The 72,089-nt window shown below is 33.7% G+C and overlaps 4 protein-coding genes, 1 long non-coding RNA gene and 1 pseudogene across 10 annotated transcripts; 3 read left to right on the forward strand and 3 right to left on the reverse strand.

Annotated features, from left to right (window-relative positions):
* Window positions 1-14,945: 14,945 nt before the first annotated feature.
* On the forward strand, window positions 14,946-16,052 carry LOC132165685 (uncharacterized). Its single transcript, XR_015911598.1, has 2 exons — window positions 14,946-15,231; window positions 15,408-16,052. It is a non-coding gene; the product is annotated as an uncharacterized LOC132165685 (long non-coding RNA).
* A 16,182-nt stretch (window positions 16,053-32,234) lies between these two features.
* LOC132166237 (GDSL esterase/lipase At1g29670) lies at window positions 32,235-35,865 on the forward strand. Its single transcript, XM_059577019.2, has 5 exons — window positions 32,235-32,524; window positions 32,700-32,824; window positions 34,410-34,658; window positions 35,184-35,430; window positions 35,516-35,865. Exons 1-5 carry the CDS (start codon window positions 32,269-32,271, stop codon window positions 35,728-35,730), a joined length of 1,092 nt encoding a protein of 363 aa, XP_059433002.2. The 5' UTR covers window positions 32,235-32,268; the 3' UTR covers window positions 35,731-35,865.
* Window positions 35,866-38,941: 3,076 nt separating this feature from the next.
* Window positions 38,942-45,777, reverse strand: LOC132167570 (organelle RRM domain-containing protein 1, chloroplastic-like). 6 transcript variants are annotated; one of them, XM_088513727.1, is made up of 9 exons: window positions 45,425-45,777; window positions 45,249-45,346; window positions 44,824-45,064; window positions 44,610-44,707; window positions 44,360-44,425; window positions 40,362-40,451; window positions 39,943-40,011; window positions 39,749-39,855; window positions 38,942-39,515 (listed from the first exon to the last, which is right to left on the reverse strand). In XM_088513727.1, exons 1-9 carry the CDS (start codon window positions 45,769-45,771, stop codon window positions 39,438-39,440), a joined length of 1,194 nt encoding a protein of 397 aa, XP_088369853.1. In that variant the 5' UTR covers window positions 45,772-45,777; the 3' UTR covers window positions 38,942-39,437. The 6 variants fall into 6 exon arrangements, with proteins under 6 accessions (XP_088369853.1, XP_088369852.1, XP_088369851.1 ...); XM_088513726.1 differs by having other exon boundaries at window positions 40,362-40,427; window positions 45,249-45,777; XM_088513725.1 differs by having other exon boundaries at window positions 45,249-45,777.
* Window positions 45,778-49,224: 3,447 nt separating this feature from the next.
* Window positions 49,225-53,699, reverse strand: LOC148587394 (uncharacterized). The gene is made up of 8 exons (XM_088512856.1): window positions 53,595-53,699; window positions 53,095-53,175; window positions 52,985-53,017; window positions 52,179-52,232; window positions 52,027-52,068; window positions 50,981-51,059; window positions 49,473-49,543; window positions 49,225-49,394 (listed from the first exon to the last, which is right to left on the reverse strand). Exons 1-8 carry the CDS (start codon window positions 53,697-53,699, stop codon window positions 49,293-49,295), a joined length of 567 nt encoding a protein of 188 aa, XP_088368982.1. The 3' UTR covers window positions 49,225-49,292.
* A 13,043-nt stretch (window positions 53,700-66,742) lies between these two features.
* Window positions 66,743-67,340, forward strand: LOC148587395 (GDSL esterase/lipase At4g18970 pseudogene; annotated as a pseudogene).
* A 145-nt stretch (window positions 67,341-67,485) lies between these two features.
* On the reverse strand, window positions 67,486-71,593 carry LOC148587396 (uncharacterized). The gene is made up of 2 exons (XM_088512589.1): window positions 70,396-71,593; window positions 67,486-69,085 (listed from the first exon to the last, which is right to left on the reverse strand). The coding sequence occupies exons 1-2, from the start codon at window positions 71,591-71,593 to the stop codon at window positions 67,488-67,490; spliced, it is 2,796 nt and encodes a 931-aa protein (XP_088368715.1). The 3' UTR covers window positions 67,486-67,487.
* Window positions 71,594-72,089: the final 496 nt, after the last annotated feature.

The raw sequence follows: 72,089 nt of genomic DNA on the forward strand, positions 1-72,089 counted from the left end.
ACGTTAACGTCTCTCTCTGCTTCCACTTTCTCTTTTATTTCTCTTTCATATTTTAGTATTTTATATATATTTCAACAAAAATAATATCCACATAAGACTAGCAGAACACCACAAAGCACCTAACATTTCCCGATATATATATTTTCTACTTGCTTAAAACATAGGCACGTACAAAATACATGGAGATGCAATCACAAGAAGAACTTGAAGAGGCAAGGTTAGGGAGCTGAAGAAATTCATAATGAAATAATAAATTGCAGAATAATAAAATAAGACACAAGATTTTTACGTGGTTCGGTCTATGACCTACATCCACAGATAAAACTCTAAGGGCTACATTATGCTTTTATTCAATAAATGATTTTAAAATCCAAATGATCCATATTTATAGGGATGTGGAAATAATACAAAAAGATATAATTAATAAAATCAAATCAGTATTGAATGTTTCTGATTTGATTTTATCAATTACAATCAATACAAATATATTCTCATAATATCAAATCTCAATCAATATATTCTAACATTCCCCCTCAAACTCAATGTAAAATATGCTAAAACCTTGAGTTTGATTTTCTTCGACTGCATTGGTTGGAGGCGGTTAGCGATGGTGATTGAGATGCGCGTTCAATAAAATTAAGCCAACTATGAGCCAAAATGAAAAGCCAATTATAGGCTAAAATGGGCTTGGGTTTTTAACCAATACCACAAGGCTGAAGAGAAATGGGCCAACTATGGGCCAAAAATGAAAGCCAACTGTGGGCTGAAATAGGCCTGAATTTTAAACAATACCACAAAGCCAAACAAAAGAAGAGTTAACTTTGGTCTAAAATGAGGGCCAACTTTGGGTTGAAGTGAGAGCCAACTATGAGTTGAAATGGCCTGGGTTTCAAACAATACCACAAAGCCGAGAAAAAATAGGCCAACTATGGGATAATGGACGAGCAACTAGGCCTCTTTTGATGGGCAACTTTTGATTTTGATTTTGATTTCTTTTTTCGGTTTTTTATTTTTAATTTATTTTTTTCTCAAGAATATCCTATTCCCAGATTACATAAACTGGGATAAGGATTACCTTATTCCCGTAACCAAACAGAAATCCTATAGCAACTAAATCATGATATAATATTCCTAAACTAGAATATAAATATTTGCATACTCAAATAAGGGTAAATCAAACCCATTACCAAACATACTTCTTCTTCTCAACAAAACAACCCCTGAAAATTTGGCATGAGATGAAGCCCGCAGCTCTGCGACTTCAGTAGTGGCGTCATGGTGGTGCGTTGATGCTTGACGGTGTGATGGCGCTGGACTTAGTGAGTCGGAGAGGCGATGGCTGCTGGGTTGCGATGGGCGTAGCTGAGCGGCGCTGTGATGGCGTGATGGAGAATATCCCCAGTGAAGTGCGGATGAACGCTAGATGAACATTTTGTGGAGCTAGGGGTAGATCCGCCATGAAACAGCTGGAAACATCCATGGAAGGCGGCTAGGAAGCGCTCATGAAAGGCTAGAGAAGGCGTGGCGGTTGGGCTGTGAGCGGGAATGGAAGTTGATGCTTGCTGGATGCCGGCAGTGAGCGGTGCGGCTGCAGTGACAGTGATGAGGCTTGGTGATTCCGGCAGATGCAGGACGGTGGGGCATGGGTTGCGAATGGCGCTGATGAGTGGCGCGTTATGGATGGTGGAGTGCCACCGTCGAAAACTGGAGGAAACTGTTGATAATGGCTCAAATTGTCAATAAGTGTGAAGATAATTGCTAGAAAATATCAATATTCAAGTTAGTGGGCTCAAGTCATATTTATCTATAACAGGATAAGTTAGTTTTAAAATGAGTCCAAGAACAACTTGGAATTGAATTTTTTTGGGAAAAACGTGTGTAGATAAACATGTGGGCTGCAATGCTTATTTTCATCATGGAAAAGACTTTGTATTCATGATGGTTTCGTTTTCCCAGCAGCAATTAAATTAAAATTGTTCTCATATTTTTTGTGATTAAGCCTCCATAAAAGGATATGTAGTCCTTGGTTGAGATTATCCGGAAAATTCAAATTGGTGAGAGCACTTTGTGGCATTTACAAAGTGTAGAGAGTTTTTCTTTACTTGGTATTTGAGAGGGACAGCTGAGTAGGGTGTACAAGGGGTTAAAGGCTTGGGTTTGGGATATTAAACTTGAGCGATTCAGGCTTGTATCATTGTACTCAATATTTCTCAATAGTAAAGAAGGAGACCGAATCACACCTCGTGGACGTAGGTGTTAGTTCTTGTGTTGGCTTAATTCAGTTCCAAAATGCAGAAGTTACTTTTCACGGATTCAAACACTGATATAGAATGCTCAGAATCCAATCTCCACCGTTCATAATGTAGATTCATGTGTTGTGAATGTCCCTGCAAAATTTCAGCTCAATCGGACCACAAACGCCCATCGATCGGAACTGTTGATCAAGACTGGACAGCATTTTCAGAATGCTTTTCACCCATGTCCGGACATGCCTTCCCCGGGTCCGGACCTCATTTCCAGAAACTCAAATTTTGCTCCGCAAAGCCGTGTCCGGACATCCCATTAACATGTCCGGACATCCCGTAAGTTTTAGGCCCAAAAACGTGATTTTAAGTGGGTTAGGTCTAGGGTTTTGTCGGGGGTATATATACATCATTATAGAAGAGAAAGGTACGAATTTTTCACCCCTAGAGAGTTCGTCGGAGGCTGTGCTAAGAGAGATCATATGTGGTGAGCGTTAAATTGAATCTCTTAGAGTTTTAGTTATTATTTTGATAAATCTACGGTTGAGAAATCTATCGGAGTTCCGGTAAAAGGAAATCATATAGAAGAATTGTGCCAGATGTTCTGGAAAGGGCTACTGCGGTAGAAGTCAAGTGGGTCGCTTGTCGTGTACAAGGAAGAGTCAAAGGTTTTGTAATTCTTCTTGTATTCCTTATTCTTCTTATAGTGGATTGATTTCCTGGGTTTGGCTGCCCCGGAGAGGTTTTACATTTAGAGAGTTCTCTAAATGGTTTCCTCTTCGTAACCAAATATCTGTGTTCTTGATTTTCATTACATATCTGTATTTGGTTGATTATTTACTGTTAGGTTAGATCTTATTCCGCATAATATTTGTGAATCACCTAGACGTGTGAGTAGGTGATAATTGGAGTCGATTTAGAATTTTCAATTGGTATCAGAGCGGGTTCACTCTGTGAAGGATTTATTTCCTGAGTGTGATCCGAGACTCCATATCAAATGTCTCTTACGGTTGCTCCTAATTCTCTTCCCGTCTTTGACGGAACAAATTATACGCTTTGGAAAATTCGTATGAGAGCTTATTTTAAATCCATTAATGTTTGGCATATTGTTGAATCTGGATGGACACGTCCAGACAAAGCAATTGCTGAATGGACAACGGAGGAAAAGAATAATGCTACTGCGAATGACAAAGCTATAAATGCTATTTACATCTCTGTTTCAAATGAGGAATTTTCTAGAATTTCTAGATGTGAAATAGCTAAGGAAGCCTGGGAAACTTTAGAAATCACACATGAAGGAACTAAGGTTGTTAGAACTTCAAAAATTCAAATGTTGGTTTCTCAGTTTGAGGAGATTAGAATGCAGGAAGATGAAACTTTTGATGAATTTTATTCAAAGCTTAGTGCCATTAGAAACTCTACCATTAATTTGGGAAAGAAAATGGATGATGCTAAAGTGGTGAAAAAAATCTTAAGATCTTTGCCTGAGAGGTTTATTCCCCAAATTGCTGCTATACAACAGAGCAAGGACTTAGATACTATGAGAGTAGAAGAACTTGTAGGTTCCCTTCAGACCTTTGAGCTAATTCTTCCTAAACACAAGAATACCAAAAATATTGCACTTAAGGCAAAAAATGTTAAGGTTGACTCTTGTGGTTCATCTGATGAGGATTCTGGAAATGAGGAAGAAATTGCTATATTTGCTAAGAAGTTTAGGAAATTCTTTAGAGCCAAGAAAGAAAATTTTAGAAATAGCAATTCACAATTTTCTGAGAAATCTAGAAATGAGAATGTTGAGAAAGGAAAGTCATCTAGAGGTATCAAGTGTCACGAATGTGGTGGACATGGGCATATTCGTGTTGACTGTGCTAACTTGAGAAAGTCAAATGGCAAGGCATTTAATGTGACTCAAAGTGATGAGTCAGACAAGGACGATGCTGAACAGGGAGTTAATTACTTAGCACTTGGAGTTAGTTATGAGAGTGAGCATGAGAATAGTGAGTGTAATTCTCAAGACAAACAAGGTGTGTCCGATAATGATTCGGAAGAAGAAGATGATTTGCAAAATGCTTATAATAATCTCTTTGTAGAATACACTAAACTGAAAAAGCTGAATAAGCAGCAATTGAAGAAACTCAATGAGGTTAATCTTGAAAATGATCAACTTTCTGTCACCTTAACTGATTCTCTTGCTACTCATAATACTTTGATGTCTGAAAATCAAATGCTAATTGCCAAAGTGAAATCCTTAGAGAATGAACTGAATGAATCAAAGAATCATTTAACAAAATTCTCTAGTGAAAAGCTAAATCAAATGCTACATAATCAGAAACATTCGTTTGATAGAACTGGATTGGGTTTTGATAAATCTACTATTTTATCTACTAATGTTGCTTCTTCTTCAAAGATGATTTTTGTGAAACCAGTGAACAAAGAAGATAGCTTGGCTGAAAAGAAGGTAATTTCTCCTCAAATTTCCAAAGGTGGAAAAGGTAAGGGAACTCTAACTGATTCCTATATGTCTAGTTCTAAGTCGAGAAGTATGCACATGTTAAGGAACCAACCTTCTCAAAGGTTTATTCCTACGTGTCATAACTGTGGTAAGATTGGACATATTCGTCCTAAGTGTTTTCAGCTTAACAGTCATGAGCCTAAAAGAGAATATTTTCATTCTAGAAATAGTTATGAGAAATTATTCAACATGATGAGAGACGTAGTAACACGGTTAGATGTCTTGGATAAGAGTCACACAGTTGTCCCTGATGTGAAGAAAGTTTGGGTCAAGAAGATTAATACCATTCACCCATTGAGGGGGAGTGGTAATGGACTCACCTAGATTAGGTGGGCACATAGACCATGCCTAGAAATTGAGCATATTGATATTTGTCTATAGCTATTCTAGGGCATTTTTGTTTCTTTTTGAATTTTTGTTTGCTTTGTTTTTATTTTCTTTGATTATTTTTTTATTCTTTTAGATTGTTTTTAATTGTTGGATACTCAGTTTCTCATGTCTTGTGCTCAAATGAATATTTTACATATGAGTGGGGTCAATATTTCTGCAATTTACATCTATTGCCCCATATGTTTCTGATATACCTTGTTTTTCTAAAGACTGTTAAAGGAGTAAGAGTCAGTTTTTCTCATGTTCGAAATTGTGCACTTTTTGCCCCCATTAGGTTTAGATTTTTGTTATATGTTTGGAAATTTGGAGAAAACATTTTGTTTGGAAGATAGGCAGTGTAGAATCTTGCCACTTGACCAACTCGTTAGTTGAACCTAGCTCCAAAAAATTCCACCATTTTCCAAAAAAAAAAAAAAAAAAAAAAAAAAAAAAAAAAAAAAAGGCATAAAATAAGCTCAGATGATTTCATTTTGCTTCTGTCTGTCCCTAAAGAAAGAATCAGTGATCAAATCATTGCGGAAATAGATGATTACTAAAGGACATGGTAAAAGAAAATGATCAGTCTCAGGGGGAGTGTATCGGATGAGGGAATCTAGGTCCTAACATTATAAGGTTTTACTGTGGTTTGAATCAGACTGCTGGTCTTCCTTTACAAAATGTCTGCCTAGATTTACCTTTCATTGATGAAATCTTAGTTAATGGGAGTACTCACACACTACACCATCACATGAGATTTCTGATTATTGCCTACTTGACTGCATTCACAGACCAAGGTTGTGTCATGCATATGGTACATTTACGGTGTAAGTGTAGCTTGTTGATCACTCCGAATTGTTCAGATATTCATACGAGCATGCATGATCTATTGCTTATCTATACAAGTTTTCTTTGGTGTTTTGTTTTGTTTTTTTTTTTTTTTTTTTAAAAAAAAAAAAAAAAAAGGAAAGCTTTTGGATATTCATTGTGCAATACATGAGTCATTGATGTGTTATCATGTGTGTTCATTTAACTTTTAAAGGGGGAGAAACATGCTTTGCATTTCCAGTTTCCTGTTGTTAATTGAGTCATACATTGAGGGGGAGTTTTGCTGATGTTTCTTTATAATCACGCATCATTTTTTTTCATGAGTTTTATTTATGTCTTCTTGTTCCACATATGCCTTGATGTATTTTGTGAAGTGTTTCAGGAAACATGAAGACCTTTTGTCATTCTGTGACAAAAAGGGGGAGTAAATATGGGGAGATGATGGGATTGGCTCGACATTTTGGTTTTGTCACTGAATTGCCAAAGGGGGAGTTTGTTAGTTCTTGTGTTGGCTTAATTCAGTTCCAAAATGCAGAAGTTACTTTTCACGGATTCAAACACTGATATAGAATGCTCAGAATCCAATCTCCACCGTTCATAATGTAGATTCATGTGTTGTGAATGTCCCTGCAAAATTTCAGCTCAATCGGACCACAAACGCCCATCGATCGGAACTGTTGATCAAGACTGGACAGCATTTTCAGAATGCTTTTCACCCATGTCCGGACATGCCTTCCCCGGGTCCGGACCTCATTTCCAGAAACTCAAATTTTGCTCCGCAAAGCCGTGTCCGGACATCCCATTAACATGTCCGGACATCCCGTAAGTTTTAGGCCCAAAAACGTGATTTTAAGTGGGTTAGGTCTAGGGTTTTGTCGGGGGTATATATACATCATTATAGAAGAGAAAGGTACGAATTTTTCACCCCTAGAGAGTTCGTCGGAGGCTGTGCTAAGAGAGATCATATGTGGTGAGCGTTAAATTGAATCTCTTAGAGTTTTAGTTATTATTTTGATAAATCTACGGTTGAGAAATCTATCGGAGTTCCGGTAAAAGGAAATCATATAGAAGAATTGTGCCAGATGTTCTGGAAAGGGCTACTGCGGTAGAAGTCAAGTGGGTCGCTTGTCGTGTACAAGGAAGAGTCAAAGGTTTTGTAATTCTTCTTGTATTCCTTATTCTTCTTATAGTGGATTGATTTCCTGGGTTTGGCTGCCCCGGAGAGGTTTTACATTTAGAGAGTTCTCTAAATGGTTTCCTCTTCGTAACCAAATATCTGTGTTCTTGATTTTCATTACATATCTGTATTTGGTTGATTATTTACTGTTAGGTTAGATCTTATTCCGCATAATATTTGTGAATCACCTAGACGTGTGAGTAGGTGATAATTGGAGTCGATTTAGAATTTTCAGTAGGCATATTGCCGAACCACGTAAACTGATCTGCAAAAATATTGACCGTACAGCACAAGAAAACAAAATAGAAGAAAATAAAAATTCACATGACCATTTTAGCGTTAGTTGAAAGGCTCTCATACTATGGAGAAATTCATAATGAAATAATAAATTGAGGAATAATCAAATAAGACACAAGATTTTTACGTGGTTCGGTCTACTACCTACATTCACAGATAAAGCCTAAAGGCTACATTATGCTTTCTTCAATGAATGATTTTAAGGTAAAGTCTACTTAACCCCTTCAAACTACCACTTCAATGACAATCTACCCCACAAACTATCAATTGCGACAATTTACCCTCCAAACTACCAAAACAATGACAATGTATCCCGATTTTTAACAAAATGACAAAATTACCCTTACTAAAATAAAAATAAAAATACTAAAATTTTTTTTTTTCCAAAATTTTAAAGGTATTTTTGTCTTATTAAAAATTATAAAGGTATAATTTTGTCATTTTGTTAACATTTGGGGGTACATGGTCATTGTTTTGGTAGTTTAGGGGTTACATTGTCGTAATTGATAGTTTGGGGGGTAGATTGTCAATAGAGCGGTAGTTTAAGAGGGTTAAGTGAACTTTACCCATGATTTTACAATACAAATGATCTCTATTTATAGGGATGTGGAGAGAGTACACAAAGATATGATTGATAAAATCAAATAAGTATTTGAATGCTTATAATTTGATTTTATCAATTATAATCAATACAAATATATTCTCATAATATCAAATCACACAAAATATATTCTAATAGGAGCACAACAATCGATGTCTTCAATCATTGGAGCTATCTATTGACCAATCAAGAGTAGATCAAAGGCTAAATTATGCCAAGTTCCATTTAGCCTATATACATTGCTTAAAATCATGATTCTTATCGTAATCTCAAAAGTTTAGTTTATTTTTTAGTTTCTAATTTGCTTGTTTTGCAAAATGACTTATTGTTTCGGTAACCTTTTTGCTATTTTGTTCTTCTTTTGGTTATATATATACTGTGTAGGGTGGTACTCTTTCGACTTTTACATCGTTTTCTTTTACTTGCTCTTAAGATTTTTTATTACCATCGCAACATGATTCCAAACTTTAATAAGTCAAGCTTTATGATGAGCCTATTAATTCTCTTAAATGAGGCAAGATAAATGAACTTTTTGGCACAACTTTGACTTAATTTTTTTCTTTTTATTTTTTATTTAAAAAAAAAAAACAAAATAAAAAATTTTAAAGCAATAACATCGTATGTGGTCATTTTTTTATTTGGTATTTTTTATTTATAAAAAAATAGTATTTTTCTTCATAAAAATGGTCATTTGTTTTTTAAAAAATGGACATTATTGTGAAGAAAAAGACCATTTTTTAAAAATAAAAAATATATATATCAAATAAAAAATGACCAAATAGGATGTTATTGCTTAAGAATTGTTATTTTATTTTTTAGTTTGTTTTTTTAAAAAATGACCATATAAGAGAAAAGTTTGGTCAAAGTTATGCCAAAAAGTTGTGTCTTTATCATTTTACTAAATACAAATATCATACTTAAGACACAATATTTTTAAACTATATTGTGAGAAAGCGTGTATTCAATTTAAGATATATTGCAACCTATTATATACAAAGTGTTCTCTTTTTTATTATTTTATTATTTCTTTTCATCATTAAGGTGAAAGTCATGGTGTATATATATAGATAGAAGATTTATTTTGTACTCTTGATCTATTGAATTTAAAATGGAAGGGTTAGGGCTAAAGAGTTCTGTAATTTTGATATATATTGTATGAATATATAAATAATTGATTAATTTATTTTATGTTATGATTGTACCTACTTGTTTCCTTTAACGTGTAATACTGTTACAATATAATATAAGTATGTTAGCACCATAATAAAACTATTATATTTGACTTAATAAACTTATTTTTTTCAATCCTAAATAATTGGAATGCACTACAAAAAAATATGGTATCAGGACATGATCTTTCTGATGTTTGCTATGATCTTCCTAGTTGTGTTGGGTAGCATTTGCAAGGCCAGGTGCAACATGTTTGGTGTTATTCCATCTTGTCTGAATCCAAACACATGTTGCTAGCCTCGACTTCCACTTGTTTAGGTTGTGAATTTTATGAATTTCAAAAAGAACTTAAATAAAGTGAAAAAGGAAAAGGAAGGGCTAAAGAGTGTTGTGGCGATCGAATAAATTGAAATGAATAAAATAATGCTTTGGTACTATCATCAACTTTTTTTTTTTTAATCATTGATGGAAAGCAAATTTAGTAATTTTTTACAAATAAATGTTCAGTCTTAAATTATTTGTAATAACTAATAAATATTCAAACTTTAACCGTTTACTCCCAAGTTCTCACTCCCTCTTGCGTGTCAATGAAAATTACCGTTGGATCCTACATTTACTTTATTTATAATTTCATTCAAAAGTAATTTGCATTCACACGTTAGGGAGTAAGAAATTAGGAATAAATAGTAGGAAATGCTAGAAAAATGACCAAAGTCATCATAACATTTGAGAGGATTATTATTATGTTTTTATTTATTTGTAATTTTAAAGTCACATCTCATTTGGGAGGACATACCGAAAACTATAATCCTCCTTCCACCAAATAATTACAACCAACAAGGAAATAATGAAATCGAGGCAGGGGTTTGATATATATATAAATACCATGCATTTGCTACCTACACAACCAGGAAGATCAAAGCCGCAAGCACCTGCACCTTTACCACTCCTTGTCCTGGTACGAATCTTATTATTCAGACCATAAAAATAAGGTTATTAATTAAGGCAAATATAATAATTTCAGTACGGTGCTAACATACCTATATTCTAACAATATTACATGTTAAAGTAAACAATTACAGTAAAAAATATAAAATATAAAAAAAATTACGTTGTTCAATCAATTGTTAATGTAATAAAAAGAGCACAGCATAAGGCTCAACTTATGAAAGTTTGGAATCATGTTGTGATGTAAAGGTCAAAATATACCACTCTAAAAACAAAATTGGCCAATTTTCTGAAGTAAACGGAGCTAAATGTCAAAACAATATTCTAGAATGAATATTTAAATCCCAGTTGTTTGGTATTCAATTTAACGAGACAAATTTAGATTTAGTGATGAGACTTCTAGAAACCCATACTTATCTTAACATCTTACTATCGTTGGGATCCAAAGTCCAAACTATTATCTTTATCATTGCCTTACTCTAAAGAAACATTTTTAATTTTGAAATTCACATTTGTCCCAATACTATTACCATTTATGAACTTGTCCCAACTTTCCGATTTGATTTCACGTGATATAACCACTACTATAAGTCTATAAAACTAATACATAATTTTAGACCATATGATTCTAGCATCTATATATATATTTAATAAGAATAACAAAGTATGTAATTTTTATAAGACAGCTGTCAATTTCATAGAATTCCTCCAATTTAATTTTGAATAAAGCTTTATCTTATAGCAGTAGCTATGGTCAGCCACAATCACAATACCCCTTCATCCATCTTGCTCAGAAAGGAACCTTTCTGGTCACTTAATCTACTTGTAACTTAAGATCACTAGATGCTAAGGCTTCAATTTCGGTACGACACTCCATTGTGCATCTTACTCAAGCCCTTAACCCAACACTAGATGCTGACCTAGCTAATAGTAAATAACCCTAGTCAATAGATGCTATACACTAGCGATTTCAACATGTTTGAAAAACAAATCAGTATTTAATAAAATAGTTGTTTGACTTTTTACATTTGGCATTTTTAAAAACGCATGTCCTTATCAGCGGGTTGAAAACGTATATTATTTCATTTTTTAAAATCTATATTTTGGTTAAATGTGTTAAAGTAATGATTAAGTGATTAAATTTACATCTTTCTATAAGCTTAAGTTGTTGGGATAAATTGTAATTTAACATGGTATTAGAGCCAAAGTTCCTAAGTTTGTATCTTGATTCCGTCAAATGACCCCCATTTAAACTAAATATTTCACGTATTAGGCATCACTCATTAAAAGTGAGTTTGAGTCTACATGTAAGAGGGGTGTTGAAGTAATGATTAAGTGATGAAATTTATCTCTTCCTATAAGTTAAAGCTTTTGGGATAACTGTTAATTTAATATGGTATCAAAGCCAAAGGTCATGAGATCGAATCTTACTCTATCAAATCAACTCCATTTAAATTAAATGTTCCACGTGTTGAGCCTCACCTATTAAAATGCATTGTTGGTCTTCCAAATCACATGGCCAAACACACTTAGTTTCTAGTTCATGAAGAAAAGGAGAAAAAGAACCATGAAAACGTATGATTTGATTTTTCTAACAGCAGTAACCCCAAGACCTTGGGATCTAATCTACATGAGCTCACAATCCTCTACACATAATTAACTTTTAGTCCAATCTGCACACCCCAGCTTAGGCTAGGACGTCCTCATTAAGCTAGAAAATTATGATTGGACTGATATGATAGATTGAATTTGATCATTTAGAAAGAAAATATTAATTACCTTAGTAACCTTAGCCTTAGGTTAACGGGTGCGTTTGAGATTGTGATTTCGCAAAAATAATCTGCATTTTTAAAAGATATCGTAAGGCTTAAGCCATTTGGCATTGTGATTTAAAAAGCACATAATCTTAAAAAAAATAAAAATAAAAAATAATAATAATAAAAAATTTTAAAAAATTGCTATTTATATAAGCAGGCTAAGGGGCGATTATTTGAAAAAAAAAAAAAAAAAAAAAAACGTGAATTTAAATTAAAATTACAATTTTGCATAAGAAATATTTGATAAAAAAATATTTTTTAACATGTTTTACCAAACACCTTTGCAATTTTAAAAAGTAGCGATTTCAAAAACGAAATTTTTAAAATTGCACTTATTAAAACCAGAATTCCAGTTGGACCCTAAGGTAATTGATCATTTCTTGGTGGGTTTAATGGGGGAGTAAATTTATAAATGCTCCTGCCATCCATCCTATCCTATGTGACTATGGTCCTCAACACATAAAACCAATCCCCATATATCAAATGTTGTGGGAGCCACAGCTACATAAGATTGGGAACGATGGGGGGTTGATTTATAGATTTACTCCCCCCATTAAACCCACCAAGAAAGGGTCAATTACCTTATCCCAAGGCTAACTTCACTAAGGTAATTAATAGGAAAAAATATAAAAAAACTCTTATCAACTAACAGCGGCTTTCTAAAAGTCCTACAAAGTTTAAGATGTGCAAAAGTGATATATCAAACTATCAAAGTGTAGTCTCCAAAGGGTAGTTCAATCGGCTAGGGATCACGTCTCATGAAGCGGAGGTTAGTAGTTCGAATCCCCTCTCCCCCTCTTATGCGAACATATCAAAAAAAAACTACCAAAGTGTACCAAAAAGGCAACTTTTTTGAGTATATTCCTATAATACTCACATTCTCTTAAAAACTAAAATAAAAAAATTAATAAAATAAAAAACTAAACTTAACTATTTTTAAAAATAAAAAATGAAAAAGAAAAAACCCAAGGAGTGGATAAAAAAAAAAATTTGATAGATAAAAAATTAGTCAGTACTGTAGTTGGCCTAAATTAAAAAGTGTTCAATGTCGTATGAAAGTAAACTCAAAGGTTTTTGGGATATGCCAAAAGAACACATTAGCCTCTAAAGTCAATTTCTGTTAAAACATTTGATGAATTATGTTATATTTCATGTCAACACCAATAAAATGATTACACTTGTCACTCTTAATAAAAAAATATAAATATATTAAACTAAAAAAAAACAAAAATTATCTTTCTTCAAAAAATTAATTTTTTAGTTTTTTATTTTATTAATTTTATTAATTTTTTTTTTTTAATTTTAGCTTTTAAGAAAATAATTATATTATAAGAATATAATAAAAAAATTTACAATTTTGACAAACTTCGGTAGTTTGATGTACCACTTTAGCATACTTTAAACTTCATGAGGTTATTTAAAAAATGGTTGTTAGTTCAGGGGGGGCTTTTTCATATTTTATCTTAATTTTCAAAGGCAATCTATTCTATCTTTCCAATCTTAATTTTCTAGCTTAGTGGGGGCCAATCTATCAAATTCTTTATATTCAAATGGTTTGATTTTCCAAGTTAAAAACATAAACGGGTCGATTTTTCCACCTCGTATAGTAGATTGAATTTGGTTTAATCCCCAATTCTTTTGCCGAAGGAAAAGAAATGCCACGATTTTGAGATAGATAAATAGTTCGGTCCCCAATATTATTCAATTTCACCCACCTCCTTTCAAAAAATTCCATTTGGAAAACAATGAATTCATGGACCTTCTTTTAAGCAATTCCAAAACGCATCTTGTGAACCATAAAGACTTCACCACAACCATCAATAAGATACAATTGCTCGTTTGTGACTTCTGATGAAACTGAAGTTAGACTTATTTTAAGGTCTATTTAGATTTACGACTTTAAAACGTGATTTCTAAAAATGCAATTAACTGTTTGGTAAAATTGCGGTTTGGCATTTAAAATCACAATTTAGCCTTTAAAATTCCGCTTTTTCATAAAAACATCTCACTACGTGCGATTTGAAAAATGCAAATTTTTTACGTTTTCAAATCGCAATTTTTTAAAAATGTAATCCCAAACAATTCATTTTCTGTAATTTGGTTTAAAACTGAACCTTTTTTTTATGAAATGGCAATGACAAACCTACCCATAGCATATCAAAAAATATATAAAAAATAAAAAAAAAATAAAAAACACCCAAATAATACACCAAACAAGATGAACAACCTTGGCTTGTATTATAGATATATATATATATATATATATATATATATATATTTAAATATGACTTATAGATTTGAGTAATATTAGGAACCATCTTTTTATCTTCCTCAAACTGATGTGGCTTTCAAAATCACCATTGGATCAAAATTCAAGTATGATTCATCTAAAATTTAATGGTGATTTTAAAAGCCACATCAGCTTTAGGAGGATAAAAAGAGAATAAAATGATGGTCCCTATCATTACTCTATAGATTTACTCCCCCATTAAACCCACAAAGGAATGATCAATTAGCTTAGCTTAAGGCTAAGGTCACGAAGGCAATTAATATTTCCTTCCTAAATTATCAAATTCAATCTATTCTATTTTTCTTATCTTAATTTTTAGCTTAATGGGGCATGTTAGACTAAGCCAATTAAGGTATGCGGTGTGTAGTTTGGACTAAATTGTACTTATTTTGTTCAATCTATCACTCAATTTGTAAGTCCCTATGATATTAATCTACCCACCAATTTACCATATATAGGGGTTGCGTATCAACCATTCCAATTTTGAATATTGTATTATTTGGAATTAACGACAAATTATAGCCACATAGGATAGGGTGAGGATGTGTAGACTTACTTTGGGTGGGGGCCAATCTATCAAATTCTTTATATTCAAAATTTTATTTTTATTTAGTAGCTCACTAGAAACTTTGGTGGAGGCTATAAATAGCTCTCTCATGCTCATCTTTGTAGTACACCGGCCGTCAATCTATTAAATCCTTTAAGCTTTACTTGTTTTGGTTGTCAATGGCATCTCAACTCAAGTCATTGTTTTGGATGCTTCTTATTTTCTTGCTACTATCAAACTTGCAACAACATTGTAATGCAGTTGGAAATCCACAAGTACCTTGTCTCTACGTGTTCGGGGACTCCTTGTCGGATGATGGGAACAACAACAATCGTTTGAAATTGGCAAAAGCCAATTATTTACCCTATGGGGTTGATTTCCCCAAGGGGCCTACGGGAAGGTTTTCCAACGGTCGGAACATGCTCGATGTCCTTGGTCTGCATTTTGCCCTTTCATATATAATTTTTTGCTCTTTAGATTTAAGTTTATTTTTGCATAAACTAAAAATTTAAACCACTTTTTCTGCCTTTATATATTCTTAATTAAGGTTGTGTTGAATCTTTATTGTGATTTCCCAAAGTCTGATGCTTTTGAACTCTCTCTCATTACAGCTCAAAATCTGGGATTCAGTGAATACATCCCACCCTTTGCTACCGCTAGAGCCGAGGAAATACTGAGAGGTGTCAATTATGCATCTGGTTCAGCTAGAATTCGCAATGAAACTGGAAGAATCTACGTAATTATTGGAATTTACCGTCATCAAGCTAGCAATATATAGAGCATACACATTCAACTCGGCAAATATTTAGCGAAAAATTATTTTATTTTCTATTTTAAAATGCTTGGGTAACGGCCAGAGCCACGGCTGGGTCTGGCGTGACCCAGCCATGGATGGGCGGCAGTGAGAGAGAGAGAGAGGTAGATGCCATGGGTCAAACCCACAGTGGCTCTCAGGCCGTGGGTCTGGCCTTCTCCGTTGCCATGGGTCACAGCCTCTCCAACCTCCGGTGGGTTGATTTCCGGCGGCTCATTTGGGTTTTGATGATTGTTATCAAGTGTTTTAGTCTTATTTTCTTAAGATGAAATAGATGAGGTGTCATTATCTCATTGGATGCTGTAAACTATGGGTTTTACACCCTAGCCGGATAGTAGGGGCTCTCTTTCAATATCAAATTTCATGCATATATTTATCCTTTTTTAGTGCACAAAAAACACTTGTTGTTTATATTCAACAAAGAACAAAGTCTTAAGATTCACATGTTGTTGCCAACCTCGACCTCCAATTGTTTAGCTTGTGAATTTTATCGATTTCAAGTTGATGAAAAAAAAAAATTAATAAAGTGAAAAGAAAAAGGAGGGCTAGAGAGTATTTTGGGGAATAAATTGAAATGAATAAAGTAATGCTTTGGTAGTATCATCAACTTCTTCCTTTTTTCTTTTTTCTTTTTTTCTTTTTTATTTTTAATAATCATTGATGGAAAACAAATTATAGAATTTTCTACAAATAAATGTTCAATCTCATATTATTTGTAAGAGTAACTAACTAATAAATCCTCCTCAATAAACATTCCTGCTACCAACTATTAACTATCATTCTCAATTTCGTTATCTTCTAATATAGCCCAAAAATAAATAAATAAAAAAATTAGCTATTCCCTCTTAGTATGTAGTTTTGCTCGTCCATTTAAAAAGGAAGCTAAAGTAAGGATACAAATGCTAATTCCTTAAAAACTTTGAGATAGGGAGACCAAGCTATATCACTAAAGTAGAAAGTCATGCCGAAGACTTTTTAATATAAATTTTAGACGAAGATTACCATCCATGAGCATATCAGGATTTCTTTGCCCATGATGATTATGGGTCATGGGAGAAAGACAAGGTCTAAAAATGAAAGAACTCTTCATCAAATAGAAAAAATATAAACAAATAGCGGATATAAAATAAAATACAAGAATTTTATGTGATTTAGTCTATGACCTATGTCAACTGGATAAAACTCAAATGGTTACATTTTGCTTTTATTCCTTGATGAGTGTGTAAGAAATTCCATTTGAAGTATGTCGCTTATGTCACATATATTATTGTAATTATAAAAATGTATAATTTAGATGTTCAGTAATTTATTCCAATTAAAGCTTATTGTGTGAAATCAAATATTATGAATTAAATTGCTGATTTAATTCTTGTGGAATAAGTATTTGATTTCAATCAAATATTCTAAATTAAATTGCCGATTTAATTCTTGTAGAACAAGTATTTGATTTCATTACTGATTTTATTTTGTGGAATCAATTAGCTTTATTGATTATTTATTTGATTTTTATTCCTTGATGGGAGGAATAATTAAGGTAACAGCTCTAGTTGAGGTCCCTGACCTACTTATAAATAAGACCTGTGTATTTCATCAATTAGCACTCACTGGTAAGCATAGGTCAGAAGACCCTCTCAATAATTGTTTAGTTTTAGTTTGGTTGCTGTGAAGTTGTTTTTCAAGCTACTTGAGCAAAGCAATAGACAGAAGTACGTATATATTAAATTATTTTCGCTTTTAGTTTTATTGTTAATTAGCATTTAATATATATGTTAATCCTTACATATGGTACCATAGCCATATCTGTGTCATATTTGCTCAACATTAAGTTGTTGTTTATTATGCTCGATTTGTGAATATTGTTTAGTTTTATATATTTCTATTGCTGATAATCTGGTTGGAACAAGGCATGCAATTTTAACACTGTGAGTGTTTTATTTCTGAATTGGAATTGCACGTATTGTTCTATTTTGGATTAAAACTAGCAATTTTCTGAATTGCACGTATTGTTCTATTGCTCAACAACCTTTGGAGAGGCCTTGACCATATTGCCCTTCTTGTTTCTTGAAACAGTAACGATTGGGGAACTGGGAGACAAGCTAGCCAAAGGACTAGCCACCGCTGCCATTTCCAGAAATCTCCACCTCCCACAGCAGCGGCGTTGGCCGCATAAGGTGAGCTACTGACGGAGGAAGCCCCATACGGGGCCGCCTGTGATGGACAGAAACGGCGCCCACATAGGCTGCCAATTTCTGGCCGGAATGGCGGCCATTTCACCAGGGCTACCAAAAAAAAAACGGCTGGCAGCCCCACACGAGGTGCCTTTCGTTTTTGCCCGTTTGCATATCAGGGAGCGGCTAAGCATGGCCGGCACATCAAGGAACCGGCGCCGGTGGCCGGAGAATGGGGAAGGGGGAGAGGCGGCAGTTAAAGGGGCTAAGGTTTCGGGTTTGGGGTCTTTTTATTCGGGTAGGGTTTTCAACCCGTTTTGGCCTGATTCAAAAAATAAAAAAAAATAAAAAAAATAAAAAAACTGGGTCATTAGGTGGCCTGACCCAGAAGCCCAACCCGGATCAGCTAGCCCATTCCAGTAGCCCAACCTGGTTTAAGTAGCTGGCCCATCCAGATTTTAAAACAAAAAACGAAAGGGGGGGAATCAAATGGGGTTTAGAACTTGGGTTCTTAAGGGATAAAGGGCCTAAGATTACTTCAAGGTCATTAGGCTATTCAGTTTATTATGCTGTAATGTTACATTTATATTTGTCTTACTATTTAAATTGTTCAATATTAAATTATTGTTTCTTTAATACATGAACTTAATAATATATTTATTCTTTTAATTGTTTGATGCCTAGACCCGAGAATAATTAACTAAGCCACATATGTTTGTAAATGTTTATGGTACTATCCAAAATTGCAATCGGAAAGCTCTGGCAAGGCAAGTCTTGGGACTTAAGTGTGCCGTGGTGCGCCCCCTCACTTACCTGGGACACTATCCGGTTGTACTTTGAAAAAATACTATTTACCCACTTTCATGTTAGTTTTGTCTTTTATTCTTGGAAACTTTAGTTTTGGCATCTATACAGTTATTGGATGTTAATGAAGTCGTGATTATCATAATAATTTTGGGAGAGCCACAGCATCCCGATTTTATAATGATAATTGCATCAAGACCATACGTGTGAACTTCATAAAGAAAATTAACATCCTATTGTAATTAATTCATAAATTTAATTACTAATCCTCACAAGGACGTTATTATTTTTATGACTTAATTAGAATAAGATAATAAATTTAACCTTAAAAATAAAATTTCTCTTAGGCCCACAAGCACGGAGGATTTTATTTATTAATATTAAATTTATTAATCCTATTAAAGACTAAATTTCATGCGTGATGTAACCTTTGCCCATAGGTAGGTTAAAATTTACAATTAAATTAACATTGGTTAATTTAAAAAAATTAGATGTTAATGAAGTCGTAATTGTCATAATAATTTTGGGAGAGCCACAGCATCCCGATTTTATAATGATAATTGTATCAAGTTTTTATATATGAACTTCATAAAGAAAATTAACATCGTGTTGTAATTAATTCATAAATTTAATTTGCCAATCCCCACGTTTTTATTTTTATGAATTAATTAGAATAAGATAGTAAATTTAACATTGAAAATAAAATTTCTTTTAGGCCAACAGGTACGAAAAATTTTATTTATTAATGCTAAATTTATTAGTCTTATTAATAAAGAGTAAATTTCATGCGTGATGCACCTTTGCCCACAAGTAGGTTGAAATTTACCATTAAATTAACATTGGTTAATTTAAATAAGGTTATTTCATAGCATTAAAGTATATAATTTTTCTTGGTTATTAGATGTATTCCTACTGCTTTAATTATTAATATTTTATGTTCCAATAATTCCTAATGGTAATTTTTCCTGACAGAAAAGAAAATGTGCTTTTCACTTGGGGTATTTGGAGACTGAATTGGCGTTTCATGTGGATGAAATCAAGTACGCCACATGAGATTATTAAACATGAACAATTGTAGTGATTTAAATCGCTTAAGTTTCAACGTTCATGAAATCTCATATCAAGGAAAGCATTAGGGTTTTATTCATTTATGTTTCAGGGCCAAAGAAAGGTAGTTTATGAACATTTAGTGAGTTCCAATAAGGCTTTGGCCTGCACCCTAATAGAAAAGCTTTAAAGTCAAACCTTTTACAATTTCAAAATGTGCGTGAGCACATTATGGAAATGAAGGACATAACAGCTCATTATAAAGTCCCTAAAGGTTGAGTTTTTGAGTTATTGTGGTCAATTTTATTTTAAGTTCTCTCATCTAAATATGGTATTTTTCAAATATCTTGTGGCACACATAAGGATAACTGATCAATAAAGAAACTTCTGATCATGTTTGTTCAAGAAGATGAGAGATGAAGACATGAGAATCTAGAAGTTACTCATGTTACAGAAAAGACCTTGATAGGCAATCATGTCCAATAGTTGATGAATGAGAACAAGGTGCCAACAAAGTGTTATGGCAATTAAGATACTTGTTTCTCTTAAACTAAGGAAAATTATGGGCATATAAAGAATGATTGCATAAAGTATCATAAATGACTTGAAATAATAGTAATCTCATACATTTACTGTATCATGAATCTCTTTTATTGACTCTCCTAAATACTGTGTGGATTCAATTTGATTTAGCGGTCCACGTTTTCAACATAATGCAGGGTTTTTAAAATAATACTTGTTTATAATTGGAGGTTGTTGGGATCTATAGATTAATTTTAAAAATTCAGTTATGTTATTTTGATCTTAATAATGTTTATATATATTCCACAATTCTTTTAGAAATTTAGTTTCTATATTTGTTTATTAAATCAAGTGAGAACATTATTGAAAATTTTTTGGGTGGAATATTAAATTGATAGTTTATTTAAAATTGATCTAGTTCCCAATTTTTGAAAAATTAATCCATGCATATAAATGTTGACATAAAGCAGAGTCTTATGAATGAGGAAATCCTCTAAGTTATGGCATTGGAGATTGAAATATATCTCTATAAAGAATAAAAGGTCGATAAATGATAGAGTTTTTACGACTCTTGAAATTTACTATCTTTGGTATTTATGTGGACTGCATTAAGGAAAAGCAGGCCAACTATACCACTCAATATGCCAAGAAAAGGGTTTTTGAGATTCTTGAGATCATGTACAAGTGTAGACCTTTTCCATACTTCTTGCCTAAATGGTTAGAGATATCTTATCTCTTTCGGCGATAACCATATAAGGTTTATGTATCTCTATCTTCTAAATCATAAGGTTGGGGCATTAAATGCTTTCAGTACTTATAAGGTAAAAGTAGAGAAACAAAACAAAAGTCAAGATCGTAAGATCTAATTAGGTACATGAAAAGAGGACATGAAATGTAATACTAATATTCTATTCTCATAATGGAGTGAAGCCTTGAAAGCCGCTGTGTATACATTTTAACTGGGTTCCATTTACGGTTGTCCATAAGACACCTAAATTAAGGAATGAATGGAACCAAGTTCAAATTGTTTACACATATGGGGTTGTCTTACTATAGTGAGGATTTATAATCCACACCTAAGGTAATTAGATTCAAGGACAACTAGCGGAATTTTATAGGTTATGCAGTAAACTCCAAGGAGTTTAGGCTTTACTATTCTTCATTTAGTCCTAGAATTGTTGAGTCTAGATATTCAAAATTTCTAGAGAACGCTGAACTTAGTGGGAGTGCTTATCCTCAAGAGATTGAATTAGAGGAAGCACAAGAGTTGACTGAAGCTCCTTCACATGAAAGGTGTTTAATTGTGCTTAAGAAAAATCAAATTGATTATCTTCAACCACAATCGGTTTCAGAACAGTCAACTCATAAGGAACAAGTTCAGAATGAACCTACTCAGACTTTGTCAAAAGTAAATGAAGTATGATTAAGAAGATTCTCTAGAATAAGGTGACCAACAATCCCTAGTGATTATGTTGTATACTTCCAAGAGTTTGATTTTTATGTCGGACCTAAGGATGATCCAAAATTGTTTTCACATTCTTTTGGGTGGAGATAACTTCACATTGTGTTTCAATGCCATGAAGGAGGAGATGAAATCATTGGCTAAAATTCAAGTCTGCAATCTTGTTGACTTACCAAAGGGAGTTGTAGCCATAGGCTGCAAATGGGTTTACGAAACCTAAAATGATGCTTCCAGGTAATGTTGAATGATATAAAGCTAGACCTATAGTCAATGATTTTACTCAAAAGGAAGGCATTGATTATCATGGTATGAGTAGCTCATTTTGGCTTAGAGCTATATCAAAAGGATATGAAAAATAATTTTCCTGAATGAGGATCTTAAGGAGGAGGTGTAAATAAGACAACTTAAAGGTTTTATTGATGACAGTCAGAAAGCTTGCAAATTAAGAATATCTATTTATGGACTAAGATATGCCTCTCACTAGTGGTATATAATTGTTTACAAGGTTATTGCCTCACATGGGTTTATTGAGAACCTTGTTAATCATTGAATATACCTTAAGGTCAGTGGGAGTAAAGTTACATTTCTTTAGTCCTATATATAGATAATATTTTGCTTGCAAGCACTAATTTAGGTTTGCTACATAAAGTTCCTCTCACTAAAGTTTTGAGAGAGATTTAGAATGAAGAACTATAAATCTTCAGTAGCACCTATTATTAAAGGGAATAATGTCCCAAAATGTATTGGAACAAAGGCAGATAAAAAATATTTCATATGTATGCATAGGTCTACATTAGACCTGACATTGAAATAGTAGTTGGACTATTGGGTCAATATAGTATTATGGAATATGCAATGAACCAAGAACTATAGTTTAACCTAAAGATACACTTACCATTTGGTGGTGTTTGTTCAGGTTTGATTTATGCTAAATGTATAGATAGTAGAGAATCAACTTCAGTATATATGTACTGAAGATGCAGTAAGCAAACTACAATTGCTACATCTACTATGAAAGCAAAAGTCATTACATGCTGTGAATTAATTACACAGGCATTATGGTTGAGACATTTTTGTTAAAGGTCTCAAGATTGTCGATTTTATAGTTAGACCCATAAAGATCTTCTGAGTTAATTCTACTACAGTTATATTTTCTAAGAATAAACTGAGTAGAAGCAGAAGTATGAATACCGACATAAAGTATCACTATGAAAGAGAATATTAAGTGACAATAAGTGTCTATTGAGCATGTAAGTATTGAATTAATGATTGCGAATCCCATGACTAAAGGTTTACCGATAAGGAAAGTATAGAGTCATGTGGAATATATGAGATTCATTAATTCATTTGTGCTTAGTTTCTCTTTAATTGGTCTATAGACATAAAGGTTATGTTATAAAGATTTTTGTGCGCATATATGTCATTCTTATCCGTGGGGATAAAATTAAAGTTTGACCCAAATGACTTATAAGAAGTTCATTCATAAAGTACATTATCCATAAGGTACTCATTTAAAGAGGTATTGCCCATCGTGATACATGGAAGAGACGGCTTATCATATAAAAGCTTTACCGTCATGATTCGTGTCTGGTATTCCTTGAGTGAGTGAGAGAATTCCATGAATGGTTGGAATAAATAAAGTATTGGCCATATCATAGAATTGAACACCATAAGGAATTTATGTGTCATAAGGGTTAAGTGGGAGAATGTAAGAAATTTCATTTAAAGTATGTACCTTATGTCACATATATTATTGTAATTATAAAATATGTATAATTACGGTGTTCGGTAATTTATTTCAATTAAAGCTTATTGTGTGAAATCAAATATTCTGAATTAAATTGCTGATTTAATTCTTGTGGAATAAGTATTTGATTTCATTACTGATTTTATTTTGTAGAATCAATTAGCTGTATTGATTATTTATTTGATTTTTATTCCTTGATGGGAGGAATAATTAAGGTAATAGCTCTAATTGAGGGTCCCTAACCTACCTATAAATATGGCTTGTGTATTCCATCAATTGGCACTCACCGGTAGACATAGGTCATAAAAACCTCTCAACAATTGTTTAGTTTTAGTTTGGTTGCTGTAAAGTTGTTCTTCAAGCTGCTTGAGCAAAGCAATGGTCAGAGATACATATATATTTAATTATTTCCATTGTTAGTTTTATTGTTAATTAGCATTTAATATATATGCTAATCCTTACAGAGTGTACAGTAGAAGACACTCTATTTATTGGGCTTACACATGAAATATAATCTTACTCAAATCTCTTAATTTAGAGTTATTCAATCTCACCCAATACATGTTTTTCGCTCGTTCTATGAAGATAGTTGATGTGTGCAACTTAAGATGCACTTATTCTTTGCTATATATATATGAGATACGTGTATGTGTGTTTTTCGTTCAGTTGAGATAAGTGTATGTGTGATCCCTAAATATATGGATGTGGAAAGAATACAAAAATATATGATTGATAAAATCAAATAAGTATTTAATGTTTCTAATTTGATTTTATCAATTACAATTAATACAAATATATTCTTATAATATCAAATCTCACAAAATATATTCTAACAGGAGCAACATCAGCCTTCCACAACAATCGATGTCTTCAATCATTGGAGCTATCTATTGACCAATCAAGAGTAGATCATGTAACACCCCACCCCAATGACACACAATATTGTCCGCTTTGGCTTCCCAAAATCAGACTTCCCAGGAGGTCACCCATCCTGGTACTACTCCAGCAGAAGCACACTTAACTGCGGAGTTCTGATGGAATCATGACCATCACAGCTTTAAAACGCGTTGTTGTCATTAAGGGTGTAGTATACATTTAAGCACATCCCCATCTCCATACCTAGGCGATGTGGGAAGTCACAATCACCCTCTCTTAGGACCCAACGTCCCCGCTGGTGACCCTCATGGGATTAGCCCATTCTTGGCGTCCGTCCCTGTAAGTGCCCGCTAGCGACCTTCATGGGCTTGTGCACGCTCCCCCCATCTCAGGCTGGGCTATGACTCTGATACCATTTGTAACACCCCACCCCAATATTTACAGGTTAAGCCTTTTACATGAAAGTATAAGTTGTAGAGAGAAAAGCGAAACCCTTCAGCCACATAGGGGAGGAGGGTTGGCCGTTTGGCAGCCTCCCTCCTCCCCTCGTCCTCCTCGCTCCGGTGCTAGCTATTTACTTGATGCCCTAGCCTCAGTGCCTCCTCTCTTCCCCTTCCTTGCCGCTCCTTTCCCCCTCCATTTTTCTCCCTTTTTGCCCATTCCCTGCCACTTTTCTTCCCCTGCCTTCATTTTCTATAGTGGGCTCCTTGCCCTTGTTTTGGATCTTTGTGGGTTCGGATTTTGTTTATGATCACCGCCGACCTATGTCGCCGCTTCGCTGCCCGCTATTAGGGTTTTATTTCATGCATCCCCACCGCGTCCAGCTCCCACGCCCCTTATGCGGTAGTTTCCGGCCTGCAAGGGTCCGGCTTCCTTCTGGCTACCGTCTTCCCACATTGTGCTCATTTTCTCTATTTTTTCCCTGTTTTGGTGGCTCCTAGTTGTTTTTTTTCTTTTTTTCTTGTTTGTAGTTGTTTTCAGGTACTGCTTTGTCGGTCTTCTCCACGCCTGTTCGACGCCCACCATCCACTGTTGGGCCTTTTGACACATCCCCGCCGTGATGAGCTTCCAACGCTCCTTTGGTTTTCGGTTCCCGGCATTTGCGTGATCGGAGTGTTCTGTTTTTTTCTTGTTTTATTTTCCTATTTTGTTGCTTCTTTAAGATGTATTTGTGTTTTGACGTGTGTTTTTTCCCTGTATTGGTTAATTTTCATGTTTTGTTCGGTTTGTAATAAGGCTCTTTCCCCTCTCACTCGATCTATGTCGACTTCGGATTAATTAGTTTTGGTCCAGGCCTTTGGGTTATGGATGTGATCATTATCCTGGCCTTTGGATCGAGAAGGAAGAGTTTCGGCATGAGAGTCTTTCCGCTCTCAAGGTCGAGGAATAATTGTTATCCATGCATTTGGTTGAGTCTGTCTATCAAAGATCTAGTATTAAATCTGATTTTAGTCATGGGTTAGCGGATTAGTCTCGAATCTTGTACTAAACCTGGTAATCTTATAGCTTTATACTATAGTTGCTTCAGAGCTTTGCTCTGTGATGTAAGAGCTTTATACTCGTGGTATTATTGAATGAAATGTTATGGTTTCTCAAAACACCCCACCCCAATGACACACAATATTGTCCGCCTTTGGCTCCCCTAAACCAGACTTCCCAGGAGGTCATCCATCCTAGTACTACTCCAGCAGAAGCACGCTTAACTGCAGAGTTCTGATGAGATCATAATTATCAAGGCTTTAAAACGCGTTGTTGTCATTAAGGGTGTAGTATACATTTAAACACATCCTCATCTCCATACCCAACCGATGTGGGACGTCACAGATCAAAGACTAAATTATGCCAAATCCCATTTAGCCTATATATATTTCTTTTCGTAATCTCAAAAGTTGAGTTTATTTTTTAGTTTCCAATTTGCTTGTTTTGCAAAATGACTTATTGTTTCGGTAATCTTTTTGCTATTTTGTCTTTTTGTTATATATATATATATATATATATATATATATATATATATATTGTGTGTAGGGTGCCAGGGTGGTACTCTTTTGACTTTTACATCGTTTTCTTTTACTTGCTCTTAAGATTTTTTATTGCAATCGCAACATGATTCCAAACTTTAATAAGTCGAGCTTTATGGTGAGCCTTTTAATTCTCTTAAACGAGGCATGATAAATGAACAATTTTTTGACATAATTTTAACCTAATTTTTCTCTTATTTTTTTCAAAAAAAAAAAAAATCTGAAGCAATAACATTTTATGTGGTCATTTTTTTATTTGGTATTTTTTATTTATAAAAAAATGGTATTTTTCTTCATAAAAATGGTCATTTGTTTTTTTTTTTAAAAAAAATGGTTATTATTATGAAGAAAAAGACCATTTTTTTATATATAAAAAAATAAAATTAAAAAATTAAAAAATTAAAAAATTTTAAAAAAAAATCGAATAAAAAAGGACCAAATAGGATGTTATTGCTTAAGAATTTTTATTTTATTTTTTTTAAAAAAATGATCACATATGAAAAAAATTCGGCCAAAGTTATGCCAAAAAGTTGTGCCTTTATCATTTTACTAATAAATATTCAAACTTTAACCATTTACTCCCAAGTTCTCACTCTCTAGTGTGTCAATAAAAATCACCGTTGGATCCTACATTTACTTTTATTTATAATTTCATTCGAAAGTAATTTTCATTCACATGCCAGGGAGTGAGAAATTAGGAGTAAATAGTAGGAAATACTAGCAAAATGACTAAAGTCATCATAGAATTTGAGATGCTTATTATTATGTTTTGATCTATTTGTGATTTTAAAAGTTACATCACATTTGGAAAGACACACAGATGACTATAGTCCTCCTTCCACCAAATTATTACAACTAACTAGGAGATAATGAAATCGAGGCAGGGGTTTGATATATCTATATATATATATATATATACCATGCATTTGCTACCTACACAACCAGGAAGATCAAAGCAAGCACCTGCACCTTTACCACTCCTTGTCCTAGTACGAATCTTATTATTCGGACCAAAAAAATAAGGTTATTAAGGCAAATATAATAATGCTAACATACCTATATTCTAACAATATTACATGTTAAAGTAAACAATTACAATAAAAAATATAAAATAAATTACGTTGTTCAATCAATTGTTTATGTAATAAAAAGAGCTCCGCATAAGGCTCAACTTATGAAAGTTTGGAATCATGTTGTGATGTAAAGGTCAAAATATTACCACTCTTTAAAAGAAAAAAAAAATGGAATTGGCCAATTTTCTGAAGTTTGAATGTCAAAACAATATTCTAGAATGAATATTTAAATCCCAGTTGTTTGGTATTCAATTTAACGAGACAAATTTAGATTTAGTGATGAGACTTCTAGAAACCCATACTTATCTTACATCTTACTATCATTGGGATCCAAACTATTATCTTCATCATTGCCTTACTCTAAAGAAACATTTTTAATTTTGAAATTCACATTTGTCCCAATACTATTACCATTTATGAACTTGTCCCAACTTTTCGATTTGATTTCACGTGATATAACCACTACTATAAAACTAATACATAATTTTAAACCATATGATTCTAGCATGTATATATATATATATATTTAATAGGAATAACAAAGTATGTAATTTTTATAAGACAGATGTCAATTTAATAGAATTCCTCCAATTTAATTTTGAATAAAGCTTTATCTTATAGCAGTAGCTATGGTCAGCCACAATCACAATACCCCTTCATCCATCTTGCTCAAAAAGGAACTTTTCTGGTCGCCCTAATCTACTTGTAACTTAAGATCACTAGATGCTAAAGCTCCAATTTAGGTACGACACTCCATTGTGGATCTTACTCAAGCCCTTAACACAACACTAGATGCTGACATAGCTAGTAGTAAATAACCCTAGTCAATAGATGCTGAGCTAGAGATTTCAACATGTTTGAAAAACTAATCAGTATTTGATAAAATAGTTGTTTGACTTTTAAAATTGGGCATTTTTAAAAACGCATGCCCTTATCTACGGGTTGAAAACGTATATTATTTCATTTTTTAAAATCTCTATTTTGGTTAAATGTGTTAAAGTAATAATTAAATCTTTAAATTTACCTCTTCCTATAAGCGAAAGTTGTTAGGATAAATGGTAATTTAACATGGTATTAGAGCCAAAGTTCCTAAATTCAAACCTTGATTCCGTCAGATGACCTCCATTTAAACTAAATATTTCACGCACTAGGCATCACCCATTAAAAATGAGTTTGAGTCCACACGTAAGAGATGTGTTAAAGTAATGATTAAGTGATTAAATTTATCTCTTCTTATAAGCTTAAAGTTTTGGGATACCTATTAATTTAATATGAAATCAAAGTCAAAGGTCATAGGATCAAACCTTACTCTGTCAAATCACTTCCATTTAAATTAAATATTCTACGTGTTAGGCCTCAACTATTAAAACACATTGTTGGTCTTCAAAATCACATGGCCAAACACACTTAGTTTCTAGTTCATGAAGAAAAGGAGAAAAAGAACCATGAAAACATATGATTTGATTTTTCAAACAGCAGTACCCCCAAGACCTTGGGATCTAATCTACATGAGCTTACATGAGCTCACAATGCTCTACACATAATTAGCTTTTAGTCCAATCTGCACACCCCAGCTTAGGCTAGGACGCCCTCATTAAGCTAGAAAATTATGATTGGAAAGATATGATGGATTGAATTTGATAATCTAGAAAGAAAATATTAATTATGTTAGTAACCTTAGCCTTAGGTTAAGGGATGTGTTTGGGATTGTGATTTTGCAAGAATAATTTGCGTTTTTAAAATATATCGCAAAACTTAAGGAATTTGACATTGTGATTTATAAAGCACATAATATTAAATAGCAAATAGAAAAAAAAAAAATTAATTAACTAATTTAAAAAATTAAAATAAATTAAAAAAAATTTAAAAAAAAAAATTGCTATTTGTATAAGCCAGCTAAGGGGTAATTATTTGAAAAAACACAAATTTAAATCAAAATCATGATTTCACATAACAAATATTTGATAAAAAAATATATATTTTTAAACATGTTTGACCAAACACCTTTGCGATTTTAGAAAGTAGCAATTTCAAAAACGAAATTTTTAAAATTGCACTTATTGAAACTACAATTCCAAATAGACCCTAAGGTAATTGACCATTTCTTTGTGGGTTTAATGGGAGAGTAAATTTATAAATGCTCCTGCCATCCATCCTATCCTATGTGACTATGGTCCTCAACACATAAATCCAATCCCTACATATCAAATGTTGTGAGAGCCACAACTACATAAGATTGGGGAGGATGGGGGGGTTGATTTATAGATTTACTCCCCCCATTAAACCCCTCAAGAAAGGGTCAATTACCTTATCCCAAGGCTAACTTCACTAAGGTAATTAATAGGAAAAAATATAAAAAACTCTTCTCAACTAACAGCGGCTTTCTAAAAGCCCTATGAAGTTTAAGGTGTGCTAAAGTGATATATCAAACTACCAAAGTGTGGTCCCCAAGGGGTAGCTCAATCAGCTAGGGACCACGTCTCATGAAGCGGAAGTTACTAGTTCGAATCCTCACTCCCCATCTTGTGCGGACATGTTAAAAAAAAACCTACCAAAATTTACCAAAAATGCAACTTTTTTGAGTATATTCCTATAATACTCACATTCTCTTAAAAACTAAAATAAAAAATTAATAAAATAAAAAACTAAAGTTAACTATTTAAAAAAAAAAAAAAAAAAAAAAAAGAAGAAAAAACCCAAGGGGTGGATAAAAAAAAATTGGGATAGATAAAAAATTAGTCAAAAAAAAGGGGGGGGGGGGGGGGGATAGATAAAAAATTAGTCAGTACTTGACCTAAATTAAAAGGTGCTCAATGTCATATGAAAGTAAACTCAAAGGTCCTTGGGATATGCCAAAAAAACAAATTAGCCTCTAAAGTCAATTTCCGTTAAAACATTTGACGAATTATGTTATATTTCACGACAACACCAATAAAATGGTTGAATGTGTCACTCTTAATAAAAAAATATAAATATATTAAACTAAAAAAAAATTAATTATCTTTCTTTAAAAAAATAATTTTTTAGTTTTTTATTTTATTATTTTTATTTATTTTTATTTCAGTTTTTAAGAAAATAATTGTATTATAAGAATATAATAAAAAAAAGTGACACTTTTGACATACTTCGGTAGTTTGATGTGCCACTTTAGCCTACTTCAAACTTCATGAGGCTATTTAAAAAATGACTGTTAATTCAGGGGGACTTTTTCATATTTTTCCTTGATAAATGTTTCCTACATTAATTTTCAAACTCTGTCTATTCTATCTTTCCTATCTTAATTTTCTAGCTTAGTGGGGGCCAATCTATCAAATTCTTTGTATTCAAATTAAAGTTTAATTCCATTAATTAAATCATAACAATTTTTGTAAGCCTATCATAGCTAAATCATCATCCAATCTAGTATTGAATGCTTACAATAGGACCGGGTAAAACCTTGAAATTGTTTGATTTTCCAAGTCAAAAACATAAACGGGTCGATTTTCCCACCTCGTATAGTAGATTGAATTTGGTTTAATCTCCAATTATTTTGCCAAAGGAAAAGAAATGCCACGATTTTGAGATAGATAAATAGTTAGCTCCCCAATATTGTTGAATTTCACCCACCTCCTTTCAAAAAAATCCATTTGGAAAACAATGAATTCATGGACCTTCTTATGAACAATTCCAAAACACATCTTGTGAACCATAAAGACTTCACCACAACCATCAATAAGATACAATTGCTCGTTTGTGATTTCTGATGAAACTGAAGTTAGACTTATTTTACGGTTCGTTTGGATTTGCGATTTTAAAAGGTGGGATTTTAAAACGTGATTTTTAAAAATGCAATTAACCATTTGGTAAAATCATGGTTTGGCATTTAAAATCACAATTTAGCCTTTAAAATTCTGCGTTTTCATAAAAGCATCTCACTACCTGCGATTTGAAAAATGCAAATTTTCTACGTTTTCAAATCGTAATTTTAAAAAAATGCAATCCCAAACAATTCATTTTCTGTGATTTGGTTTAAAATTGAACTTTTTTTTATTTGAAATACCAATGACAAAAGTACCCATAGCATATCAACAAATATAAGGGGGGAAAAAAATGAACAACCTTGGCTTGTATTATAGATTTTTTTTTTTTTTTACTTTTTTTTTTTTTTTATAAATATGACTTATAGATTTGAGTAATACTAGGTATCATCTTTTCATCCTCCTGAAGCTGATATAGCTTTCAAAATCACCATTGGATCAAAATTCAAGTATGATTCATCCAAAATTTAATGGTAATTTTAAAAGTCACATTAGCTTTAGGAGGATAAAAAAAGAATAAAATGATAATCCCTAGCATTACTCTATAGATTTACTCCCCCATTAAACCCACAAAGGAATGATCAATTAGCTTAGCTTAAGGCTAAGGTCACGAAGGCAATTAATATTTTGTTCCTAAATTATCAAATTCAATCTATTCTATTTTTCTTATCTTAATTTTTTTAGTTTAATGGGGCATGTTAGACTAAGCTGATTAAGGTATGCAGTGTGTAGTTTGGACTAAATTGTACTTATTTTGTTCAATCTATCACTCAATTTGTAATGTCCCTATGATATTAATCTACCCACCAATTTACCATAGGGGTTGCGTATCAACCATTCCAATTTTGAATATTGTAATCTACCCACCAATTTGCCATAGGGGTTGCGTATCAACCATTCCAATCTTTAATATTGTATTATTTGGAATTAACGACAAATTATAGCCACATAGGATAGGGGGAGGATGTGTAGACTTACTTTGGGTGGGGGCCAATCTATCAAATTCTTTATATTCAAAAATTTATTTTTATTTAGTAGCTCACTAGAAACTTTGGTGGAGGCTATAAATAGTTCTCTCATGTTCATCTTTGTACTACACCATCAATCTATCAGATCCTTTAAGCTTTACTTGTTTTGGCTGTCAATGGCATCTCAACTCAAGTCATTGTTTTGGATGCTTCTTATTTTCTTGCTGCTATCAAACTTGCAACAACATTGTAATGCAGTTGGAAATCCACAAGTACCTTGTCTCTACGTGTTCGGGGACTCCTTGTCGGATGATGGGAACAACAACAATCGTTTGACATTGGCAAAAGCCAATTATTTACCCTATGGAGTTGATTTCCCCAAGGGACCTACGGGAAGGTTTTCCAATGGTCGGAATATGCTCGATGTCCTTGGTCTGCATTCTGCCCTTTCATATATAATTTTTTCTTCTTTAGATTTAAGTTTATTTTTGCATAAACTAAAAATTTAAACCACTTTTTCTGCCTTTATATATTCTTAATTAAGGTTGTGTTGAACTTTCTTGTGATTTCCCAAAGTCTGATGCTTTTGATCACTCTCTCATTACAGCTCAAAATCTGGGATTCGATGAATACATCCCACCATTTGCTACTGCTAGAGGCGAGGAAATATTGAGAGGTGTCAATTATGCATCTGGTTCAGCTGGAATTCGCAATGAAACTGGAAGAATCTACGTAATTATTGGAATTTACCATCATCAAGCTAGCAATATATAGAGCATACACATTCAACTCGGCAAATATTTAGCAAAAAAATATTTTTTTTTCTATTTTAGTTACTTTCTTTTTTAAAATATTTACGTCAGACTCAAAATTATAGTCATTCACTTTCATTTTCTATTTAAAATATGATTGCCAACTTGTACTTTTCTTTCTAAAAGTGATTACAAAAAGAATATTTTCTTAGCTTCTTTGCCTTGGGATTTGTGAAAATATTTTCCTCCCCTTCTCCATGAAGGATTTCACATGTATGTTTATTTCATTGCATCTCTCTCACAAACAATGCCAAATCGTTATGTCTTTTGTGCGGATCAAAACTTATCTAACAAGAAATTTTACAACCTACCTTAAGACCGTTACAATTATAGCTGTCATTTCCAATAGCATCAGTCATTTGTCCTGCGTCCCTCCACATTTTATTAATGAAAAAAAAAAAAAAAAAAAAAAAAGCCTCCCAAACTATCGGCCGTAAAATGTATCAAAAATGTCACTTATTTTTTGTATTCCTATAATATTCTTATTCTTTTAACAAATAAAATAATAAAATAATTGTAAAAAAAAAAAAAAAGGGAAAAACAAAATTTTGTTTTTTGGAATAAATAAATAATTTGTCACTGGAGTTAGCCTAAATTACAAATTGCTTCATGTCGTATTAAAGTAAAATCAATTTGGTAGTTTGATGGGCTACTTTAGTAACTTTTTGTTTTTGGAATATCTCAAGAACCGTACCTTTGATTTTACTTTAATACGACGTGAAACAATTTGTAATTTAGGCCAACTACAGTGACTAATTATTTATTATTTATTCCAAAAAAAATTGTTTTATTTGCCCATTGGTTTTTTTATAAAAAATAAAAAAAAATAAAAAAAAAAGAAGTTGTTTGGTTTTCTTTACAATTATTTTATTATTTTATTTGTTAAAAAAATAGGGGTATTATAAGAATATAAAAAAATAAGTGGCATTTTTGATATATTTTGGTAGTTTGTGGACTACTTTAGTACCTTTTGAATATTGAGAGATTATATTGCAAACGACTGATAGTTTGGAAAGCTTTTTTATATTTTTTCCTTAATGTTGTCATTCTATATATAGACGTACAAACAAGCATAAATAAAAACTTCAAAAGCTTGGTTTTGAATCTTTAAATTTTATACCTTCTGACCTCTTCGAAATTAAGCTCTAACTTTCCTTGCCCATCCCTTTCGAGTGATTATGTGTTTCGATATTACCTTTTTGCTAAAAATGGAGCCTTCATATGTACCATGACATAATTTATTTCCTTTTTACTTAAAATGGAGAGGATTCTCCTCAGAAAATTGTGCACCAATTTTATGGAAATGAAAGTACCTAAAAATCATTACTGAAATGCTTCAATTTTTTGTTTTCAAATGTGTTGGTACCAAATTAAGAAATATGATTCTACTTTTTTCTATTCTTGGCAATAGCTTTTCCTTTTTCAAATGCTTCTCACATGCATGTGCAACGGTGTCATGTATATCTTTGGGTAAAAAAACATAAAACATTGTCTTATGATTGCAGGGTGATATAATAAGCATGGATATGCAGTTGAAAAATTACCAAATTACGTTGTCGCAGATCAACAAGATATTGGGAAATCGAAACATGTCAACCGCAGAGTACCTAAGCAAGTGTATATTCTCTGTTGCAATAGGTACTAACGACTACATTGCCAACTACTTATTTCCGCAGTTTTACACTACTAGTGGCATATACACTCCACAACAATATGCTGTTGTTCTCAATCAACAATTATCTCAGCAGTTACAGGTAATTACCACGCTTTCTTCATACTTTTTTATTTTATTATTATTTTATATATATATATATATATCTCTAGCAAACTTCACTTACACCCTCAGAATATAATCTGTTTTGCAATCATAATCTTAAAGTTTAAAAATTTGTAATATCAGTATTTCATGTTTCGGCCTTTTTAATTTACTAATTTTTTTTGGTTAAAATGCCTTGAATGCAGGACCCGTTTGTGAAAATTCATAATACTGGTGACCCACGGTTAGCTAGGGGATCACAGACCTAAGGTGTGGTCATGGGTCACCAGAATTTCAATTTTAAATTTTCACTTTTTTTTTTTTTTAAAAAAAAAAAAAAAAAAAAAAAGGACGTTTTGGGCATTTTAAGAAACAAATAGATGAAATTAAAAGATTCAAAACGTGAGATATTAACATTGAAAATTTGTAAATGTGGAAGTTAGGATTGAAAAACCGTTTATAGTTGAGAGTGTAATGAAAGGTTCCCATGTTATCTTCTAATTAATGGCTATGTTGATGCTAGACTTTGTACAAGTCTGGGGCAAGGAAATTTGCCCTTTTCGGCCTGACTGCGTTAGGTAATATTCCATTTGAACGGAGTTCATGTGGAAGTGGAAGCAGTGGCTCTGCATGTGTGGACAACATCAACAATGCAACCCAACTTTTCAACGTTGGGCTTAAATCACTTGTGGCTCAACTCAATACCAATCTAACCAATGCTACTTTCATCTTCATAAATGCTTCTGGAATTGAGTCCAGCCCACCTATAGGTATTTATATTGCCTGATCAAATCTCTTAATATATATTCTTTATAGATTTAGTACTAATGAGATTGATATGGAATTTTGTGTCAGCTTCCAAGGTTGCGAATGTTTCTTGCTGTGAAACATTGCTAAATTTAATATGCGTTCCATCTGGAAAGATATGCCGTAATCGGACCAACTATAAATATTGGGACGGAGTCCATCCGACTGACGCCGTATATGCGGTGTATGGGGAAAGAGCATACCAAGCCCAGTCTCCAAGTGATGTTTATCCGTTCGATGTCAACCAACTCGCACAAGTGTAGGACATCATGGGAAGAGAGGATTTTCATGTCAAGTCTATAATATAATAAAACATTGCTTGGATTTGTGTTCCAAGTGCCTCGAATCTATTACGTACTCTTAATAAAGCAATAAAGTTTACAGAAATTATCTTTTTACATTTCTTGTTCATTTCTGTGTATTTTTTTTTTTCAAATCAACCATTAGATCTTGCACATAAAATATATGCATAGTGGAAAGAACGATCACAAGGTACTTTCACTTATTCTTGAGAAATTGATAATGGATGAAAATGTTATTTCTTATTCTTGAGGAATTGATTTTTCCATTAGATATTCTCTTTGATGAGTGAATATGATTATGAGTGTAGTCTCACAATAACTATTTTCAAAACTAGAGAGTAGCTAGAAACAAAATTATTATGTGCCAAACACATAATTAACCTTTACGTGGTATTTTAGTTTTTCAACCATAGTACTACCCTTGTATGATTTTTCAATTATCACAATAACTCACAAGCATTCAATTGATTTAAACAGAATAAAAAATCATTTATTGCTAACAAAAGAATTCTTAAGAAAACTTTGCACAATTTCATACTTTTTGGCATAAACTTGAAACTCAATTTCAAGAATAGCTAAACTTTTATGAAATCAATCTTGTAAAAAAATTCTTGTATTTCCAATACGTTGTATCAGGTATACAACATATTCCATGATCAAAATTCTTGTTGTGTACGGAACTAAATTCAAGATCCCAAAGAAGCAGAAAATAACATAATAGAAAATAAACAAATTACACAAGACACCAAAATTTAAGTGGTTCGGCTTAACAAACTTATATTCACTGGCGGAGAAAACCCGGACGAAATTTACTTACAAGAGATAGAGTACAAAAGATAGTAAGGAAAAAACTACTCAAAGCCCAAAGCTCCGATACACCCAAATTCACTCTTACAAAAAAGAGAGAAAAATTAATACAAGAAAAACTCTATTTTCTCTAAGTGTTGTAAGGTAGAAACACCGTGAGAATACGAAGTGAGATCACACAAGCTCTCTTTCTATTTAGCTATGCTTATTTTCCAAAGGCTGAATTGTTGCTCCTTTTATAAGCCTTGAAGTCGGTCAAATTAGCACTCCAAAATCAGCTTGTATAAAGAGTACTCATAGAAAACTAATAAGCCAAAAACACCACAAAACCAATCCAAGGGGTAAAAGGACTATGTTGGGCCCACACTACAAAAGTGATGACTTGAAAATTCAAGTCATATACAAAAGTGGTTCTTTTTCTCATTTTCTTCATGAATTACAAACTAAGTGTGTTTGGCCATGTGATTTCCAATGTGTTTTTAAACAAAATCGTAAAAACGTATTCCATTTAGAACTACATTTGACAAAAATAGGGTTTTAAAACATGAAATAATCTACGTTTTCAACCCGCACATAAGAACATGCGTTTTTAAATGTTAAAACACTATTTTACTAAATACTTAACTGCACTTTTAAAAATTGTGTTTTCATTAATTAATTGCATTTTGGAATTATTAGTTTTTCAAATAGCATTTTTTGAAATAGTTAGCTTGGCATCTAGTGACTAGCCTTAACTTACTACTAGCTTGGCATCTAGTGCTAGTAAGATGCACAATGGACTTTGGTGTACCAAAATTGAAGCCAAAGCTTAGCATCTAGTGATCTTAAGTTACAAGTAGATTAAGGTGACCAGAAAAGATCCTTTTTGAGCTAGCATGGTTTTGAGCAATTATGGATGATGGGGTTTTGTGATTGTTGCTGACGGAGGGAAAATTTCCATAGCTACTACTATAAGATAAAGTTTTATTCAAAATTATATTGGAGGAATTCTATTAAATGACTTTGTCTTTAAAGTTTTTATTCTCATATATATTTTTAAAAATATGTATTAATTTAATAGAATGAATTAAAAGAAATTTTCTTTAATCTAATTTAAAAGAAAACTTTATCATTTACTATAATTCATATAGTTGAAATTCAATGATCTTCACTAATTATGAGAGTGATGTTGAAATAGCAATTGACGATATATATATATATATTCTGTTAATTTTTGGCTTTCTTTTTTTATAGAAATTATAAAACATTGATGGTAATCGGTGGCGGATCTACTTGAGGACCTGAAGGGGTTATTGCCCCTTCAAACGTTGATAAAAAAAAAAAAAAAAAAAAAAAAAAAAACCTTACTCTTAGAGAACTCTTCAAAAGTGACAAAAAATATGTCACGTGCGGAGGGATGCGAACAAAGCGGCCCATGGTTTAGTTAAGGCGGCGACGCAAGATGTCATAAATATGAATTAGGTAGATGATATTCTTGACTATATTCGTGACATTATTTTGATGGAGCTTTCTTCACTTAATTGATTCATTAATGAGAATTCAGCATTATTATTCCAAAAAAAAAAAAAAAAAAAGTGACAAAAAATCCAAGAAAAGATGAGCAATTCCCAAATCAAAGTTCTTGTTTGTCTTTACTACTTCAGCCCATAAAATAAAGATTGATGCAACTCAAGAATCCATTACATTTTTTGTTATTTTTCTCGTGTTGCTCATCAACCAACCACTTAGATCTATAAACAGCACCTCACACAACGAACGAAAACCCACAAACCCAATTCAGATTCAATTGAAAACTTGCAAATTCTGGTTGAGAGAGACCATATGATTGAGAGAGAGTAGGAACAAATCTAAATTACATCCAATAATAACAATCTCCCCCTCATGTCATCAACAAAAATATATAAATATAACAAATCGAAAAACACCAAAATGAAAACTTTTGAGGAATGTGAGCATATTAGAATCGTGGGCAGCAACTGTTTGAGGGGTGCTTGAAGGTGTCGAGCTGCAGCCTTCCCGGTGGTGGTGGAGCTGATGCACTGTTGTGGTAAAACTGACGATGAGGGAACATTTTGGGAGAGCTGAGTCATGATGATTGACGCTAGCATCAGCAGAGGTCGCTTGACGAGCATCAGCATTCCATTAAAGTGTTAGAGGTGATCAGCGGTGGTGAAGACGAGCACACGGTGGGGGAGAAAATGGGTTTAGAAAAAAATTTGGGGGAAAATGAGTTATATTACTGGGGGGAGGGATTAAAGGTTTTTCAATTAATTTTTTTTTTTTTTTTTAATCAGATGTGGCATGTGCCACGTCACTTGGTAGCCTAAAACTTGTATCACAACATACAAATAAAAACCATTAAAAAAAAAAAAGTATCACTATTTAACAGTGATGTCATTTCCATTCAAATTCTCTCATAATGGCAATATACATGTCTTTCTTTCCAGCAAGGATCAAATGATCAAAAAGAAACCGCTAGAAAAGTTACACATGAAACAAACCTAGAAAGAGTAGGTTTAAAATTTGGCAATTCAAATGTCTCAAACCCAAGTTTTTCTCTTAGATGCACTTCACATGATAATCGTTTTTGTTTTCATAAACTGTCTGAGCTTTCTTGAATTTACAATTAAAAAAAAATAGTATTGATTGATGCATACTACATTTTTATCCCACAATGCTGATGCAACAGTCTTTTCACAATCCTACTGATTGGCAAACAAGATCTCTTGCAGGTACTCAATGTACAAAATTGAAGTGCCTGGTTTGCAGAATAGCCCAACACCTTGAGCGCAATAGCATGAAATTCTTGCCTTACTTTGATGGCAGTGGCTACATACTCTCTCTCTCTCTCACAAGAATTCCTATGTGGGACTGCCTCTGCTGTATCTTGGTGGGTTACTTTTGGCAACATCAACCACTATCATCCACCCATTAATGATCTGCAAGCACCATAAGAAAGAGTAGGGCTCAGTCTTTCTTCAAAGAAAGGAGGATTGGGGGCGATGAGAAGGGAACAAAATCCTCTCCAGTTCATTTGAATTAGATAATATCCAGTTAGTTATATTTGAGAGGTATTTTTGTCTTTCTACTTTTTTAGGGGACAAAAATACCCCTCTAATATAACTAACTGGCGAGGATCCTAATTCGATGGGAAGGGTGCAGACTGACTGACCTTGCCATTCATTTCTTTGAGTGCTGCACTAGCAGCCTCCTCTGTAGTGTATTCTATAAATGCGTAGCCTTTGGATCTTTTAGAAATTTTGTCCATTATAATTTTAACTGTTAAGAAAGCAGTCCATCGGTGTGAGCATACCTTGCTAAGGAACTGAAACATCTCTTTTTATGATCATGGAAATGCAAAAATACCTTCAACAAGCTCACCAAAGCCTTCAAATGCTGCTCGTAGAGTCTTCTCTGACGTATAAAACGACAAGCCTGTTTATAGGTAGAGTGTCATTAGCGAATAAGAAAAGAGGGAGACCTGGAGTTTCGGGCACACAAGAAAAGCTGCTGAATAGAGAAATTATGATGAAAGAAAATTATATGCTCCCATAAAGGGAAGAAACCATAGTGTGCTTGATGGTATTTTGGGAGACAAGATAAAAACATATTTTAATTAGATAAAATTCGGAAAAGCAAAATTTTACAAAGAATTATTTGGGAAGAAGTATGTCCATAAATTACCAAAAGATTGTTTGTCTTGAATAATTCCCATAAAGTGGACTGCTAAAATATCACATTTACAAGCAAGGAATCTACATGTCAATGTCCAAGTTGCAACATACCAGTAATAAACAGTTTCTTTGTTCTTATAAGGATGGTTTGAGTTGCTTCTGAAGAGTCTGGCAGATCTGTAGACTTCTGTAGATTATTACCTGGAAAATACACCTTGTTTACTCTACGAAGGAAAATATTGTTGCAGTGGTAAACTTTAGATAAAATCTGAATGCCATGGAAAACATTGGAAATGGTTCACCGAGAATTGGATTCTTATAAAGAAAACCAAGAATTATAGTTAGAGTAGTTTATAATTTAAGCACAATGATAGTTATATCAATTCTACTTATTCAATCACCACTTCCAAATTTTCTACTGGGAAAATATTAAGAAACATTATAAAGAACCACGATAGAAACATTAATCAATGAGACTCCAGCACCTGGTAAACATTGCATCAATTAAGTCTATTTTGTGGAAGAATTCAGAATCTAATCTAACAGTTAAGAGGTAATGGTCGTTCAGCAAGCATTAATGTTCTGTCAAAATCCTAAACTGCAAAATTGAATAAATTGTTGTAAGATTATGAGAATAGGATATGGTGGGATTAACCTATAGACAGGGATAGTAACTTATTGAATGGCATCCAACAACCCACAAGCGTTCTGTGCAAGCACTCATTGTCTACTTCATGACTACACAGTGAGGATAAGTCAGCTTGATTATGGGCTGTAAGTGTTGATTTGACGTTGATCCCAAACATTTACTCTATCCTTAGCCTCCTTATGAAAGAACTGAAATTTTAGAATTTAAGCATGGAAGAAATTTGGAGAATAGGAAAGAATGACAAGATGTTTCTAATACTGACATCAATTGAAGTGTGTTTGGCTTTTTGATGTTTGGAAGAATTAGACAAGTGGATTATGGAATCACTTATCCCCATATTGTTGCAGGGATACATGATGTGTTCTGAATCTCACTGTTAAGGTACATCCCCAACCCCCGAACATAACATAAGAAATAGGCCTCGCGGTTACAAGAGAAGTTAAACACTTTAGAACTCAATAAAACACAACAAATCAATCTCGGATGCCAGAGTTATACACTAAGAAAATCCACTGATAAAGGTCATGTGATAGAACCACAAAGGCGCTATGGAAACTAATGTGCTTATTCCCTTCAGGTATTTGGTAACAGAAATCACAGCTGGTCAAGAAACTGTATGATTTCTTTTGAATTTACAGCCAGAAATTTAAAAAACTTTTAGAGACAAAAAATTGATCCTTGACAGATTATGCTACAAAATTTCTTCATCATGTTATGGATAAGGATATCAACTAGGGCTGTTTAGAGCCTCATGTCGTAATATCATTTAAATGACCACCATCACTTATTCTCCACCCATAAAGATCAGTATCATATAACAAGCCACTAACAATTCTTCCACTTCGATTGCAATTACATCTGACTTTTATTTTAGATATCATTGAATACTCTACCCTGTTATGCATATCTTATCTACAACCATCCCTAAAATACTATTGGTGTTATGTTAACGTACATTAGTAGAGTGACATTAATATAATCCAAGTTTCATATCATTGCAAATACATAAAGCAGGCTCTCCATTGCCTATGGAATATGGGGTGTTGTTTTTCTTTCTTTCTTTCTTTTCTTTTCTTTTTTTTTTTTTTTTTTTTTTTTTTTTTTTTTTGAAGGGGGGAGTGGGTGTCATTCACTCCCTCTCCCTGAATATATTGACCTTCAACTAGCAGTAAAATATGCTTTGCATTTAACCATTGAAGGTTTCTGTTCTGCCCAACAGAATCACCTTGACAGTATCACGTGCATCATCATTGACTAAGTTGGATTAACCACTCCTGGCCCCAGCATGTTTCAGAGCAATTGAGTTAAGAATTAAAACAATTTTTTTGTTAATTATTATGGTATTGTAACATGCTCACTAATACTCGTATTGCATCATTTCCTTTCCACTCATGCGCATAACTAACCAACACCAAAGTATCCCCATAAATGTTGTAGCATATACACTCAAATCTCCTTTTTTTATATGGCCTGCTATTTAAGTCACTAAAAAGGATATATGACATGCTATTTAGAGTTGAGACTTGATTTTTTTTTTTTTTTTTTTTTTTTTGTGACAAATAACTAAAATTTTATAGAAAAAGGGGACAAGGCCCTCATACACAAAAAATATACAAGAGAACCAGGACCCTAGAGGCTAGTACAATCTAAAAAGCATATCAAATCTGCCAAATTTCCTAAGACAAAAGAAGGAACATATATAAAAATCCAAGCCCAAAAAGACCTCAAAAACGAGGATTTTTTTAAAAGTACATTGGACTCACTATCCTCAAAGAGACGCCGATTGCTCCCTCCAAATGCTCCACATTAAGAAAGCAGGAATAACTTTCCAGATAGCCTCTTTGAGGTGACCCCGCCCTTGAAATTTTCAGCTATGGAGCAACCGTGGGATGATACTAGGCATGACCCAAGAGACCCCAAAAATGCTAAGAACTAAGTAACAGAGGATAGCAGAGGCAACACCAGTTAACTAGATGAAACCCCCACCTTTTGAGATTATCCAAAGTGAGTATTTGACACATTGTTGTTGTCCATAAGAAGAAATGGGGAAAGCACTTAAGACTTCATTAATACAAAAAGAAATAAGCCTGAGGCCATTTTCTTATATAAACCAGTTGCTACAGAAGTTCAAGTCTTCCTCGACACAGAATAGTGAAATGTTTCACCATACATGGCATTACAATGTTAAACATCCACTATGAGATCACTTTTCAAGGGTTATGGATTATAATCTCTTTCCCCTTAACTTTCACTACTAAAACTCGAAGATCATAGACTAAGCAATTTACTTTTCCCCTCATTTACCATGGTATTTGAATGTTCTATCCACTCATAGTTATCACCCACAGCTAAAGTCCACCTAGTTGCAAGATTTCCATTTAAAAATATAACAAATTGGACCCCTGCCTTTTAAGTCACACCTTCCCTTGCAAAGATATTAGGCATCTCTCTTCCTCAATCATCTAAATTCTTTTTTTCTTGCTCAAGACTTCTAGCAACTGTGCAAGACATTTTCTACTACGAGATTGGCTACACTCACCTCTTTCTTTCCCCAGCATCACATACCTTCCAAATCTGCTTATATTGGTAAATCTTCTGCAAGCCATATGTTATTAAAAGTGTCTTAGTTTTAATTATCATGGCTATAGTTCATACTTCATATTTTGTGTAATTTTAGAAACTAAATCATTTCCCAAGTGCTTAAAGTTTACCTAAAATTGAAAGTTTAATTGCCTGCTACTCTAGCTGTTCACCTCATACCTGACATGATACTGCCCGTCAGGTAAACAAATCTTTTCTGTCTATCGTCAAGTTCTGCCAGAGGACAGCACAATTCTCTTCATCTTCTTGTCTTTTCCTTGCGGTAAAGCTCATTTCACAACCTTCACTGTCTGTATCAAATTTCAGTCCACTTTTATAAAGTCATTAATTGAGATTTTGTGCATTCCATTGCAAGGTCATGCTCTACCACAAACTCAAGAATATCTTCTGCGACATAATTTTCATTTGCTATACATTACTAAGTCTTCCCAAGTCCGAAGCACAAGTAGAACCAGGGAAAAGACTCATCTCTGCTACAAAGAAGTTCATCCGCTATACAATTTCATTGCACAAACAATTTAGTTAATTAAGGATTATCATCTCGAAAACACATATTTGTTGTGACCTGACACAAATAATGCTTAATAGTGCTACTGTTATTTACTTTCATTGACACACAGGCCTATCAAGCAGCAATGATCGGAATACCAAAAAAGGAAAAAGAGTGCTCGAAATTAATTAGTTCATATATTTAATATATGTCTGAGGTCAAGATTTCAATATATACAATCATGCTCAAAGAGAGAAGTAAAATTCTAAGCAGGCGAAAGCATGGATGATATTATATCTTCTCTAAGGTAGAATTGCAAATAATATTATATGAAAAAAGGTTGTATTTAAATAAAACAAAGGGAAAAACCTCCACAATCCTTATTCTTTGACTCAAAATTCTTGTCTGGCTGAACAGATAAAACACCAGGTACACCTGCACCATATGGAAGCATTAAATACATCAATATCACAAACATAGGAGGATAAATTACTATTGAATTTTGATCCAATAGTAATTTTAAAAGTCACATCAGTTTTGGGATGATAGAAGAAGAACATGAGGGTGACATTTAGAATTACTCATGTAGCAAATAAAGAGAGTAAACACAAATACTAACCAGCCAGTTCCTGTGCACATTCATCGTCAAGTTCACAACAGAATCCAAAGTTTGACTGCCAAGAAACATGATATATACACATTTGTGCATCCTTCTCACTAAAAAAATTATTACTCCAATTTCAGGGTAAAGAGAACAAAATGATGCTCTGATGGAAATGGCACAATCAAATAGAACAGGGGAAACACAAGAAGCTCAAACGTTGTTTACTTACTTCCCCAAAACCTTGGTCAGTGTTTGACCATAATAATCGACCATTTGAGCCTTTGTAACAACTCCGACGCCTGGCATGGCCATTCGGACAAGCCAGTGTTTGGTATTCCCCATAGGAAACAACACAGTACTTCCAATTTGTGAGCTTGATAAAATACTTGATTGAATGCTTGAAGAACCGAATGTATTTTTAACAGAACTATAATCTGGGTCAGGCCTAACCGATAAAACCCCCGGTAAGCCTACAAGACACTCACTGAACATTAATAGTAATAATAAATTAACAACACTTCTCACAATTTCAGTTTCTCAACAAACACAAAATCTAAAGCACCAATAAGATACAGAATTGAAGCACAGTCAGATGATTCGGTCTACTGCAAACTAGAATCGAATCAAAGAAAGTGAAAAAGACCAGAAACTTACAGGCGAGCTCCCGGGAAGTTTCTTCATCAATGTCACAGCAAAAGCCGAACTGGGTATCCCAAGAAGCATCATATACACACATCTGAGCATCCTTCTCACTGTTCAAAACCACAACCAAAGCAGAACTCAGACCAAAACCAAACACTGTAATGTGACAAGAAATGAAACATACCCACCTGCCCAAAACTCTTTTTAAGGTCTTAACGTAGTAGTCAATAACTTCTGGCTTGGAATTGACGCCTTGTGGAGGAGCCTCCATGAGCACCAGCCAATGGTGGTTGTCACATGGAGTAGAAGACAAAGAAAGGGAACTGGAAGTTAATGTATTTGTTGTTGATGTGGTAGAGAGACATACAAAAGAAATGAAAGAAGAGTTAGAAAAAGAGAGATAAAGGTGGTTCCTTTTGTTTGGTGGATTGGAGAATTTGATGTTTATAGTCGGATTTTGGGGTTGGGTTTTGTAAGCTTTGCTTGGAAATATATGGTGTTTCGTGATTGTGGCCAAGGGAGAGAAAATTTCCATAGCTGCTTCAACTTCTTATGCTTTCATGGCAAACTAAGCTTTCTGCTCTTTAGCCTTTTATCTCTTTACTTCTTGTCTCTGATATTTTTGGCGGGTCGGAGCAATTCGGGTAGATTGGTTCATGGATTTCGGATTCAATTAGTTATGTACAATCTCCTTTATATATATGTAAATTAAGATTAGGTTTTGAATTTTCTGAGTTGGTTTGTTCAGTGAAAGAAAACCTGTTTGTATTAAAAATTAATTAATTAATTAAAAAAATAACTATGTGTTTTTTTTTTTTTTACATGTCCGTATAAGAGGGGGGAAATTCAAATTAGTGACCTCTAATTTATGAAGTGTAGCCTTCAACCGATTGAGCTATCTTTTTGGGACAAAAATTAATTATGTTAGAACTATTTGAAAGTCGGGAAAGTGAATTTTTGCATCCTAATTGCATTTGCACTTGGCACATTATCTTAAATACAAGAAGCAAAGAAAAGTAGGCCCTAGAAGATTTTGGGAGAAACTTTATTTTACCCACCCAAAGTATCAAAGGTTTTGTAATTATAACTTTAAAGTTTTAATTTTTGTATTGTTAGTATCTCATATTTCGACCCCTTTTAATTTCACTTATACCATTATGGTTTACCGCTTGGTTGTGGGTCTGGTGCCCTAGGTTTTAGGGCTGTTAAGTGAGCGAAGTGTCTCGCGAGCAAGCTCAGGCTCGACTCGAATATTAAATGAAGCACTTCATGAACACAAATCCTAGCTCGAATATTAAACGAAGCAATCTCGGCTCGACTCGGCTAAGCTCGTGAGCAAGCTCGTATAAGCTCGTGTGTATATATATATATATATATATATATATATATACATATATATAAACTAAGTAATACATAATTAATTATAAATCTCATAATTATTAAAATCTTAAAATTGCATTTATATTTAAGCGTTAGAGAATGAAAAATTTTAAACCCTTCGTGATCAAAGAGAGAGAGAGAGAGAGAGAGAGAGCAATCATTAAAAAGACATCGATTCAATTAGAGCAGACTCAAACGAAAGGAAGAAGAATCAAGCAGAAACTATTGAGGGAGATTGCAAAAGACATAAACTATTGAAGAATCATACAGACCCAAACACTATCACTACCTGTTTGATGAGCGAGAGTGAGAGAGTTGGAAATGAGAGTTCAGGTGGAAGATGCGCTGTGACTGGTGAGGGGGATTGAGAGAGAGACGTTGAAAAAAAAGTTTTTTTAGGGGGCGTTGTCCCAATGCAGTCTAAATGCAACATGTTAACTTGTCCCACATTGTTAAGAAAACATTAATCTCCAAGTTTGCTTATTTATAAAAAGATGCATATCCTCTCTCTTTGAAATCAAATGCCTTGCTGTATTAACTCAGGCTCCATACTCGACTAGCCAGGTTAAGCAAATACTCATATGCAAACTAATTTCTTAAGCCATTTAAGAGTACTTGAAGTTTTTTTTTTTAAAAAAAAAAAAAAACAAAAACATTAAATATAAGAGCCAGCTCGTGAGCTGGCTCGGCTCGACTTATTCTTAGCTCGAGCTCGATTTTTTTGGCTCGCCCTTGAGCTCGGCTCGAGCTCGAGCTCGAGTAAAATTTAAACGAGCCAAGCTTGAACAAGGGAAGCTCGCTCAAGCTCGGCTCGTTTACACCCCTACTAGGTTTGGTTCACCAAACCCACGACTAGTCTAAACCTACGGCTGACCCACGAGCCAAAGGAAATTTTATTTTTATTGTTTTTCATAAAAAAAAATTAAAAACAGATATTTTGAGCATTTTGGCGTCATCCATTAAGATTTAATAGAAAATATTAATTGATAACATTACCATAACTTATCGGAATAAACGGTTCTAGAGAGAGAGGCTATGTCTTCTCTCTAAAATTCATTTCTCTTTTTCTCTCTTTTCTTCTGGACAACACCAAGGAGAACTTCAAGGGGATGGAAGATTTAGATCTAGATCTTTCCTCTTCTCCTTTCACGGTAGCAGTGCTCAGTGTCTTCTATATAGGCTCCTTCGGTCTCCGTTTCTGACAGATTACTTTAGATCTAGTTTGTAGATCTATATCTAAATCTAGATCCAGATCTAGTCTCTTCAACATTAGATCTGATCGTCTTCTTCGGTCAAGGCGTGTCTTCTGAAGGGATGTCTACGATGTCGTGCTCTTCCGCTGCTGCTTGTGGGGTTTTTGTTTTTTGTGTTTTATTTTGTTTGTCCTGCCCTTCAGGTTAAAGATGGAGTAGATTGGTGTGGGGGCTTAACTCTCACGGCCGGATTTTTAGTTTTTAGTTGTTTTTTATTTTTATTTTTATATTTGGGACACCCATGTCCTAGACCTGGTATGCACGAAGCAAATATGTTCCTAAATGTAATTGTACATGGGTTAAAGAAAGTTTGAAGTCATTTTTATGACTTTATAACCTTCATAGCTTTTGATTATGATTTTTCAGAGCTGTATGCTCTATATTGTAAAAGTTTTATACTCGTGAAATTTCATCAATGGAAGTTTCATATTTTTTTTTTTTAAAAAAAAAAATAGAAAATATTAATGGACTGATGGAATTAAAAGGTGCTGAAATATAGGATACCAACATTACAAAAAGTTAAATTTCAAGGTTATGATTGTAAAACCACTGATACTTGGGGGTAAGTGGGTAAGTACTGTTTCAACAAGATTTTGACTATCAAAATCATATGTTACTTTCTTGTCTTGAATTATATTAACAAAAAAAAAAAAAAAAAACACTTTTAAGCAGATTAAAATTATCTAAAATCACCTAAGATGAAAACTATATGCGCTTGAAGATAAAATTAGAACATCAGACCAAGAGATAGAAGAGTTACATAATCTTACCAAAAAGTATAAAAAATAAAATAAAATAAAAAAGGACATAAATATGTGGTGATCACAAAATTAAGAAGTTCAACCTACATAAGTATCAAAAGTGAAAAGAAAAAGAGAAAAAAAAAAAATATATATATATATATATATATATATATATTGGGGAGAAGATTCAATGCAAAGTAAATGTAAAATGCAGATTTACTCTTTATAATTTGATCCAATTTATCAATTCATTTAGAATATTTTTGCTCCCAGAAAATAGCTTGAACATTCAATTTATCAAAGTCTTCCAAATTTTGTAATTGCCTACTTAATTACCAATATCAATATGGCTGAGTTAGTCAATCTTGATGTCTATTTCGTCTCTCTCTCTCTTTTTTTTTTTTTTTTTTTTGTCAATATATATGCTACTCATATGCCTCGAGAGAGTGCAAGGGCAAGTGAAGCCTTATTCATCATTCACATTATTATTATTCCTAAAGGAAGGCAAATTATGCAAATGTGAAAAGGAACATGTAGGGAAGAGAACAGATTTCTAAAGGAAAAATGAATACTCAAATTTTATTTGCACTTACATTTTACAAGATTACTCAAGGCACCCCACATATTTACATCATCCGCCAAGAAGAAATTTTACATGGGACTTACAATCAAGTGATTAGCTATCCATCACCTAGAAGTGGTGCTTCAACATCATCATCCTCAGAGTCATGACTTGAGGGTGTATCAAGTTTAAGGAAGCAAGCATAACATAATGCAATAACCTGAGGAAATGAAAATGTAGAGTTAATTGAGAGAGAGAGAGGGATAGTATAGAGAGAGAGAGAGAGAGAAATGCTCACCATACATATGGAAGCACAGATTATGCTGAAACCTTTGCAGTTGAATGGAGCACTAGTAGATAGGAACCATGCTGAGATAAAATTTTAACTGGTTAGAAATAAAAATGAAACAATTGCAACATTCACTTAACAAAGATGACTTGGAGAGGGTTGTTTCAAACTGAGAAATCGTTTGGGACTTTGCACTATCTTGTTGGTCAGTTCCTTGATAAACCTTTACCTTACTTCTTAGTTAAGAAGACTGTAGATTTTGTTGGAAATAATTCCACTCTATTAGCCCACATGATAACATCATGAGCCTTAAGAGTTAAGACCAATATCAGCCCACCAGAAGATTAATGGGCAACAACTCTCAGCACTTCTAGGGCAAGTCGAAATCTTGGGACCTAATCCTAGCCTATAAATAGGCCCTTATACCAGGTATAAACCTTAGACTCAATTATTGGATATTGAGCAGACTTTTCTCAAATGAACTAACTTAGGCATTGGAGTGAGACCTGCTGTGGAGTGAGTTCTCCTAATGGATTATTGTTTTGAAGGAGTGTAAAAATTAAAGATCAAGAATGCCTCGAAGAAGGCGAAGAACATACACATCTCACCTATCGGAAACTATTAGACCAAAAAATGTCCTCAAAGATTCCATTTGGAAGCAATTTGGTAAGGTTGATGTGTATTTGCTAGAGAATGGAATGTATATTTTCAGGTTTGTGGATGAATGTTAAAAGGGAAAGTTCAGGAGGAGGAAGGGGCACATCAGGGTAGGGAATTTTCACCTACTGTAGGAAGATAGTCACATGGAACATTAGAGTCTCAATGACCTCTCCAAACAGAGGGAGATTAGAAGTATGGTTACTAGTACAAAAATCCAACCGAAACATGCTTTCATCTCTTGGTTAGCCATAAAAAAATGCATTATCGACAGGTGCTAGATTGCTTTAATGGGTTTTAAAGGTGATGTCCAATGTAATTTCTGCAGAAATGGAATAGAAGATAGAGAGAATTTGTTCTTTTTGTGTGGCTTCAGCAGGCATGTATGGTGCCAAGTCATGGTTAAGTGTAATGTTGCTGCTCCCCCAACTAGTTGGGCTGATGTGATCTCTATGGTTATTCAACATTGGCAGAAGAAGAAGACTATGTTGGCTTAGTGTTTGGAGATACCATCTATAACTTGTGGAGGAATCATAGTGAAATCAGACATGGAGGGTCTTTCTCTTACTGAGGAGAAACTTGTGCAGAAAATTCATTGGGAGGTGAGAGAACTCAGGTTGCAGGGAAAGGAAAGTTTCATAGTACAGTTGGTAATGTGGATTTATGCTGTCTTTGGGGCTGTTTCGCTGAATTTTTAGTTGGTTGAGTTTGTCTCTACAGTTGCTTTTTGCAGATTTTTTGTTTTTGTCTTGTGTTACTTTAGCTAATTGCTAAAGTGAGGTTGTATTTGCTCGTTTGTTGGTATAAATTTACTCATTCATCCAAAAAAAAAAAAAAAATAGATGACTTGGTTCACTCACAAGTCAATGGACTCATTGCAAGTGGTGATAAAAAACTTGCTATCGATTCCACACCAGCAATAAATCCCTGTGATTTTCCCTGTAAAAAAAGAAATAGAGGATAAGTAATTACTTACATAATAAGTGAAGTAGATTTTTAAAAAGGGAACTTCACAAGGCTCCTTGAACTTTTACATGTTTTGAGAAGATTTTCTAAAGTTTAAAAGTTCTCAATTTCACCCCCTTAAACTTTTAATTTGATGCAATCTACCGCCATCCATTAAGATTTGGCGCTAAACATACATTAAAATGGATGAAATTACTTTTATACCCTCGAAACTTTTATAAAATTTCACATTTACCCTTAATTTCACACTAAAAATAAAAAAAGGGAAAAAGTTGAGGGTATTTTGGTATTTTCCATAGGTTCCGTTAGGATTTAACGCCAAATCCTAATGGAGGTGGGTAAATTGCATCAAATTAGAAGTTTCAAGGGTGAAATTGAGAGTTTTTGAACTTTGGCAGGTCTTCTCAAAAGCATGTAAATTTAGGAAGCCTTTTGTGAAGTTAACCCCTTATAAAATGTTTTGTTGACCTTATCTTAACTTTATATCTACTTTTGTTTTACATGACCTTCCCCTGAAGTTTTCTCATCCAATTCTCAAGTGAATGCAGTAGAAAAATTGGTCTGAACTCACCAATATGCCTAAAGCCCACACATTAGACTTAAAAACTTATCCAGAGCTCAAGCTTAAACAGATTTGCACTAATTACAAAGTGAATTGGCTCAATTGTTTTCCAGTCCAGTTTAATATAATAATTTGAAGAAGTTTAAAACTCAAGTTCTAGAACAATTGTGTCACTTATGGGACAATAACATTATTGTTTCTCATAAAACAACACAATCAAATTTAGCAGGCTGTCTCAGTTTATGAAATCACAGAAACCCAAAGTCTCTCTTTCAACAGTAAGCATAAGAGAGGCTTTATGGTGGAAATCCTAATTAATGAGGAAAAAAATACATAACTATGGAGTGCAAGATAATGGATCAAAGGTATTTTTCAAACCTGATTGTTTGAGCTTGATGCTTTTGAAATGATAGCATATGTCTGCATATCAAGAATTTGAGAGCAAAATGGAAAGACCATTAGAATTGAATTGTGAAGTGAAGAATCCCATTCAATTAATAAATAAAAATACTGAGACTTCCAATACTTACAGAAGGTTTTACAAGAACAACAACAATTTTAAATGAGGCACCCAGGAATGGTACCTGCAGTGTTGCAATGTCACATCATTATGAACACATGACTGATTCTAAAAATCCAAAAGGGAAATGGATTCTTAAAAATAAAACCAAAAAAAAAAAAGACGATCAATATCACTAACACTTTCTCTGACCCTTAGATCTTTCTTAAAAAAAATCAATTTCGCTGCATGCAAATGAAATACTTATGGGAAACTTCAAAAAACCCCATTGAACTTTCACGCATTTTGAAATTGCCCCCTCAAATTTCAAAAACTCTCAATTTAAGATATTGAACGTTCAATTTTTTTCATTAAATCTTTTCAAAATTTTCAAAATACCCTTATTTTTTTTTTATTATAAAAAATTGTAAAGATTCAGACGTTTATTTTTTTATTTTTTTTAAAAAAAAAAACATATTTGCAACAGTTATTATTTTTTTATAATAAAAAAAATGGTATTTTAGGAATTTTAACAAAATATAATGAAAAATCCTAATGGAATAGAGTAATTGAAAGAAACTAAAAGTTCGATACTCTTAATTGAAATGGTAGTATCAAAACGAGTGGAAGTTGAAGGAGGTTTTGTGAAGATTTCCCCAAACACTTACTACAGCATAGAAGGTATACAAAATATTTATCTTGTACCAAGTTGTTTCCAAAATTTAATGCATTCAAAGCTACCCAAGTATGTATGTATTAATAAGCCATATATCATTCAAGAACATAGAAATTCTGCCTTTAGGAAAGAACCATAACATTCATCAAGTATGTACATACCCATGCAGACCAAGCAAGGCCATTGAATAATGCCTGCAAAGCAAAAATCAGTATTAGCGTTTTTCTTTTTTACTTTCTTTGGTGAGGATGAAAAAATTAAGGTGACTTACATAAGCTATGGATGCAAGTAAAGCTGTGCACAATATCACTTTCTCTCCAACCAATGGGTTGATTAGTGGAAGCACCAACATCTGGAAGAGAACCACAAAACCAAATATATTATGGGATGAGAAATTCCCAAAGGATTGTAAAAAAATTCCTATAGGAAAGCACCATGCTCAATATGAAGGTATATGATATAGTTATGAAGGACACATACTTTTTTTTTTTTGATAATGAGGAATCAAGGCAGGGCCACTTCGTGTACTCACCCCTGTTAGCTAAACCTCAAACCCGTGTAAAGTGTCCCCTACACAGGGATCGGGTAATATTCTAGCTTCGCTCGTAGGCTAACTCCAAGGAATTGTTTAAAATTTTAAAGAACACATATTTTGACATAGGGATAAGTCACAATCTCCAGTTTTTAGTAAAATCACAATCTTCACTATCAAGGCATATCAAACTACTTAAGTAAACGAATGGAAAACATAAGCTCCATAATAGACTTTACCTGAGAAAAAATTGAACCTGCTTCAACCATCAACAAAATTTCTGCAAATTGATTTTTGTTAAAACCAAAAACAGCCTTCAGATAGTACTGCAAAGAGAGTTCCATTAACATTAAGTCATTGAATTAAAGAAGAAACAGTAATAATATTGTTTCACAAATTATCATGATTCAATTAAATGGATTGGTTGCCACAGTTATCTTATGAGCAGATAAGTTGATTAAGCATTGTCTTGTGCTATACTAAAGATTGAGGAAAGCCTTTGGCTTGATATTCCGATTCCCTCAAAAGTCTTCAGCTGTCACAGCTCTCACACCCTTCCATCTTCTCTATGGTCTAGGACTAGGGCTTCTTCATCTCTAAGTTTCTCCTCATTTCTCCTTCTATTCCTTCCCCCCTTCCATATTCTTCAACTCTGAACATCTTTGTCTGTATATTTTAGGATTACTATCAATCATCGGAGTAACCACCTTAAACAAATCCTACTCCAACAAGGTACGCTAAATTGTTTCATGGACATATTTGTCTCCCTTTTTGCCAGTCAGATTTTGGCCAATTATAGATTAATAGCAACAAAAATAACTTTACCAATAACCCTTCTGTTGCTTACTTGTCTTTTTTCAGATTATTTGTCTTAAAGGTTCTGACTGAAATGACTTTGAAAACTAAGAAATAATACTTTTGTTCCTAAAAAAACAGAGGATGTATTTTGCATAGATTAAAATGCTGTAAATTTCTTACTGTGAAAAGAATAAATCCCCTATTCCATGCAAAGGGAGCATATCTGAGTTTTACTTGACTTCTACTCAGGAAGGTTTATTAATAATAAATCAAATGATAAGGTTATTCAGATTAAATCATAAATTAATAGGGCACATACCATTAAGACATGTAATGCCAGACATGAGAATCTAGAAGTTACTCATGTTACAGAAAAGACCTTGATAGGCAATCATGTCCAATAGTTGATGAATAAGAACAAGGTGCCAACAAAGTGTTATGGCAATTAAGATACATGTTTCTCTTAAACTAAGGAAAATTATGGGCATATAAAGAATGATTGCATAAAGTATCATAAATGACTTGAAATAATGGTAATCTCATACATTTACTGTATCATGAATCTCTTTTATTGACTCTCATAAATACTGTGTGGATTGAATTTGATTTAGCGGTCTACGTTTTCAACATAATGTACGGTTTTCTAAATAATACTTGTTTACAATTGGAGGTTGTTGAGATCTATAGATTAATTTTAAAAATTCAGTTATGTTATTTTGATCTTAATAATGTTTATATATATTTCACAATTCTTTTAGAAATTTAGTTTCTATATTTGTTTATTAAATCAAGTCAGAACATTATTGAAAATTTTTTGGGTGGAATATTAAATTGATAGTTTATTTAAAATTGATCTAGTTCCCAATTTTTGAAAAATTAATCCATGCATATAAATGTTGACATAAAGCAGAGTCTTATGAATAAAGAAATCCTCTAAGTTATGGCATTGGAGATTGAAATATATCTCTATAAAGAATAAAAGGTCAATAAATGATAGAGTTTTTACGACTCTTGAAATTTACTATCTTTGGTATTTATGTGGACTGCATTAAGGAAAAGCAGGCCAACTATACCACTCAATATGCCAAGAAAAGGGTTTTTGAGATTCTTGAAATCATGTACAAGTGTAGACATTTTCCATACTTCTTGCCTAAATGGTTAGAGATATCCTATCTCTTTCGGCGATAATCATATAAGGTTTATGTATCTCTATCTTCTAAATCATAAGGTTGGGGCATTAAATGCTTTCAGTATTTATAAGGTAAAAGTAGAGAAACAAAACAAAAGTCAAGATCGTAAGATCTGATAGAGGTAGATAGTATTATGGTAGGTACATGAAAAGGGGACATGAAATGTAATACTAATATTCTATTCTCCTAATGGAGTGAAGCCTTGAAAGCCGCTGTGTATACATTTTAACTGGGTTCCATTTACGGTTGTCTATAAGACACCTAAATTAAGGAATGAATGGAACCAAGTTCAAATTGTTTACACATATGGGGTTGTCTTGCTATAGTGAGGATTGATAATCCACACCTAAGGTAATTAGATTCAAGGACAACTAGCGGAATTTTATAGGTTATACAGTAAACTCCAAGGGGTTTAGGCTTTACTATTCTTCATTTAGTTCTAGAATTGTTGAGTCTAGATATTCAAAATTTCTAAAGAACGCTAAACTTAGTGGGAGTGCTTATCCTCAAAGGATTGAATTAGAGGAAACACAAGAGTTGACTAAAGCTCCTTCACATGAAAGGTGTTTAATTATGCTTAAGAAAAATCAAATTGATTATCTTCAACCACAATCGATTTCAGAACAGTCAACTCATAAGGAACAAGTTCAGAATGAACCTACTCAGACTTTGTCAAAAGTAAATGAAGTATGATTAAGAAGATTCTCTAGAATAAGGTGACCAACAATCCCTAGTGATTATGTTGTATACTTCCAAGAGTCTGATTTTTATGTCGGACCTAAGGATGATCCAAAATTGTTTTCACATTCTTTTGGGTGGAGATAACTTCACATTGTGTTTCAATGCCATGAAGGAGGAGATGAAATCATTGGCTAAAATTCAAGTCTGCAATCTTGTTGACTTACCAAAGGAAGTTGTAGCCATAGGCTGCAAATAGGTTTACAAAACCTAAAATAATGCTTCCGGGTAATGTTGAACGATATAAAGTTAGACTTATAGCCAATGATCTTACTCAAAAGGAAGGCATTGATTATCATGGTATGAGTAGCTCATTTTGGTTTAAAGCTATATCAAAAGGATATGAAAAACAATTTTCCTGAATGAGGATCTTAAGGAGGAGGTGTACATAAGACAACTTAAAGGTTTTATTGATGACAGTCAAAAAGCTTGCAAATTAAGAATATCTATTTATGGACTAAGATATGCCTCTCACTAGTGGTATATAACTGTTTACAAGGTTATTGGCTCACATGGGTTTATTGAGAACCTTGTTAATCATTGAATATACCTTAAGGTCAATGGGAGTAAAGTTACATTTCTTTAGTCCTATATATAGATAATATTTTGCTTGCAAGCACTAATTTAGGTTTGCTACATAAAGTTCCTCTCACTAAAGTTTTGAGAGAGATTTAGAATGAAGAACTATAAATCTTCAGTAGCACCTATTATTAAAGGAGATAATGTCCCAAAATGTATTGGAACAAAGACAGATGAAAAATATTCCATATGTATGCATAGGTCTACATTAGACCTGACATTGAAATAGCAGTTGGACTATTAGGTCAATATAGTATTATGAATATGCAATGAACCAAGAACTACAATTTAACCTAAAGATACATTTACCATTTGGTGGTGTTTGTTCAGGTTTGATTTTTGCTAAATGTGTAGATAGTAGAGAATCAACTTCAGTATATATGTACTGAAGATGCAGTAAGCAAACTACAGTTGCTACATCTACCATGAAAGCAAAAGTCATTACATGCTGTGAATTAATTACACAGGCATTATGGTTGAGACATTTTTGTTAAAGGTCTCAAGATTGTCAATTTTATAGTTAGACCCATAAAGATCTTCTGAGTTAATTCTACTACAGTTATATTTTCTAAGAATAAACTGAGTAGAAGTAGAAGTATGAATATCGACATAAAGTATCACTATGAAAGAGAATATTAAGTGACAATAAGTGTCTATTGAGCATATAAGTATTGAATTAATGATCGCGGATCCCATGACTAAAGGTTTACCGATAAGGAAAGTATAAAGTCATGTGGAATATATGAGATTCATTAATTCATTTGTGCTTAGTTTCTCTTTAATTGGTCTATAAACATAAAAGATATGTTATAAAGATTTTTGTGCGCATATATGTCATTCTTATCCGTGGGGATAAAATTAAAGTTGGACCCAAATGACTTATAGGAAGTTCATTCATAAAGTACATTATCCATAAGGTACTCATTTAGAGAGGTATTGCACATCGTGATACATGGAAGAGATGGCTTCTCATATAAAAGCTTTACCGTCATGATTCGTGTGTGGTATTCCTTGAGTGAGTGAGAGAATTCCATGAATGGTTGGAATAAATAAAGTATTGGCCATATCATAGAATTGAACACCATAAGGAATTTATGTGTCATAAGGGCCAAGTGGGAGAATGTAAGAAATTTCATTTAAAGTATGTCCCTTATGTCGCATATATTATTGTAATTCTAAAATATGTATAATTACGGTGTTCGGTAATTTATTCCAATTAAAGCTTATTGTGTGAAATCAAATATTCTGAATTAAATTGCTGATTTAATTCTTGTGGAACAAATATTTGATTTCAATCAAATATTCTAAATTAAATTGCTGATTTAATTCTTGTGGAATAAGTATTTGATTTCATTACTGATTTTATTTTGTAGAATCAATTAGCTGTATTGATTATTTATTTGATTTTTATTCCTTGATGGGAGGAATAATTAAGGTAATAGCTCTAATTGAGGGTCCCTGACCTACCTATAAATAAGGCTTGTGTATTCCATCAATTGGCACTCACTGGTAGACATAGGTCATAAAAACCTCTCAATAATTGTTTAGTTTTAGTTTGGTTGCTGTGAAGTTGTTCTTCAAGTTACTTGAGCAAAGCAATGGTCGGAGGTACATATATATTTAATTATTTCCATTGTTAGTTTTATTGTTAATTAGCATTTAATATATATGTTAATCCTTACAGAGTGTACAGTAGAAGACACTCTATTTATTGGGCTTACACATGAAATATAATCTTACTCAAATCTCTTAATTTAGAGTGATTCAATCTCACCCAATACATGTTTTTCGCTCATTCTGTGAAGATAGTTGATGTGTGCAACTTAAGATGCACTTATTCTTTGCTATATATATATATATGAGATAAGTGCATGTGTGTTTTTCGTTCAGTTGAGATAAGTGTATGTGTGATCCCTATATATATGGATGTGGAAAGAATACAAAAAGATATGATTGATAAAATCAAATAAGTATTGAATGTTTCTAATTTGATTTTATCAATTACAATTAATACAAATATATTCTTATAACATCAAATCTCACAAAATATATTCTACAGGAGCAACATCAGCCTTCCACAACAATCGATGTCTTCAATCATTGGAGCTATCTATTGACCAATCAAGAGTAGATCATGTAACACCCCATCCTAATAACACACAATATTGTCCGCTTTGGCTTCCCAAAATCAGACTTCCCAGGAGGTCACCCATCCTGGTACTACTCCAGCAGAAGCACACTTAACTACGGAGTTCTGATGGAATCATGACCATCACAGCTTTAAAACGCATTGTTGTCATTAAGGGTGTAGTATACATTTAAGCACATCCCCATCTCCATACCTAGGCGATGTGGGACGTCACAATCACCCTCTCTTAGGTACCAACATCCCCGCTGGCGACCCTCATGGGATTAGCCCATTCTTGGCGTCCGTCCCAGCAAGTGCCCGCTAGCGACCTTCATGGGCTTGTCCACGCTCCCCCCATCTCAGGCTGGGCTAGGACTCTGATACCATTTGTAACACCCCACCCTAATATTTACAAGTTAAGCCTTTTACATGAAAGTATAAGTTGTAGAGAGAAAAGCGAAACCCTTCAGCCACATAGGGGAGGAGGGTTGGCCATTTGGCAGCCTCCCTCCTCCCCTCGTCCTCCTCGCTCCAGTGCTAGCTATTTACCTGATGCCCTAACCTCAGTGCCTCCTCTCTTCCCCTTCCTTGCCGCTCCTTTCCCCCTCCATTTTTCTCCCTTTTTGCCCATTCCCTGCCACTTTTCTTCCCCCGCCTTCATTTTCTACAGCGGGCTCCTTGGCCTTGTTTTGGCTCTTTGTGGGTTCGGATTTTGTCTATGATCGCCGCCGACCTATGTCGCCGCTTCGCTACCCGCTATTAGGGTTTTCTTTCATGCGTCCCCACCGCGTCGAGCTCCCACGCCCCTTACGCGGCAGTTTCCGGCCTGCAAGGGTCCGGCTCCCTTCTAGCTACCGTCTTCCCACATTGTGCTCATTTTCCCTGTTTTTTCCTTGTTTTGGAGGCTCCTAGTTATTTTTTTCTTTTTTTCTTGTTTGTGGTTGTTTTCAGGTACTGCTTTGCCAGTCTTCTCCGCGCCTGTTCGCCGCCCACCGTCCACTGTTGGGCCTTTCGACACGTCCCCGCCGTGATGAGCTTCCAACGCCCCTTTGATTTTCGGTTCCCGGCATTTGCGTGGTCGGAGTGTGCTGTTTTTTTCTTGTTTTATTTTCCTATTCTGTTGCTTCTTTAAGATGTATTTGTGTTTTGACGTGTGTTTTTTCTTTGTATTGGTTAATTTCCATGTTTTGTTTGGTTTGTAATAAGGCTCTTTCCCCTCTCACTCGATCTATGTCGACTTCGGATTAATTAGTTTTGGTCCAGGCCTTTGGGTTTTGGATGTGATCATTATCCTGGCCTTCGGGTCGAGAAGGAAGAGTTTCGGCATGAGAGTCTTTCCGCTCTCAGGGTCGAAGAATAATTGCTATCCATGCATTTGGTTGAGTCTGTCTATCAAAGATCTAGTATTAAATCTGATTTTAGTCATGGGTTAGTGGATTGGTCTCGAATCTTGTACTAAACCTGGTAATCTTATAGCTTTATGCTATGGTTGCTTCAGAGCTTTGCTCTGTGATGTAAGAGCTTTATGCTTGTGGTATTATTGAATGAAATGTTATGGTTTCTCAAAACACCCCACCACAATGACGCACAATATTGTCCGCTTTTGGCTCTCCTAAACCAGACTTCCCAAGAGGTCATCCATCCTAGTACTACTCCAGCAGAAGCACGCTTAAATGCGGAGTTCTAATGAGATCATGATCATCAAGACTTTAAAACGCGTTGTTGTCATTAAGGGTGTAGTATACATTTAAACACATCCCCATCTCCATACCCAACCGATGTAGGACGTCACATATCAAAAGCTAAATTATGCCAAATCCCATTTAGCCTATATATATTGCTTAAAATCATGATTCTTTTCGTAATCTCAAAAGTTGAGTTTATTTTTTAGTTTCCAATTTGCTTGTTTTGCAAAATGACTTATTGTTTCGGTAATCTTTTTGCTATTTTGTCTTTTGGTTATATATATATATATATATATATATATATATATATATATTGTGTGTAGGGTGCCAGGGTGGTACTCTTTTGACTTTTACATCGTTTTCTTTAACTTGCTCTTAAGATTTTTTATTGCCATCGCAACATGATTCCAAACTTTAATAAGTCGAGCTTTATGATGAGTCTATTAATTCTCTTAAACGAGGCATGATAAATGAACAATTTTTTGACATAATTTTAACCCAATTTTTCTCTTATTTTTTTCAAAAAAAAAAAAAAAAAAAAAATTCTGAAGCAATAACATTTTATGTGGTCATTTTTTTATTTGGTATTTTTTATTTATAAAAAAATGGTATTTTTCTTCGTAAAAATGGTCATTTGTTTTTTTTTTTTTTTTTTTAAAATGGTTATTATTATGAAGAAAAAGACCATATATATATATAAATCAAATCAAATAAAAAAGGACTAAATAGGACGTTATAATTGCTTAAGAATTTTTATTTTATTTTTTTTTAAAAAAAATGACCACATAAGAAAAAAATTCGGCCAAAGTTATGCCAAAAAGTTGTGCTTTTATCATTTTACTAATAAATATTCAAACTTTAACCGTTTACTCCCAAGTTCTCACTCTCTAGATCTAGTGTGTCAATAAAAATCACCGTTGGATCCTACATTTACTTTTATTTATAATTTCATTCAAAAGTAATTTTCATTCACATGCCTGGGAGTGAGAAATTAGGAGTAAATAGTAGGAAATACTAGCAAAATTACTAAAGTCATCATAGAATTTGAGACGCTTATTATTATGTTTTGATCTATTTGTGATTTTAAAAGTTACATCACATTTTGGAGGACACACAGATGACTATATTCCTCCTTCTACCAAATTATTACAACTAACTAGGAGATAATGAAATCGAGGCGGGGGTTTGATATATCTATATATATATATATATACACCATGCATTTGCTACCTACACAACAAGGAAGATCAAAGCAAGCACTTGCACCTTTACCACTCATTGTCCTGGTACGAATCTTATTATTCGGACAAAAAAAATAAGGTTATTAAGGCAAATATAATAATTTCAGTACGGTGCTAACATACCTATATTCTAACAATATTACATGTTAAAGTAAACAATTACAATAAAAAATATAAAATAAATTACGTTGTTTAGTCAATTGTTTATGTAATAAAAAGAGCTCAGCATAAGGCTCAACTTATGAAAGTTTGGAATCATGTTGTGATGTAAAGGTCAAAATATTACCACTCTTTACACAAAAAAAAAAAAAAAAAAAAATGGAATTGGCCAATTTTCTGAAGTTTGAACGTCAAAACAATATTCTAGAATGAATATTTAAATCCCAGTTGTTTGGTATTCAATTTAACGAGACAAATTTAGATTTAGTGATGAGACTTCTAGAAACCCATACTTATCTTACATCTTACTATCATTGGGGATCCAAACTATTATCTTCATCACTGCCTTACTCTAAAGAAACATTTTTAATTTTGAAATTCACATTTGTCCCAATACTATTACCATTTATGAACTTGTCCCAACTTTTCGATTTGATTTCACGTGATATAACCACTACTATAAAACTAATACATAATTTTAAACCATATGATTCTAGCATGTATATATATATATATTTAATAAGAATAACAAAGTATGTAATTTTTATAAGACAGATGTCAATTTAATAGAATTCCTCCAATTTAATTTTGAATAAAGCTTTATCTTATAGCAGTAGCTATGGTCAGCCACAATCACAATACCCCTTCATCCATCTTGCTCAAAAAGGAACTTTTCTGGTCGCCCTAATCTACTTGTAACTTAAGATCACTAGATGCTAAGGCTCCAATTTAGGTACGACACTCCATTGTGCATCTTACTCAAGCCCTTAACACAACACTAGATGCTGACATAGCTAGTAGTAAATAACCCTAGTCAATAGATGCTAAGCTAGAGATTTCAACATGTTTGAAAAACTAATCAGTATTTGATAAAATAGTTGTTTGACTTTTAAAATTTGGCATTTTCAAAAATGCATGCCCTTCTGCGAGTTGAAAACGTATATTATTTCATTTTTTTAAATTTTTATTTTGGTTAAATGTGTTAAAGTAATAATTAAGTCATTAAATTTTCCTCTTTCTATAAGCGAAAGTTGTTAGGATAAATGGTAATTTAACATAGTATTAGAGCCAAAGTTCCTAAATTCGAACTTTGATTCCGTCAAATGACCCCCATTTAAACTAAATATTTCACGCACTAGGCATCACCCATTAAAAATGAGTTTGAGTCCACACGTAAGAGATGTGTTAAAGTAATGATTAAGTGATTAAATTTATTTCTTCTTATAAGCTTAAGGTTTTGGAATACCTATTAATTTAATATAGAATCAGAGCCAAAGGTCATAGGATCAAACCTTACTCTGTCAAATCACTTCTATTTAAATTAAATGGTCCACGTGTTAGGCCTCACCTATTAAAACACATTGTTGGTCTTCGAAATCACATGGCCAAACACACTTAGTTTCTAGTTCATGAAGAAAAGGAGAAAAAGAACCATGAAAACATATGATTTGATTTTTCAAACAGCAGTACCCCCAAGACCTTGGGATCTAATCTACATGAGCTCACAATGCCCTACACATAACTAGCTTTTAGTCCAATCTGCACACCCCAGCTTAGGCTAGGACGCCCTCATTAAGCTAGAAAATTATGATTGGAAAGATATGATAGATTGAATTTGATAATTTAGAAAGAAAATATTAATTACGTTAGTAACCTTAGCCTTAGGTTAAGGGGTGCGTTTGAGATTGTGATTTCGTAAGAATAATTTACGTTTTTAAAAGATATCGCAAAACTTAAGACATTTGACATTGTGATTTATAAAGCACATAATCTTAAATAGTAAATAGAAAAAAAATAAATTAATTCATTAAAAAAAAAAAAATTGCTATTTGTATAAGCAGGCTAAGGGGTAATTATTTGAAAAAACACAAATTTAAATCAAAATCACGATTTCACATAACAAATATTTGATAAAAAATATATATTTTTAAACATGTTTTACCAAACACCTTTGCGATTTTAAAAAGTAGCAATTTCAAAAACGAAAATTTTAAAATTGCACTTATTGAAACTACAATTCCAAATAGACCCTAAGGTAATTGACCATTTCTTTGTGGGTTTAATGGGAGAGTAAATTTATAAATGCTCCTGCCATCCATCCTATCCTATGTGACTATGGTCCTCAACACATAAATCCAATCCCTACATATCAAATGTTGTGAGAGCCACAACTACATAAGATTGGGGGGTTGATTTATAGATTTACTCCCCCCATTAAACCCCTCAAGAAAGGGTCAATTACCTTATACCAAGGCTAACTTCACTAAGGTAATTAATAGGAAAAAATATAAAAAACTATTCTCAACTAACAACGGCTTTCTAAAAGCCCTACGAAGTTTAAGGTGTGCTAAAGTGATATATCAAACTACCAAAGTGTGGTCCCCAAGGGGTAGCTCAATCGGCTAGGGACCACGTCTTATGAAGCAAAAGTTACTAGTTCGATCCTCACTCCCCATCTTGTGCGGACATGTCAAAAAAAAAAAAAAAAAACTACCAAAGTTTACCAAAAATGCAACTTTTTTTAGTTTATTCCTATAATACTCACATTCTCTTAAAAACTAAAAGAAAAAATTAATAAAATAAAAAACTAAAGTTAACTATTTAAAAAAAAAAACAAAAAAACCCAAGGGGTTGATAAAAAAAAATTGGGATAGATAAAAAATTAGTCAAAAAAAAAAAGGGGGGGGGGGGGGATAGATAAAAAATTAGTCAGTACTGTAGTTGACCTAAATTAAAAGGTGCTTAATGTCGTATGAAAGTAAACTCAAAGGTCCTTGGGATATGCCAAAAAAACAAATTAGCCTCTAAAGTCAATTTCCGTTAAAACATTTGACGAATTATGTTATATTTCACGTCAACACCAATAAAATGGTTGAATGTGTCACTCTTAATAAAAAAAAATATAAATATATTAAACTAAAAAATATCTTTCTCTAAAAAATTAATTTTTTAGTTTTTTATTTTATTATTTTATTTATTTTTATTTCTGTTTTTAAGAAAATAATTGTATTATAAGAATATAATAAAAAAAAGTGACACTTTTGACATACTTCGGTAGTTTGATGTACCACTTTAGCCTACTTTAAACTTCATGAGGCTATTTAAAAAATGACTGTTAATTCAGGGGGGCTTTTTCATATTTTTCCTTAATAAATGTTTCCTACATTAATTTTCAAACTCTGTCTATTCTATCTTTCCTATCTTAATTTGCTAGCTTAGTGGGGGCCAATCTATCAAATTCTTTGTATTCAAATTAAAGTTTAATTCCATTAATTAAATCATAACAATTTTTGTAAGCCTATCATAGCTAAATCATCATCCAATCTAGTATTGAATGCTTACAATAGGACCGGGTAAAACCTTGAAATTGTTTGATTTTCCATGTCAAAAACATAAACGGGTCGATTTTCCCACCTCGTATAGTAGATTGAATTTGGTTTAATCTCCAATTCTTTTGCCGAAGGAAAAGAAATGCCACGATTTTGAGATAGATAAATAGTTCGCTCCCCAATATTGTTCAATTTCACCCACCTCCTTTCAAAAAAATCCATTTGCAAAACAATGAATTCATGGACCTTCTTATGAGCAATTCCAAAACACATCTTGTGAACCATAAAGACTTCACCACAACCATCAATAAGATACAATTGCTCATTTGTGATTTCTGATGAAACTGAAGTTAGACTTATTTTAAGGTTCGTTTGGATTTGCGATTTTAAAAGGTGGGATTTTAAAACGTGATTTTTAAAAATGCAATTAACCATTTGGTAAAATCATGGTTTGGCATTTAAAATCACAATTTAGCCTTTAAAATTCTGCGTTTTCATAAAAGCATCTCACTACCTGCGATTTGAAAAATGCAAATTTTCTACGTTTTCAAATCGTAATTTTTTAAAAATGCAATCCCAAACAATTCATTTTATGTGATTTGGTTTAAAATTGAACTTTTTTTTATTTGAAATGCCAATGACAAACGTACCCATAGCATATCAACAAATATAAGGGGGGGGGGGGGGGGGGGGGGGGGAAATGAACAACCTTGGCTTGTATTATAGATTTTTTTTTTTTTTTTTTTGATAAATATGACTTATAGATTTGAGTAATACTAGGTACCATCTTTTTATCCTCCTGAAGCTGATATGACTTTCAAAATCACCATTGGATCAAAATTCAAGTATGATTCATCTAAAATTTAATGGTAATTTTAAAAGTCACATTAGCGTTAGGAGGATAAAAAAAGAATAAAATGATGATCCCTAACATTACTCTATAGATTTACTCCCCCATTAAACCCACAAAGGAATGATCAATTAGCTTAGCTTAAGGCTAAGGTCACGAAGGCAATTAATATTTTGTTCCTAAATTATCAAATTCAATCTATTCTATTTTTCTTATCTTAATTTTTTTAGTTTAATGGGGCATGTTAGACTAAGCTGATTAAGGTATGCAATGTGCAGTTTGGACTAAATTGTACTTATTTTGTTCAATCTATCACTCAATTTGTAATGTCCCTATGATATTAATCTACCCACCAATTTACCATAGGGGTTGCGTATCAACCATTCCAATTTTGAATATTGTAATCTACCCACCAATTTGCCTTAAGGGTTGCGTATCAACCATTCCAATTTTGAATATTGTATTATTTGGAATTAACGACAAATTATAGCCACATAGGATAGGGGGAGGATGTGTAGACTTACTTTGGGTGGGGGCCAATCTATCAAATTCTTTATATTCAAAAATTTATTTTTATTTAGTAGCTCACTAGAAACTTTGGTGGAGGCTATAAGTAGTTCTCTCATGTTCATCTTTGTACTACACCGTCAATCTATCAGATCCTTTAAGCTTTACTTGTTTTGACTGTCAATGGCATCTCAACTCAAGTCATTGTTTTGGATGCTTCTTATTTTCTTGCTGCTATCAAACTTGCAACAACATTGTAATGCAGTTGGAAATCCACAAGTACCTTGTCTCTACGTGTTTGGGGATTCCTTGTCGGATGATGGGAACAACAACAATCGTTTGACATTGGCAAAAGCCAATTATTTACCCTATGGGGTTGATTTCCCCAAGGGACCTACAGGAAGGTTTTCCAACGGTCGGAATATGCTCGATGTCCTTGGTCTGCATTCTGCCCTTTCATATATAATTTTTTCTTCTTTAGATTTAAGTTTATTTTTGCATAAACTAAAAATTTAAACCACTTTTTCTGCCTTTATATATTCTTAATTAAGGTTGTGTTGAACTTTCTCGTGATTTCCCAAAGTCTGATGCTTTTGATCACTCTCTCATTACAGCTCAAAATCTGGGATTCGATGAATACATCCCATCATTTGCTACTGCTAGAGGCGAGGAACTATTGAGAGGTGTCAATTATGCATCTGGTTCAGCTGGAATTCACAATGAAACCGGAAGAATCTACGTAATTATTGGAATTTACCATCATCAAGCTAGCAATATATAGAGCATACACATTCAACTTGGCAAATATTTAGCTAAAAAATATTTTAATTTCTATTTTTGTTACTTTCTTTTTTAAAATATTTACATCAGACTCAAAATTATAGTTTTTTTTTTTTTTTTTTTTTTTTAATTGAATAAGGGTAAAAGGCTACAGGGAAGGATCTTTACCACTCTTGATCCGAATGGAAGAAAGAATGGGAGATCCTGTGGGAATGCTTCCAAAAACAAGATTGGAAGCGGCCCATTTAGCTAAATCATGTGCACGGTAATTGGCACATCTAGACACTTTCAAAGCAAACCAACTCTGAAAGGATGATAAATTTAGCCTAATATCAGAAACAATAGAAGCAAAGTTCCAAGACTCAAAAAGTGAAGGATTGTTAATAGCCAAGGTAACCAGAAGAGCGTCCCCCTCAAGATGAAATCTGTCACAACCTGAAAAAATGGCCAATCTAGTAGCAAGAAGGGCTGCAGTAGCTTCACCTTGTAAGACATCCAAATTAGAAAGCTTCTTAGAAGCCGCAAATACAATATTACCAGAGGAGTCACTAATGGTTGCAGCTGCCACAGCAAAAGTGTCCTTTATGGCCACATCAAAATTGCCCTTAAGACAACCAGGCTTTGGAGGAACCCAAAGAGAAGATAGAGCAGAATCTTGCCATGCAGAGAGATGAAGATTTAAGGAAGAGAGAACAAGCTTGATCACTTTGGCTGGAACAGGTTGTAAAGCTTCATGAACCAATTTATTCCTGGAAAACCAAATATGATCCAAAGTGATTGCAGCAAATAATTGAAAACTTCTAACTTCATCCTTAGGAATAGCCAGCCAATCAACTGGATAAATGATAGCAAGAATCCAATCTGAAATAGGCCTAGAAGAAAAAACAGCAGTGTTAAGAGGCCACGGAGAGGATCTCCATAAAATCCTTGCCAAGTCACAATTCAAAAAAATATGGGACAAGGTCTCTAGGGGACCTTTACAAAAGGGACAAACCCAAGCATCCACGGCAGCCATGGTCACAAAACGACCAATATTGCCCCGAGAAGGTAGAATATTCCAAGCAATCTTCCATAGAAGATGCTTCAGTCTAGCTTGCAGCTTCAAACCCCAAAGGGCATGCCAAGCTTCTGAAGATAAAGGGGACAACCTACCACCAGAAGAAAAAGAGAGCTCATGGGCAGATTTAACAGTGAAGAGCCCAGCTGAGGAAGGAGCCCAAATCCACTTATCAAAAGAGTTGATTTGCGGCAAATGAATGGAGAGAATGTTTTGAACAGAAGCCGAGTCAAAAAGATCCTGCAGAAGATGTCTGTTCCAAGACCTTTCTTCAGAGGAAATCAAATCTGCAACACAAAAATCAGGAAGCTCAACCAAGTTAGGATTCGGTTTGGGCTTAAAACCAGGCTGCAAAGGAATCCATGGCGAGTCCCAAATGCCAACATTCCCACCATTGGTAATAGAAATACAAGCGCCTTTTGAAACCAGCTCCCTATTTTTCAGCAACCCTTTCCAAAGCCAAGAAGACAAAGGGTTAGAAGGGGCATTTAAAAAGGAAATACCATTAGCAAGATACTTGCCCCGGAGGGCTTCAACCCAAAGAAGAGGTTGATTAATAGTCATCTTCCAACCCAATCTAGCCAGCAATGAATTATTCATAAACTCCATAGAGCGAATCCCAAGCCCACCCAGAGCCTTGGGCTTGCAAATACTCTCCCAAGAAAGAAATGAGAGATTATGTTTCTTATCTTGGGGAAAACCCCACCAAAATTTTCTCAAACCTGCATTAATATCAGCACAAAGAGACTTCGGCAAGAGAAAAAGAGACATAATATAAGTGGGAATGGCATTGGCAACTGATTTCAACAGAGTAGTTCGAGCAGCTTGAGAAAGAAGTCTCGCTTTCCAACCCGAAATCTTAGCAAAAATCCTATCTTTAAGCTCAATAAAAGTATCTTTCTTCTTACGATTCATGAAAAGAGGAATACCAAGGTATTTGGCCCTTGCTGGAATAGGAGCAAGATGAAGCACACCATTAATAGAAGCTCTAGAGGCTGGTCGACAATTCTTGCTAAAAAACACTGCTGATTTAGCCAAATTAATACACTGACCAGACCATCGAGAATAAGTAGAAAGACAATTAAGAATCACATTAGCTTCGCGAACATTGGCTCGAGAAAAGATATCACATCATCCGCAAACAACAAATGTGAAATAGAAGGGCTCAATCTAGCCATTTTGATACCATGTAAGTGACCCAATTGCTCTTCCCGTAAAATTAACCTAGAAAGAATCTCAGAGCCCAATATAAAGAGAAAAGGAGAGATGGGATCTCCTTGCCTTAAGCCACGGGAGGGAAAGAATTTTCCATAAGGCGCACCATCCAAAAGAATAGAGAATGAGGAAGTGGTTATACATTGTCTAATCCAATGGATCCATGTAGTGTGAAACCCAAGTAAGGAAAGGATTTTCAGCAAGAATTCCCATTCCATCGAGTCAAAAGCTTTCTCCATATCTAATTTCAAAGTCATCAGACCACCATTCCCCTGCTTCTTCTTCATAGTATGAAATAACTCATGAGCTAAAATAGTATTATCATGAATGGACCTTCCCTTGAGAAAAGCTGACTGAGTAGGAGACACAATTTTGTGTAAGAGAGGTTTGAGTCTATTGGACAAGATTTTAGAGATAATCTTGTAGTTAAAATTGGTGAGACTAATAGGCCTGAAATGGTTCACCAAGGATGGATTATCAACCTTAGGGATGAGAGCAATGTTAGTATGATTGAATTCTTTAAGCATATAACCACCCCTAAAAAAGGATTGGACCGAAGAGATCACACTCAATTTCACAATTGGCCAGTAAGACTTATAGAAAAGCCCAGTCATCCCATCTGGACCCGGTGCCTTATTGAGACCAAGATCAGTGATAGCAGAGAAAATCTCAAATTCATCCGGGATTAAACACAACAAAACATTCTCTTCCTCAGTAATAACTTCTTCCACCAGCTCAGAAAGACTATCATCAAAATTAGGATTGGTAGAGGAAAACAGATTACTAAAATGATTCACCAGGAATGAGCCAATATTATCTCTACCACATAGCCTAGTACCATCAGAAGCTTTCAAACTAGAGATAGAATTATACCTGCGACGGCAAACAGTTGAGGCATGGAAGAATTTGGTGTTGAGATCAGTACAAGTTAACCATAATTCCCTAGACTTCTGTTTCCACAATACTTCCTCTCTCAAAAGATGCTCTTGAAGAGACTCTTGAAGAACCACCTCTCTCGCAGCATTGACAGGGGAATGAGGATTAGATTGAATTATACTAATCTCAGACATTAAAGATTTAATCCTAGACTGAATGTGTCCAAAATGATGCTGATTCCAGACCTTCAATGCACTTTTAGTAGACTTCCACTTCCTGCTTAAAGAGAAAGCTGGAGAGCCTTCCACCTCTTCTAGCCAAGCACCAGCAACAACTGAGTAACTGGATTTATCCCTTGTCCAGAAAGCTTCAAATCTAAAGGGCTTAGGCAGATTTTGATACGACCCAGTGGTAGATAACAAAATCGGACAGTGATCTGAATTGGTGGCAGGAAAGTGATTGATGAGAGCATTGGGAAATAGATGCACCCACTCTTGATTAGCTAAACCTCTATCAAGTCTCTCTCGAATATTAGCCAACCCAGAACGGTGATTACTCCAAGTGAACTTATTGCCTACAAAACCCAGATCAATCAATGCATTCGACTGAACAAAATCCAAAAAATCATTTTGAGAAGAGGAGCCAAAAGCACGGCCTCCACTCTTCTCTGAAGGAGAAAGCACCGAGTTGAAATCACCCAATAACAGCCAAGCCCCACCAAAGGAGTTCCCCAGGTTCGTCAACTCAGACCAAAAAACTGACCGCCTTTCAGCAATATGGGGTGCATAAATAAAGGAGAATAACCAAGGGCAATGAGAGGGATCAGAGAATACCAAACAGGAAATACAACTTCTATCAAGCCTAACAGGCTCAATCTCAATACCATGCTTCCAAGTTACAAAAAGCCCACCTTTTAATCCGACCGGAGGGATTTCTAACCAACCAGAGAAACCCAAATGAAAAAGAGAGGGCTGGAATCTTGCAGAAGCAACTTTAGTCTCCGACAGAAAAATAAGATCAGGTCTATGAGTCCTGATCAACGCCCGTAGAGCACGAATGGTCGGCGCACGAGCTAACCCGCGACTATTCCAGGCCAAGACTTTCATTGAGGTGATGGACCATCAGAAAAAGAAAAACCTTTCACAGGATGATTGCAACCCACATAATCACACAAACCAGCCCTCTCACCCACACGCATCGTGGAAGAAAACAGGAAAATCCAGCTGGCCATACAACAATCCAGAAGAATCTTGGGGAAAAGAATCCCACGGAGGAGTGATTGTAAAGAACCAGAAAGCCAAGAAGAAAACCAGATAGAATACCAAAACAGCGAAAAACAGAGCTACAAAGAGAAGGTTTAGAGACTAGGTAACAAGAGAGAAACCCAAAAATTAATCTCACAATAAGATGGATAAGCCTCACTAGGAGGTGGTTATGCCTCACAAGGAGGTGGAGGAACGCCGGAGCAGAAGCTAGGGCGTGGCTGTTTAGTGTCGGCAAAACGGCTCAACAATATAATAATCATTATTGTATTCCATTCTTATTATCACCATTGTGAATTTTAGGGTAGACTCAAAATTATAGTTATTCACTTTCATTTTC

Source organism: Corylus avellana, chromosome 2 (assembly GCF_965113065.1).
Source record: "Corylus avellana chromosome 2, dhCorAvel1.hap1.2, whole genome shotgun sequence".
In the NCBI taxonomy this organism is placed as follows: domain Eukaryota; kingdom Viridiplantae; phylum Streptophyta; class Magnoliopsida; order Fagales; family Betulaceae; genus Corylus; species Corylus avellana.

What these genes read in the sequence shown, in the direction of transcription:
- LOC132166237 (XM_059577019.2), top strand. Translation starts at nt 32,269, where the DNA reads ATGGCATCTCAACTCAAGTCATTGTTTTGGATGCTTCTTATTTTCTTG. An exon ending in GAATATGCTCGATGTCCTTG is followed by an intron (nt 32,525 to 32,699) that starts GTCTGCATTCTG and finishes CTCTCATTACAG; the next exon opens with CTCAAAATCTGGGATTCGAT. An exon ending in TGAGTCCAGCCCACCTATAG is followed by an intron (nt 35,431 to 35,515) that starts GTATTTATATTG and finishes ATTTTGTGTCAG; the next exon opens with CTTCCAAGGTTGCGAATGTT.
- LOC132167570 (XM_088513725.1), bottom strand. Translation starts at nt 45,771, where the DNA reads ATGGAAATTTTCTCTCCCTTGGCCACAATCACGAAACACCATATATTT. An exon ending in AAAGAATAAGGATTGTGGAG is followed by an intron (nt 40,452 to 44,359) that starts GTTTTTCCCTTT and finishes TGTATTTTCCAG; the next exon opens with GTAATAATCTACAGAAGTCT. An exon ending in TCAAAGAAATGAATGGCAAG is followed by an intron (nt 39,516 to 39,748) that starts GTCAGTCAGTCT and finishes TGGTGCTTGCAG; the next exon opens with ATCATTAATGGGTGGATGAT.
- LOC148587394 (XM_088512856.1), bottom strand. Translation starts at nt 53,699, where the DNA reads ATGGAACTCTCTTTGCAGTACTATCTGAAGGCTGTTTTTGGTTTTAAC. An exon ending in CATCAAGCTCAAACAATCAG is followed by an intron (nt 51,060 to 52,026) that starts GTTTGAAAAATA and finishes CTTTTTTTACAG; the next exon opens with GGAAAATCACAGGGATTTAT. An exon ending in TGCAATGAGTCCATTGACTT is followed by an intron (nt 49,544 to 50,980) that starts GTGAGTGAACCA and finishes ATTTTATCTCAG; the next exon opens with CATGGTTCCTATCTACTAGT.
- LOC148587396 (XM_088512589.1), bottom strand. Translation starts at nt 71,593, where the DNA reads ATGAAAGTCTTGGCCTGGAATAGTCGCGGGTTAGCTCGTGCGCCGACC. An exon ending in ATTCCTGGTGAATCATTTTA is followed by an intron (nt 69,086 to 70,395) that starts GTAATCTGTTTT and finishes GTTTTCCCCAAG; the next exon opens with ATAAGAAACATAATCTCTCA.